Source organism: Rana temporaria, chromosome 2 (genome assembly GCF_905171775.1).
Source record: "Rana temporaria chromosome 2, aRanTem1.1, whole genome shotgun sequence".
NCBI lineage: Eukaryota > Metazoa > Chordata > Amphibia > Anura > Ranidae > Rana > Rana temporaria.
The window spans coordinates 307,434,708-307,501,470 of NC_053490.1; the positions used below are offsets into that span (position 1 = coordinate 307,434,708).

Below are 66,763 nucleotides of genomic sequence, written 5' to 3' on the forward strand. Positions count from 1 at the left end.
CTGTGCCCCATGTAGTCCACCACTACTTGAGCCTGAGATGGCAATATCGGGCGGCTGCCCGATGGGAAGAACTCCCGGATCAGGCGTACTCCCCTTGCACCCGATCCTCTACCACTAGTAGGGGCACGAGAGGTACCCCGTGCTGGCAGCGATCCAGCACTGGGAGTAACTCCCCTACCCCTGCTGCCACGGCCACGGATGCCGCTCATTATTGCTGATATGTGTGTGGGGGGGGGTAAACTTTATTGGGGGGGGAAAATGTGAACAAAATGTGTTTTTGTGTTTTTTTTACAAGACAGGCACGCAGACAAAGACGTACACAGACAGCTACTAAACTATAAGAAAAGTAGTACACCAGACAAGGACTACAAAATTAAAGAAAAAAAAAAAAGCACTAAACAAACACTAACTTTTTTTTTTTTTTTTTTTTTAAACACAAAACACAGACACTAAACACACACTAAGCTAAGCTAGATGAAATAAATGTACACTAACAGTGTGTACACTTACTACACAAAATTTAACTAAACTGAACACAAAACTTAGCTTTTATAAAAGCTCTTTAGGGAAAACTAAACAAAATGTGAACTGAGATGCCTATCAAATATCACTGAACAGCGAACCTGCAAGATCTAACAGTAACACAAGATGAACAAAACTTAGCTTTTAGAAAAGCTCTTTTATAAAGCTCAGCAAAATGTGTTCTGAAATCTCTTGCAAATATCACTGAACAGGGAGGATTGCAGGATCAAACAGTAACACAAATGAAAAAAACAGCACAAAACAGCACAAAACGTAGCTTTGAAAAAAGCTCTTGGGTCTATTGCTTTGAAAAAAGCAGTTGATATACTGGAAAAGATCCACTGGAATCACTAAATAGCAATGCTGGTGATGATCTAAATCAATCAAGAACAAAGACACAGGAAACCAGGAACACAGAAACAGCCTCCACACTCTATAGCCAGCTTCTGAATCTGCAATGAAATGGTGCTGGGAGTGAGCTTATATAATGTCCATGCAGGCAGGTTCCTATTGGTTGCTAACCTGTGACGAGTGTGGAAGGAGAACTCTGATTGGCTCTGATGCAAAAGGGCGGAGCAAATAATCGCGCAATATTCCTATTGCCGAATATTCGCATTGCGAATATTCGGCAATATAAAATGATCGCTTCAGCTACTCGGCCCAATGGCTCTAATCATACCAGCAATGCTTTCAGACGTCTATGGAGATCACTAGGATGTGATCTGTTTTAAAAATGAAACTGTAAAAATCGCTCTGATGCGGAAGATCGGGGCGAGGAAAATAATCGCGCGATATTGCGTTTGCCGAATAATCGCATTGCGATCTTTCTGGAAAATTCAATGAACGCTTCAGCTACTCGGCCCAGGGTCTCTAATGATACCAGCAATGCTTTTAGACGTCGATGGAGATATCTAGGATGTGATCTGATTAAAAAAAAAAATTGTAAAAAATCGAATATTCAGAATTGCGAATATTCACCGCGAATTTCGAAATATAGCGCGATTTCTCGAATATGCTATATTCGAGTCGAATATTCGCAATGCGAATATTCGTGAGCAACACTATTCATGATGTTATTTGGATAGTGACCTTTATTGGATTGGCCAAATAATTGCATTTTAGTTTCATCTGACTATAACACCTTTTTCCATGTGGTCTCAGAATGTTCAAGGTGCGTTTATGGTGGTCAGATGAGACTAACCACTTCAGCCCTGAGCCTATTTTTCAAACTATTTAAGTTAAAATCAGTTTTTGTTTTTTTTGCTAGAAAATTACTTGGAACACCCTAGAGAATAAAATGGCGGTCGTGGCAATACTTTCTGTCATACAATATTTGCGCAGCGGTCTTACAAGCACACTTTTTTTGGAAAAAATACCCGTTTTTGAATTAAAAAATAAAACAGCAGTAAAGTTTTTTTTTTTTATATATTGTGAAATATAATGTCACGCCGAGTAAATTGATACCCAACAGGTCACGCTTCAAAGTTGCGCCCATTTGTGAAATGGTGACAAACTTTTACCCTTAAAAATCTCCATATGCAATGTTTTGAGTTACAGAGGAGGTCTAGGGCTAGAATTATTGCTCTCGCTCTAACGATCGCGACGATACCTCACATGTGTGGTTTTAACACTGTGTTCATATGCAGGTGCTACTTACCTATGCGTTTGCTTCTGCATGCTTCTTATTTATTTTCCATTTTGTTTTTTACACTATTCTTTTAAAAAAAATGGTGTCACTTTTATTCTTATTACAAGGAATGTAAACATCCCTTGCAATAGAAAAAAAGCATGACAGGACCTCTTAAATATGAGATCTGGGGTCAAAAAGACCTCAGCTCTCATATTTACACTAAAGTGCAATAAAAAACAATATGATCGGAACCCTCCACCCCTCCGGTGTCACATTTGACACCTTTCAGGGGGAGGGGGGTGCAGATACCAGGTATTTGCACACACTTCCGGCCACACAGTCTGCGGGTAGACTGCGGGCAGAACATCAGTTCCCCCCCCCCCCCGTTGTGTTCTGGGAACACTCGGCTCCCAGAACACAGCGGGAGCCAGTCAGACGGTGCAGCGCGACTCGCGCATGCGCCGTAGGGAACCGGGCAGTGAAGCCGGAGCGCTTCACTTCCTGGTTCCCTCACCGAGGATGGCAGCAGAGTGACGAGCGATCGCTCGTCCTCTGCTGCAGACGGCGCTGGACTCCAGGACAGGTAAGTGTGCTTATATTAAAAGTCAACAGCTGCAGTATTTGTAGCTGCTGGCTTTTAATTTTTTTTTTTTTCGAACATCCTCTTTAAGAGCGATGGGTGGAAGTGAAGTTTTGACGTCGCTTCTGCCCTGCATTGGTATGGAGCTGGGTAAGGGCCATCATCCCCTCAGCTCCATACCATACACGGCTCCAGTAAGCGGCGGAGGGGCCTTCGCCCGCTGCCAATTAACCTCTTGACGACTGCGCCATAGCCGAAAGACGGTCGAGTTATTCTGGGAGGACGTCTATACACGTCCTCCCGTGCGAGCGCCTAGTGTGCGCTCGTGAAATTGTCCGTGCTTGCGGGGTTCACGGAACCCGGCGCAATACGGATCACGGTAAAGGGCCAATGATAGCGGCCCTTTACCACGTGATCGCTCCGTCAAATGACGGAGCGATCACTTGTAAACAAATTCTCTTTCCCCTCTGTGTACCGATCGGTACATTGCGAGAGGAGAGGGGAGAGAGCAGGTGGCAGTAGTGCTGCTCTGTGACAATTGAAGTCACAGAGACAGCCATCCCTGCCAATACCCTGCCCATACTCTGCCATCCCTGCCAATACCCTGCCCATACTCTGCCATCCCTGCCAATATCCTGCCCATACCCCTCAATACCCTGCAATACCCCGCAATATCCTGCAATACTCCACGATACCCTGCAATACTCCACGATACCCTGCAATACTCCACGATACCCTGCAATACTCTGCAGTACTCCACAATACCCTGCAATACTCTGCAATACTCCACAATACCCTGCAATACTCCACAATACCCTGCAATAATCCACGATACCCTGCAATACCCTGCAATATTCCACAATACCCTGCAATACTCCACAATACCCTGCAATGCTGCAATACTCTGCAATACCCTGCAATATTCCACAATACCCTGCAATACTCCACAATACCCTGCAATACTCCACAATACCCTGCAATACCCTGCAATACTGCAATACTCTGCAATACTATGCAATACCCTGCAATACTCTGCAATACCCAGCAATACCCTGCAATATTCCACCATACTCAGCCATACCCAAAGCCATAACTTTGTGTTAAAAAAAAGCGTTTTAACCACTTCCCGCTCACTGTCTTTGACTTTGTGCAGGGATATCTGAATGATGCCTGCAGCGAAGTTGTGTGCCATTCCACGAGCGTGTGCAATTTTGAAGGGTGACATGTTGGGTATCTATTTACTCGGCGTAACTTCATCTTTCACATTATGCAAAAACATTGGGCTAACTTTACCGTTTTTTTTTTTTTTAAACCACAAAACTGTTTTTTCCCCCCCAAAAAAAACGCGTTAGAGAAATTGCTGCGCAAATAACGTGTGAGATAAAAAGTTGCAACAACCTCCATTGTATTCTGTAGGGTCTTTGCTAAAAAAAACCATATATAATGTTTTGGGGTTCTATGCAATTTCTAGCAAATAAATGATGATTTTTCCATGTAGGAGAGAAATGTCAGAATTGGCCTGGGTGCTCCAGAACACCCGAAGGTGCTCCCTGCATGTTGGGCCTCTGTATGTGGCCACGCTGTGTAAAAGTCTCACACATGTGGTATCGCCATACTCAGGAGGAATAGCAGAATGTGTTTTGGGGTGTAATTTGTGATATGCATATGCTGTGTGAGAAATAACCTGCTAATATCACAATTTAGTGAAAAAAAAAGAAAGAAAAAAAAAAAAGGACAAAAATGTCATATGGGTACAGTGTTGTATGACTGAGTAATTGTCATTCAAAATGTCAGAGCACCGAAAGCTGAAAATTGGTCTGGTTAGGAATGGGGTTTAAGTGCCCAGTGGTCAAGTGGTTAAAGTTAAAGTGATGGTAATATTCTGTTATTGGGGTGTTACTCCACAGCAGGGACTGGAGCACTTGTCAGGATAGAAGAAACATTTATGGGGCAAAATACTTTCAAATTCTTGAGGAAAACATGCTGCCCTCTGAAAGTTGTCAATGGGAAGTAGGTTTACCTTCCAACATGACAGTCACCCAAAGCACACAGCAAAAATGACCACACAGTGGTTAAAGGAGAAAGGAGTGAATGTCCTTGCATGGTTTAGTCAGAGCCCAGACCTAAACCCCATTGAAAATCTGTGGAATGACTTGAAGACTGCAGCCCACAAACTGTCACCATCAAATGTAGCTGAACTTGAGCAGTTCTGCAAAGAAGAGTGGGTAAATATTGCAAGTCTAGTAGCTGGATTCAGGTACACGTGCCTAACGTTTGGCAGGCGTAGCATATCTCATATACGCTACGCCGCCGTAAGTTAGAGAGGCAAGTGCTGTATTCACAAAGCACTTGCATCATAATTTACGGCGGCGTAACGTAAATGTGCCGGCGTAAGCGTGCCTAATTCAAATTGTGAAGAGGTGGGCGTGTTTTATGTAAATAAAGCATGACCCCACGTAAATGACGTTTTGAATGAACGGCGCATGCGCCGTCCGTGGACGTATCCCAGTGCGCATGCTCCAAATTACGCCGCAAAGACTTATTGGTTTCGACGTAAACGTAAATTACGGCCAGCACCATTCACGGACGACTTACGCAAACGACGTAAAAATTTGACGCGGTTCCGACGTCCATACCTAACATTGGCTGCGCCATCTTTTTGGTGGAATATCTTTAGGCCTGAAAATGGCTTACGTAAACGGCCTATCTTTACTGCGACGGGCAAGTGTACGTTCGTGAATAGGCGTATCTCGCTGATTTACGCATTCTAGGCGTAAATCAGCGTACACGCCCCTAGCGTCACCCATCCCAGTACAAATGTCCTCGGCCATGTGCCTGTCAGTGTGACAAGTGCAGTAGCTGGGCTGGAGTGAGTGCCTTGAGAAAGGAAAGTCCAGTGTGGACAGGTAAGGCCCCTTTCACACTAAGGTGTATTTCAGGCGTTTTAGCGCTTAAAATAGCGCATAAATAACGCCTGAAATAATCCTGCCCCAGCATTCTCAATGTGAAAGCCTGAGGGCTTTCACACTGAAGCAATGCGCTGGCGGGAGGAAAAAAATCTCCTGCAAGCAGCATCTTTGGAGCGGTAAAAGAGCGGTGTGCATACCGCTCCTTCCCATTGAAATCAATGGGACAGCGCGGCTATACCGCCCGCAAACCACGGCTGTAGCCCCGGTTTGCGGGCGGTATTAACCCTTTTCGGCCGCTAGTGGGGGTTAAAACCGCGCTGCTAACGGCCGAATATCGCGGTAAATACGACAGTATATCAGTGCTAAAAATCGCGCCGCTATACCGCCACCGCACCTCCCGTGCCCAGTGTGAAAGGGGCCTAAAGGATTTGGGCAACCCATTGATTTTAGTGGACTGCACTATACGCAGCAAAGTAGCTCATGGAGCTTTTTGCTGTGTTGAGCCTTGGGTGCGTTTTTCAGTTCGGAAAGACATACATCTGCGTGCTACATTTGGGGTGCCAATTACCTGTTCCTGCCCACGCTATAGCCTAAAGATGGCTACAGCACAGCTCTCTAGTTGTGGAGCATCTAGTGTGCTCAGTGACAGCTAGACATGTGCGATTGTTTCGTTCCGAATTAAAATTCAAACGCATTTTCCTTATTCGCAAATTCGGACGCATTTTCCTTATTCAAAAATTTCGGATGTATCAGAATTTCCGAGTTAAAAAAGTTCTGAATTTAAACAAATCCGAAATAATGAAATTCAAACAAAATTCAAATTCGAAAACGTTTTCGAATTCGAAACGTTTTTGAATTTCCAAAGAGAATAAACTAGAATAGAAAATAAAGGAATAAAATAGAAAAAAAAATATTCTATTCCATTTTATTCTTTTTGGAAATTTGAAAAACGATTTGGATTAAAAAAAGAAGAAACAAAACTAATAAAACAAATTTAACTAAACAAATTTATGTAAATAACGAATCAAAATATTTTTTTTCGTTCTGCACATGTCTAGTGACAGCTCCTTTGGACACAGCTTCACGGTAAAGGGCCAATCACAGCAGCCCTTTACTATGTGATTTGCTGTCCAATCACAGCTGATCACATGTAAACAGACTCGCTGGTTATCAGCATTCCTTTCCTCACACGCTGTCTCTGTGTGAGGAAAGGGGAGCCAATAACCGGTAAGCCTGACAGGGCACAGAAAATACATTGTTTGCACTGATAATCGGGGCATGAATCATCAGTGTAACCCCATCAGTGCAACTTATCAGTACTCATCAGTGCCTCCTCATCAGTGCAGCTAATTAGTACTCATCAGTGCCTCCTCATCAGTGCAGCTTATCAGTACTCATCAGTGCCTCCTCATCAGTGCAGCTAATTAGTACTCATCAATGCCTCCTCATCAGTGCAGCTTATCAGTACTCATCAGTGCCTCCTCATCAGTGCAGCTAATTAGTACTCATCAGTGCCTCCTCATCAGTGCAGCTTATCAGTACCTCCTCATCAGTGCAGCTAATTAGTACTCATCAATGCCTCCTCATCAGTGCAGCTTATCAGTACTCATCAGTGCCTCCTCATCAGTGCAGCTAATTAGTACTCATCAGTGCAGCTTATCAGTACTTATCAGTGCAGCTTATCAGTACTCATCAGTGCTTATTCATCAGTGCAGCTTATCAGTACTCATCAGTGCCTCTTCATCAGTGCAGCTTATCAGTAATCATCAGTGCCTCTTCATCAGTGCAGCTTATCAGTACTCATCAGTGCAGCTTATTGGTACTCCCCATCAGTGCAGCTTATTGGTACTCATCAGTGCCTCCTCATCAGTGCAGCATATCAGTACTCCTCATCAGTGCAGCATATCAGTACTCCTCATCAGTGCAGCTTATCAGTACAGCTTATCAGTACTTATCAGTGCAGCTTATCAGTACTCATCAGTGCTTATTCATCAGTGCAGCTTATCAGTACTCATCAGTGCCTCTTCATCAGTGCAGCTTATCAGTAATCATCAGTGCCTCTTCATCAGTGCAGCTTATCAGTACTCATCAGTGCAGCTTATTGGTACTCCCCATCAGTGCAGCTTATTGGTACTCATCAGTGCCTCCTCATCAGTGCAGCATATCAGTACTCCTCATCAGTGCAGCATATCAGTACTCCTCATCAGTGCAGCTTATCAGTACTCCTCATCAGTGCAGCTTATCAGTACTCCTCATCAGTGCAGTTTATCGGTACTCATCAGTGCCTCCTCATCGGTGCAGCTTATCAGTACTCCTCATCAGTGCAGCATATCAGTACTCTCCATCAGTGCAGCTTATCAGTACTCCTCATCATTGCAGCATATCAGTACTCCTCATCAGTGCAGCTTATCAGTACTCCTCATCAGTGCAGCTTATCAGTACTCCTCATCAGTGCAGCTTATCAGTACTCCTCTTCAGTGCAGCTTATCAGTACTCCTCATCAGTGCAGCTTATCAGTACTCCTCATCAGTGCAGCTTATAAGTACTCCTCATCAGTGCAGCTTATCAGTACTCCTCATCAGTGCAGCATATCAGTACTCCTCATCAGTGCAGCTTATCGGTACTCATCAGTGCCTCCTCATCGGTGCAGCTTATCAGTACTCCTCATCAGTGCAGCTTATCAGTACTCCTCATCAGTGCAGCATTTCAGTACTCCTCATCAGGGCAGCTTATCAGTACTCCTCATCAGTGCAGCATATCAGTACTCCTCATCAGTGCAGCTTATCAGTACTCCTCATCAGTGCAGCATATCAGTACTCCTCATCAGTGCAGCTTATAAGTACTCCTCATCAGTGCAGCTTATCAGTACTCCTCATCAGTGCAGCTTATCAGTACTCCTCATCAGTGCAGCATATCAGTACTCCTCATCAGTGCAGCTTATCAGTACTCATCAGTGCAGCTCATCAGTACAGCTTATCAGTACTCCTCATCAGCGCACATCAGTGAAGAAGAAAAATTACTTATTCGCTAAATTTTATAACAGAAACAAAGGAATTGTTATTTTTTTCATTTGTTTAGCAAAAACTAAAACACCCATTGGTGTTTAAAGCGGAGGTTCACCCAAAAAAAATGTTTTAACATTAGATTCAGCCGAGTTGTCAGAATGACAATCGGCTGTTTTTTTTTTTATTTTATCCCCGTACATACCGTATTTTCACCGCCGCTTCCGGGTATGTCTTCTGCGGGACTGTGGGCGTTCCTAATTGATTAACAGGCTTCCGACCGTCGCATACAGCGCGTCACGAGTTGCCGAAAGAAGCCGGACTGCAAGTCGGCCCTATACGGCGCCTGCGCACTGACGTTCGGCTTCTTTCGGGCAAATCGTGACGCGCAGTATTCGACGGTCGGAAGCCTGTCAATCAATTAGGAACGCCCAGTCCCGCAGAAGACATACCCGGAAGCGGCGGTGAAAATACGGTATGTACGGGGATAAAATTTTAAAAAAAAGCCGATTGTCATTCTGACAACTCGGCTGAATCTAATGTTAAAACATTTTTTTTGGGTGAACCCCCCGCTTTAAATGCCATCAAAGAAAAGTTCTATCTGTCGCAAAAAAAAAAAAATTGGGTATAGTGTTGCATGAATGCGTAATTGTCATTCAAAGCGCGACAACAATGAATGCTCATAACTGGCCAGGGCAGGAAGGGGAGGGGGGTGTGAAAGCACCCGGTATTGAAGTGGTTAAAAATAAACAACACTGTAAACATGACACACGTTTATCATAAACACACTTAATAAAATGCACAATTTTGCATGTGTTTACGAAACACTCCGGTGTGAATGTTACTTAAAGGACGTGTACTGTTCCCTCATTATGAATCCCCCTGACGCTTCATCAAATGATTGTGTTTTCGGCCCCAGGTCAGAAGCCTCCCCCTCCTCTCCTATAGAAAAGTCAGCCCCATTATCACAACGTTTTCCTAAGCCATAGCCTGTAATCCAGTCATGAGAACATCCAGTACCCCGCCCCCTCCTCTCCCTGCACGTGCGCTCCAATCAATCGCTCCATTTTCTATAGGCAGCTGCACACAACACCAACGCTGCTCTTTTCCCCGCTTCTCGCGAGATCCGAGGTGACGTCACCCAGCTCGGTCTCCATGGCGATGAAACAGCTTTGCGGAGGCTGTTGAAGGCTTAGGTAAGAAGCAGAGCAGCGGCTGTTCCCGGTGGCAGGAGGTTGTATGTGGGGGGGGGGGGTCAGACCCCGGAGCCCCGACCGTGCATACATATCAGCGGCTGCGAGGTAAGAGCGCCATCAGGGGGCGGGCTGGAGGGACAGCTTGGGTTGTTGCCATAGCAGCTGTCATTGATGTCTGCTGCACTGACAGACGGGACTGGGACTGGGACTGTGGGGTGAGTGTGCCATCCATGTGTTCTGTGTGTGAGGGTGACTATCAGCGCTTATCCTATACTCTATCTGTATATACACTCATCATACACTTTATTAGGTACACTTCGCTAGTATAGGGTTGGACCCCCTTTGCCTTCAGAACTGCCTGAATTCTTCATGAATAAGGATGAGCTCCGGCGTGTTCGCACACCCCACATGAAGAGCCCGCCAGGAAGTCTGCATGGCGCTGCGCTAATCACAGGCAGGGAGACATTTCCCGATCTCTGCAGCCGAGCATCGGGACAATGTCTACCTGCCTGTGATTAGCGCAGCGCGGTGCCGACCTCCTGGCGGGCTCTTCATGTGGGGTGTGCGAACACGCCGGAACTCATCCTTATTCATGGCATAGATTCAACAGGGTGTTGGAAACCTTCCTTTAGAGCAGTGGTTCTCAACCTTTCTAGTGCCGTAACCCCCTGATAAAATTTCCCAAGTTGTGGGGACCCCTAACAGTAAAATTATTTTCGTAGCGTGGGTTGTCAGCCCTCAAGGCAAGACAAGTAATTTGCACCCCCTAACCCACAGACATTTAGCGCTCCCAGAGTCCCTTCCACTCGTATGGTATTAAACCCCTTATGGTACATTTTAGGATGTACCATTGTTTCTCTTTTTTCTTCTTTCTTTCCCTTTTATCTCTATCCTAATTTCTTTTTTGTATTTCTTTTTTTTCCCCCCATCCCTCTCTCTCTAGCCATCTTTCTTGTTCTTTCTCTTATTCTTTCTCTCCTCTTTCTTTGTTCCTTCCCCTCTTTTCATCTCCCTTCCATGTATTTTCTATTTTTATTCCTTCTCTTACTCCCTGGTGGGGGGGGGATGGGATGAGTAGCAGTGCTGGCAGGGAGTTGGGATGAGTGACAGTGCTGGCAGGGAGTTGGGATGAGTGACAGTGCTGGCAGGGAGTTGGGATGAGTGACAGTGCTGGCAGGGAGTTGGGATGAGTGGCAGTGCTGGCAGGGAGTTGGGATGAGTGGCAGTGCTGGCAGGGAGTTGGGATGAGTGACAGTGCTGGCAGTGAGTTGGGATGAGTGACAGTGCTGGCAGGGAGTTGGGATGAGTGGCAGTGCTGGCAGGGAGTTGGGATGAGTAGCAGTGCTGGCAGGGAGTTGGGATGAGTGGCAGTGCTGGCAGGGAGTTGGGATGAGTGGCAGTGCTGGCAGGGAGTTGGGATGAGTGGCAGTGCTGGCAGGGAGTTGGGATGAGTGGCAGTGCTGGCAGGGAGTTGGGATGAGTGGCAGTGCTGGCAGGGAGTTGGGATGAGTGGCAGTGCTGGCAGTGAGTTGGGATGAGTGACAGTGCTGGCAGTGAGTTGGGATGAGTGACAGTGCTGGCAGTGAGTTGGGATGAGTGGCAGTGCTGGCAGGGAGTTGGGATGAGTGGCAGTGCTGGCAGGGAGTTGGGATGAGTGGCAGTGCTGGCAGGGAGTTGGGATGAGTGGCAGTGCTGGCAGGGAGTTGGGATGAGTGGCAGTGCTGGCAGGGAGTTGGGATGAGTGGCAGTGCTGGCAGGGAGTTGGGATGAGTGGCAGTGCTGGCAGGGAGTTGGGATGAGTGACAGTGCTGGCAGGGAGTTGGGATGAGTAGCAGTGCTGGCAGGGAGTTGGGATGAGTGGCAGTGCTGGTGAGGGGTGGGATCAGTGGCATTGCTGGGGGGAGTTCTGATCAGCCAACTTAGGTGCTCTGGATCAAGGTATTCTGCTGATCTGAGAACTTTAGACGGGACTTGTAATGGCAACTCTAATCACAGGTAGTGTTACTCACTGTGTCTCCAGCTCTGTGGTGTCTCGCAGCAGTGACACTTATGCTGAAATCAGGAGATAGGGTCTCCTTCAGCCCCTCCCACTTAATATTCCTCACCAGTCAGCTGCCCCCTAGTCTCTGCCCCCTACCCATGCCGTGAACTGAATGGGTGGCTTCAAAGATGCTGAGTGGGCAACCGCGGGCTCCAGGAACAGCCCAGCTGGGCGGGCAACAAGCTCCAGGGACAGCCCTGCTGGGTGCCCACAGTTGTGATGCCAGGGAGAGGTGAGGGAGAGAACCGAGTGCTCGGGCGGCCACATCGCTAGACTTTTTGTAGCTGCTGACTTTTGATTGACACTAAAACGACTGGACCTCCACTTTAATTTACAGGGCGTCTGTTCTGTGCAGAATCGTGTGTGTGTGTGTGTGTGTGTGTGTGTGTGTATGCACATGCCGCCAGTACGCAGCTTCTGCTGTGATTATTCAGAACAGAAGACGATCAGATGGTTCTGGCCAGTTGATGTCCACTGCCACCCACTGTTTGTCAAAGAGAGACACAGGACAGAGATCTGCATATGTAAGCAATACAGAGCTCTGTTCTGACACGGGATGTGATGGATTTTGTTTCCCTGCAAAGCAGGGAATAAAATCCATCATATCCCTTAGTGAAAGCACCTCACATAGTACGCAAAAACACTGGTTAGGCACACATATAAAGTGGTTCTAAAGGCAGACGTTTTTTTGATGTGGGTACAGTGGCGACAATTGATGTGGGCACAGTGGCGACAATTGATTGCATGGCACAGTGGCTGCGTTTGATGGCACAGTGGCTGTGTTTGGCATGGCACAGTGGTGACAATTGATGGGCACAGTGCGGACAATTGATGGCAGGGCACAGTGGCTGCCTTTGATGGGCACAGTGGCTGCCTTCGATGGGCACAGTGAGGCTGCAATGGTCTTTCTTTTTTTTTTTTCATTTGTTTGCGCCTCCCTAAAAATTTTGAGCACCCGCCGCCACTGATCTATAGTAAACCGCAGTCACACTCTATCATGTAAACTACACCGACTGTGGCGCATGTAATAAGTACTCTTAGTTGCCTGAGCTGTAAACGCTTTACGCTTTTTTCATATTTTTCTTTGAATGCCTACGAGAAGTGCAACGACCACACACATAAAAGCCTGACAAGAAAGAGAACAACTTATTATCCAACTGTATAGGCAGGTAGACAACTGCTGGTCCTAAATAATCATGTAACGAGGGGGCCATCCTGTATATGAACTGCGGACGTATGGGAAGCACAAGACCCAACACCCTATCCTGTTTTAAGATAGACCATTTTTTTGAGAACGATCTTCTGAAACTTTTTATACTGGACGTTATAATCTAATAACATTTTGAAGTTATAATTGTCTTTTACGTTCCCTATTTTTATTAGCTACTAATGTTTGTCGATCCATCATTCTAACTCGTTCAATTTCTCCATCTAAAGTTATTTTCTCATATAATTTCTGTTGAAATCTATTTGATAGGACCTGAGATTGAGCCAAAAAAATCTTCACAGGTACAATTCCGCCTTATGCCTCGTACACGCGATTGGTTTTCCCAACAGGAAAACTGCCATGTTTGCTTTTGGTCGGGGAAAACCGGCCGTGTGTATGCTCCATAGCAGTTTTCCTGACAGGAAAACTGCGAGCCAAAATAGGAGAACTTGTTCTCTTTTTTCCCGCTGCGATTCTATGCGTTTTTTTTTGCTCAGCAGTTTTCCTATGGCAAACACTGCAGTGGAGCATACACATGGCCGGGATTCCCAACCAAAGCTCTCATGGCAGTTTTCCTGTCGGGAAAACCTGCTGTGTGTACACGGGGAAAAGCAACCAAACAGGTTTTCCTGGCGGACTTTTGACCTTCAGGAAAATCGTGTGTACGAGGCATTAGTCTTATAAACTGCCCTCTAGGGATATTGCACAACCACTGGCGATGATGGCAACTATGCAAAGGTATGTATGCATTGTGGTCCGTAGGTTTAAAATCATTGCACATTCTGAAATTTTCCCCATCCTTAATGATCTCCAGGTCCAAAAAGACCATCCTATCTTTACTAACATTCCACGTTAGTTCTGAAACATTTTTGGTATTCAATTTCTGCATAAAGCGATCCAAACTGACCATATCTCCCTCCCAGACCATGATAAGGTCACCAATGAACCTCTTGTAACTTACCAGTTCAGGGGGGCGATTTCTGAAGACACTGTTGGCCACACTGGGAGCGAACCGAACTCCCATCGCTACACCCCTAGTCTGTAAATAGTACTGTTTGTTGTACCAGAAATAATTTTGGGAAAGACAAAATTGCAGACAATTCAGGAGGAATTTCTTATGTGTCCATGATAGATCAGAAGACGAACGTTCCCACTGTACCAATGCTGTAGCATCCTCATGGCCAATGCTAATGTATAAAGAACTGACATCTGTTGGAATTATTGAAGTGTTCTTAATCTAGCATTTTGATTACAAGATTTGGATATGTTTTGTGTCCTTCAAAAAAGCATCTCTCTTGCCAACCAATGGTTGAAGGAAGGAGTCAATATACTGACCCAAACTAGCGGTAACCGAGTCTATGCCATTCATGATAGGTCTCCCTGGTGGGTTGACACTATCCTTGTGAATTTTTGGCAAAAATCATATGATAGGGGTCCTTCAGAACAAGGGATCTAAATAAAGTGCCTCTTTGTTATTGAGAATACTTTTATTTTTATTAAGGAATGTAGTTCTTCTTTAAAATGTAATATGGGATCTTTACTCAATACATTATATGTGTCCCGATCACTCAGCAAATTCATCATTTCATTTCGAAAATATGACTTGCTGAGGACAACTAATCCCTCTCATTTTTTAGAAGGACGTATGATGATTTCTTATATATACCTGTATATTATAATCCCCAATATATTATATTGGGGATCAACTAATTTTCATACTTTTAAGACCAATCCTTAAAGACCATGGGCCAGATTCACAGAGATCTGCGGCAGCGTAACGTATCGTCTTTACGTTACACCGCCGCAAGTTTTCAGCGCAAATGCCTGATTCACCAAGCACTTGCGTGTAAACTTACGGCGGTGTAATGTAAAGCCGTCCGGCGCAAGCCCGCCTAATTCAAATGGGGCGTGTACCATATAAATTAGGCGCGTTCCCGCACCGAACGTTCTGCACATGCTCCGTTAGGAAATTTCCCGCCGTGCTTTGCGCGAAATTACGGCGCCCCGACGTGTTTTTTGAATGGCGACGTGCGTAACGTACTTTCGTATTCCTGGACGTCTTACGCAAAAAAAAAAAAGTGAAATTCGACGCGGGAACGACGGCCATACTTTAACATGGCTGTTCTAAATGTAAGCCATGAAAAAGCAGGCTTATGTTTGCGACGGGAAAAACAGACTAGCGACGACGTAAGAGATTGCGACGAACGCGCGTATCTTCGTGGATCGCCGTAATCAGCTAATTTGCATACCCGACGCTGGAAAACTACGCAAACTCCACCCATCGGCCGCCGGAGAATTACACCTACGATCCGAAGGCGTACGCCTGTCGGATCTTAGCCAAAAGCCGTTGTATCTTTGTTTGTGAATTACAAATAAAGATACGACGCGGCAAATTTGAAAGTACGCCGGAGTATCAGCAGATACTCCGGCGTACTTTTTCTGTGAATCTGGCCCCATGTTTTTAAAAACTTCAAGATATTTATTATCTATATTAGGGGGATTAAAGTTTTGTTACGAAGGTTAGAGTGCACACCTCCCTTAACATTTGATATCTTATTATTGGCATTCAAAAGAAAATAACTTTTTAATATTTAAAGTCCTGACATACTTTTATATGACAAAAGTATGTCAGGACTTTAAATATTAAAAAGTATTTTCTTTCGAATGCCAATAATAAGATATTAAAAGTTGAGGGAGGTGTGCACTCTAACCTTCGAAACAAATCAACTTTTAATCCCCCTAATATAGATAATAAATATCTTGAGATTGAAGGGAGAGCGATCAAGAGGCACACAAACAATGCCAGCCAGGGGAGGAGGAGAAATGCCTGCTGTCTATGGAAAATGTACGCTGGCACATTGCTCTCTCCCCGGATACCCACCATGGGGCGTCAGTCTGCAGCATTCCCGAGGAGGAGGGGGCACCGAAGTCGCACAAAGACCTGATCGTGGGATGGATGGAGTCTGGTTTGAATATCCAGCTAATGCCTTTTTTGATCTGAGAACACCTCTCCAGCTGATGATCCCTGCAAAGATTATTACAAGCCTGTTTGACCCTTCATAATAAAGGGTCCAGGCTCTTTTTTGGATTTACCTGCATTGTCACGGATCTGTGATTTCTACAGTTGGACTTTATATCGGATTATAAGCAATTTTGTTTAGCGCATCATGTTTTTTATATAAGCCTGATTATAGGCTTACCTGTAGGAGGTACAAGTGATGTAACAGAGCTAACAACCACTTTAAGCTGCTATTATCAGCAAGTCTTTCATTTTAACAGCCAGGCCTTGCTTGATGTTTCTGTGTAAAATGATGCAAACAGTGATTGCAGTCATCGCTGATAAATACAATGCAACAACATTATTGTTAGATTATACTTACTAATTATTCATTTGCAGATCAAAGGTGGGGCCCCTGAGCTGAACATAATGGGGGTTAATTACGAAAGGAAAATCCAATTTGCACTACAAGTGCAAAGTGCACTTGAAATTGCACTGAAAGTACACTCACTGTAGATCTGAGGGGGACATGCAAGGAAAATAGAAAACGGCATTTTAGCTTGCACGTGATTGGATGATAAAATAAGCAGAGCTTCCCCTTATTTCAGATCTTCCCCTCAGATTTACAGTGACTGCACCCCCATTGTCAGGTTTTTTTTCGGTTTTTTTAACCCATCCAATTTTCTCTTTAGCTTATTTTCTGTTTTTTTATATTTTTTTTTTTACCTTTCATTTTAAAATGGTAATTGATAAAATAAAAGCATTTCTGCAAGACAAGACTGCCCAAAACTATGTATGTTTTAATTCATTATCTTAAAGTGGATGTCACAATGTAGAGAATAAGATTTCCTATCATCTGTGCCCAGTCTTGCCACACAGAGTTAATCCAGCTCTGAGCAATCCTCTTTTAGGCCCCGTTCACACCTAGGCGTATATATACGCCTGTAGTGTGAACACCGCTGCCGCCCAAACACGCCAGAGGGATGCTTTAGCATTGCCCTCTATGGAGATGGTTCACATCTCCACGCCGAATGCCGGACGCCTGATGCCTGCCGCCTGAAAAAAGGTCCCGGACCTTTTTTTCAGGCGTCTTTCGGCGTTCGGCTAGGAGATGTGAACCATCTCCATAGAGGGGGTCACAGGCTGCATTCACAATCGCGGTACAAAACGCCGCTATTTGCCGCCGCAATTCGTGAGACAAAACGCTGCGATTCAGTACGCTATAGTGTGAATGCAGCCTTATTGTTCAGTGAAAATTAACAGTCTTCCAGATAAAAACCAGTCTAAATAAAAAGTCCTTTCCGTCCCCTTGCTTCGAGTGACAGGGTTTTTACATATCTCGTGCACTAGCTTGGACACATGCACATTCCTGTATGTTTATCATAATATGGGGGGTGATCCACAGTTCATTGTGAGAGGTAATGTATGTCACTCGAATCAAGGGGGCGGAAAGGACTTTTTATTTAGACAGGTTTTTATCTGGAAGTCTGTTAATTTTCACTGAACAATAAAAGAGGATTGCTCAGAGCTGGATTAACTCTGTGTGGCAAGACTGGGCACAGATGATAGGAAATCCTATTCTCTACATTGTGACATCAAAAATATATTTTTTTTTTTTGGGGGGGGGGGGGGGGGGGGTTACATCCACTTTAAGGTTGGACTTTGGGCATAATAAAAATTGACACTTGCAGTGGGGTTCCACCCCCCCCTCCTCCTCAACATTGCAAGGGTTAAATGCTGCTCCTTTTTTTTTTTTTTTTTGTCTAGTTGGAACATAAAACATTACTTTAGTAACTTTATCCCTCTTCTTTTCTCTTGGCTCTTCTGTACTCTGTGACACTCAGGACTGTGGGTGGATCCTCATGGTCCTCACTTACAATGCAGGACTCCTGGTCCTGCATTGTACATGATGATGTCAGAGTGCCTGCAAGCGATGGAGCTGCAAAGAGAAGCAGCTTCAGGGGAACAGTTGTAAAGCTGGGAGGAAGCCTGATAGAGCGAGGAGTACAGTTAGGGCTGCTGTTAGAAATCATGGGGCCCCCGTACATGCTACCTGACAGGCTACCCTCTGAAAATATCAAATTATATTTTTGCAAAAATGCCACGGCTGCAGTGCTATCGTTCACAGCCATGGCAGAAATGATATCCCCATCGAACAAGATGCATTCAAGTAAATAGCACTGCTCAGCAAGTGCCCTGAAACTACGTACAAAGCATGTGGTTGCGGTGCGCTAGTGCGGGGGGTTAAAGCAGATGCGGGGTCTCACCGCCTGTCAAATGCTCTCTGACGAGAGATCCACATTTGAACGAGCCCTTATTATTTTTTCTTTACAATTTATTTTTTTGAATTTTTATCTTTTTTGGGGGGGGGAATTAAATTTGTTTGTGTTTTAACTGCCCTGTTTGGGGGGCCTTTGGTGAAAAATCAGGTGAATAACTGACATTTGGGACATAGAAAGGGACTGGGGACATCAGTCTCTTTCTCTGCAGCCTCAGCTGCACTGGACAGTGAATCAACGGGAAACAATCTGAGGCTTCCCATTCATTTACAAACTGAAACAGTGTACTTCAGTGATGAATAGACACAGAAACGATCAGTATCAATCGCTCACTGTGTTTAATTAGGAAAGGAATGTGCCCACTGCTCTCTATCCTGAAACAATCCCCCCTTTAGCAGCTGACAGTGGGAGAGGAGGAAAGCCAGCAGTGCTGCGGGAGGGGGCATACAGGGGGGCGCAGATCCAATAAATTACCCACCTGCAGTGCAGCCAGAGGGAGAAAGAGGAGTAGAAGTCGGCTGTAGGGGGAGCCACAAGTGTCAGCAATAAGGCAGTACAGCTGGCTCAGCAGGTGCACAGGCCCTCTTTTAAACTGATGGGGCCCAGTACAGGAGGGCTGGCTGTACTGCCCTATCAGCAGCCCTGGGTATGGTCGGTGTTGCTTGCAGTGCAAGGGGAGAGTGACTGCAAGGTAATTTTCTTCCACAGAGTTCAGCTTTTAGTAATGAAAAACTTATGGCTAAATCAATAGGCTCATAGGGAAATTGAAAAAAATTGCTCTTGTCTCAGGCTCGGGTTTGGGGGAGCTAAACTGGTTAAAGCCCTAGGTGAGCCAAAACATTTGGTTTTGGGTAGAGCAGTCAGAGAGTTAGAGCCTCTGTCAGGTTTGTATTGCTAGTAGCACCAGACATGTTGTGTAAAGTCCAGAGGCTTTCCTCCTTGCAGAGTAGTCTACACTGGATACATCTAAACAGCCCTTACTCTAAAAAGGGAAACCTTTCTCCTACACTAAACCTGAATTCCAAATGGAACAGCAACTAGAGCAAGCAATCCAGCACCCCACATTTCACAAAATATTCAGCTATCCGGCTATATCTTTTCAGTTTGATATCTTTCACAGTTTTTGTGAAAAAAGCTGTTTTAAGTTTAGTGATCATTTCAGGAAATGTTATCAATTAACATTGACGTCAATGAGAGCATGCTTCAAATCCTTAAAATCTTCTTCAGCTTCCAAAAGTTTCAGCTCCTTCCTACTTTCACCTATAGACGCCAAACAAACTTCAACATGTTCACAAAATATTCAGCTGTCCGGCTATATCTTTTCAGTTTAATATCTTTTACAGTTTTTGTAAAAAAGCTGTTTAAGTTTAGTGATCATTTCAGGAAATGTTATCAATTAAACAGAGTAGGCCTTTTTACTGTCAAAAAAAATAATTAAACAGAGTAGGCCAGATTCTCGTACATCCGCATATCTTTGCGCGGGTGTAACGTATCCGATTTACGTTACGCCTCTGTAATTTAGACGGGCAAGTGCTGTATTCTCAAAGCACTTGCTCCCTAAGTTGCGGCGGCGTAGCGTAAATCGGCCGGCGTAAGCCCGCCTAATTCAAATTTGGAACAGGGGGGCGTGTTTTATGTAAAATAGCCATGACCAGACGTGATTGAAGTTTTTCACGAATGGCTCATGCGCCGTCCGTGGACATATCCCAGTGTGCATTGGTCCAAATACGCCGCAAGGACGTATTGGTTTTGACGTGAACGTGAATTACGTCCAGCCCCATTCACGGACGACTTACGCAGACGACGTAAAATATTCAAAATTCGACGCGGGAACGACGTCCATACTTAACATTGGTACGCCACAATATAGCAGGGGTAACTTTACGCCGGGAAAAGCCTAACGTAAACGGCGTATCTGTACTGCGTCGGCCGGGCGTACGTTCGTGAATTCACGTATCTAGCTGATTTACATATTTCTAGGCGTAAATTGGCGTACACGCCCCTAGCGGCCAGCGTAAATATGCAGTTACGATCCGACGGCGTAAGAGACTTGCGCCGGTAATAGAAATCTATGCGTAACTGATTCTATGAATCAGTCGCATAGATACGACGGCACAACTCCGAGATACGACGGCGTATCTGGAGATACGCCGTCGTATCTCCTCTGTGAATCTGGGCCAGTGTGTATTGGGCTTATTCTTTGCAAACTTGTTTAATGAAATTCATTTTCCGCAGGAAATGCATTTTCTAGTTGCTGTTGTTGTCCTCACTGAAGAGGTTGCTCTCACCTCCTTTGTTGGTGACCACATAGGAAGTGATGGGAGTCTTCCCATTAGAGACAGCAACCTAACCTTACTCTATAATTCAAAACCTGGAGTTAGCTAATGATTTTATATATGTGCTGCACCCTAATGTATCCATAGTGACACAATGCCTTGAGGGCAGCCACCCCTTATCAATGTACTGCTTGTAATTTACTTGTATCCTAGCAGCTACTAGTCACATTTGTTTAGAGAGATTAGCGGTAGAAAAAACAATTATTTGATTAAGCAGATTTGGAAGGAAGCTAAAATAATTTCTGGATTAGATTACAGAGGCACAATTGGAGCTAATATTATATATTTAAAATAAATAGATGTTGACATTATAGTACCAGTGCTAGACAAATGAAGTCAGTTTGACGAGTGTACGAAAATGTTTAAGGCATTATAGTTGCTTGTGTACAAAGCAAATCCCATTCACAAAAAGTCAACAAATGCTTTAGAACTTCCATGAACTAAAATGGACGGGTTAAGCAGAATTAAACCCTCATTTAAAAAGCAATTATCCTTGTAGCTCCACTTTAACAATTGATATGCTATGTTAAAGTGGTTGTAAACCTAGTTGCACCACTTTTACCTACAGGTAAGCCTATAATAAGGCTTACCTGTAGGTACTGGAAATACCTCCTAAACTTGCACGGTTTAGGAGATGTTTACCATATATGTTTGCCCAACCTCATCGGCACATGTGCACTGAAGAATGGGCACGATCGTGCCATTTCTATAGGGCCCGTGATATGACCTGCGACTCTGGCCAGTCACAGAGCTGGAGTCCACGGCCCGAAAGGAAGAGAAGTGAAGATGGATGTGGCAACCAGTGGGGACATTGCAGGCTTTGTTTGCAGGTAAGTGCAGCATAGTATGCGATGCATACTAGCCCATTATGCTTTTACTTTGCAGGGGAAAAAAATGGAAGTAAAACCCATCAGAGTATACTTCCTCTTTATTTTTTCACCAACTTCCCCCAAACATGCACTATTACCAGAGCTTTTTTTCTCAGAAAATAGATGCAGGAACTCAACCACAACCCCGTTCAGATTTCACAAACAGTAGAAGGGTATTAAAGGGGCATTAAATACCAGGATGGCATTACATACAGAGTTCAGGGGGTTACACACAGAGTGCAGAGCTGTCACTTATAAACACAGAAATCAGACTTCTGTGTTTACAAGTGATTGTGGTGAGCAGGCACCAAAGGGTCTGAGCCAAAGGTAGTGGAACTGAGTTCCCCCAAGTTCCCCCTGAAAAAAAGCCCTGACTATTACCAACCCTAAACAGTCATGTTGCTTGCTCATGGGGGGTAGTTGTAATGGAGCTGCTGTCAACCACTGGCCTGATGAAACGTGCCACTGAGTGACTTAGACCAAGGGCTTTGGTTCTGCCTATTGGTGAGCCCAGATTGTGCACATTAGGGTGTCTAAGCTGAGACTACAGAGAGACTCTGAACAGCAGCATAGTCACTGTATATGAGAAAGTACAGTAGACATCCATTTAGATGGAAGATTCTGCTGAAAGGAAAGGATGCACAGAAAAATGCAACTGCATTATGAGAAATATGTGATTTATGCTTATACAGTTATACTTTGTCTTTGAGAGTTTTACTTTTTAGTGTTTCTGACCTTTTTTAATTTAAATTGTACTGTTTTAGTTCATTTGTAATATCGGTTATTTGAAAGTCAAGTGTATCTGATAGCTGTACTAAATAAGGATTTTTGACTTGCCTAGGCTCCTTTAAATTTGATCATGGGCTAGGATGCCATCTGTAAAAATATACAGTAATATAGATAAATAAACATATATGAAAAATACAAACTAAGGCCCAGTTTCCCAAAGGGCTTACGACGGCGCAACGCCATGTTTGCCGTTGCAAGTCCTAATCTGGGCCGTCGTATCTATGCGACTGATTCTTATGCCGCGTACACACCATCACTTTATGTGATGAAAAAAAATGACGTTTTTAAAAACGTCACTTTAATTGACTGTGTGTGGGGGAAAACGTCATTTTATGTCTTGTAAAAAACGACCAAAAAAAATTGAAGCATGCTTCAATTTTATGTGTCGTTTTTCAAAAGTGCACTTTTTACTTCACAGAAATTGACCGTGTGTAGCAAAAAACGTAGTTTTCTAAGACATTTTTTCATCCACGCATGCCCAGAAGCTACTTATGAAGCAAGCTTCAATGGTAAAACGTGGTGGAACGTAACCTCACTTTGCAAGAACATTGTGAGAAAAACGATGGTGTGTAGGCAACTTCGTCTTTGAAAATTGAAGTTTCAAAAACGTCATTTTTTACTTCACAGAAAGTGTCGTTTTTTTTCATCACATAAAGTGATGGTGTGTACGCGGCATTAGAATCAGTTACGCATAGATAACCATTAGATCCGACAGGCGTAAGGCTCTTACGCCGTCGGATCTTAACTGCAATTTTTTCTTTGCCCGCTAGGTGGCGCCTCCGTAGTTTTCCCCGTCGAGTATGCAAATTAGCTAGATACGCGAATTCCCGAACGTACGCGCGGCCGACGCAGTAAAGTTACGACGTTTACGTTAGGCTTTTCCCGGCGTAAAGTTGCCCCTGCTATATGAGGCGCAACCAATGTTAAGTATGGCCGTCGTTCCCGCGGCGAAATTTATAAATTTACGTTGTTTGCGTAAGTCGTCCGTGAATAGGGCTGGACGCCATTTACGTTCACGTCGAAACCAATGACGTCCTTGCGACGTCATTTGGAGCAATGCACCCTGGGATATTTTACGGACGGCGCATGCGCAGTACATTCGGCGCGGGAACACGCTTCATTTAAATGCTACACGCCCCCTACCCGCCTATTTTGAATTAGGCGGGCTTACGCCGGGTGATTTACGTTACGCCGCCACAACTTTACACGCAAGTGCTTTGTGAATAAAGCACTTGCATGAAAAACTTGCGGCGGCGTAACGTAAATGACATACGTTACGCCGCCGCGGAGATACGCCAGATGTACCAGAATCTGGCCCTAAGTGCCTATACCTATGACTTTGTACGTTTGCCCACTGACAAAAACGATCAGTCTATAATTTTAATGGTAGGCTTATTTTAACACTGAGACAGAATAACAACATAAATATAATGAAAAACGCTTTTCAAAAAAGCTATGAATTGATTTGCATTTTAATGAGTGAAATAAGTATTTGATCCCCCTATCAATCAACAAGATTTCTGGCTCCTAGGTGTCTTCTACACAGGTAACGAGCTGAGATCTCTCTTAAAGGGAGTGGGGTAGATTCAGAAAGCAATTGTGTCTGCGTAACCATAGTTACGCAGCGCAATTGCTTAGTTGCGCCGGCGTATCGACTGCTCCTGATTCAGAGAGCTCGATACGCCAACTGCAGCCTAAGATATGACTGGCATAAGGCTCTTATGCCGTCGTATCGTAGGCTGCATTCTTACGATGGCCGCTAGGTGGCGATCCCGTAGTGGTCAGCCTATAGTATGCAAATTGCATACTCACGCCGATTCACAACCCTACGCGAGCCCTGCGTACGCATTTTACGTCATTTGCGGTTGTCAGGTTCTGCTTAAGGCTGCTCCTGCTATTAGCAGGGGCAGCCAATGCTAAGTATACCCGTCGTTCCCGCGTCGCAAATTTTTAATTTTACGTCGTTTGCGTAAGTGAATCGTGAATGGCGCTGGACGCCATTTACGTTCACTTTGAAGCAAATGACGTCCTTGCGACGTCATTTGCCGCAATGCACGTCGGGAAAGTTTCCCGACGGAGCATGCGCACTACGTTCGGCGCGGGAACGCGCCTAATTTAAATGATCCACGCCCCCTACGGGATCATTTAAATTACGCGCGCTTACGCCGGCCATTTTTATGGAGCGCCTCCGCAAATTACGGAGCTACTGCTTCCTGAATCAAGCGTAGCGCAAGTAATTTACGGAGGCGTAGCATAAAAACGTAACGCAGCGCCTCCGTAAAAAGTGCGCGGCACTACCTGAATCTATCCCAGTGCTCCTAATCTCAGTTACCTGTAAAAAAGACACCTGTCCACAGAAGCAATCAGATTCCAATTTCTCTACCATGGGCAAGACCAAAGAGCTGTCCAAGGATATCGGGGACAAGATTTTAGAGCCTCACAAGTCTGGAATGGGCTACACGACCATTAGGAAGCAGCTTGGTGAGAGGCTGACAACAGTTGATGCGATTATTTGCAAATGGAAGAATCACAAAATTACTGTCAATCTCCTGCGGTCTGAGGCTCCATGCAAGTGTGGAATCCAGTTCAAATTATAGACTGAAATGTTTGACTGATCTGGAAGGGGGGTTCAGGGCCTTTTTTCTTTGGAAAATGGTGCACTGACGCATGATCCAATGTGTGGGAGGAGGTAGGTCTGACAAGAAAAACACACATACTGTAACATGAAACGCCATAAAATGCATTAAGGTAAAAAAAAACCTCCTGCCTTTAGAACCACTGTAACCCCTTCCTGCCCACACTATATCCGAAAGACGGCTACAGTGCTGTTCTCTAGTTCGGGGAAGACGTCCATGGATGCCCTCCCATGTGCGCATCTCCCATGGTGAGCATTGGGTTTGCTCTGTAATGGCTGTGTCCTTTGGACACAGCTGATCACAGGTCATAGTAAAGGGCCAATCACAGCTGCCCTTTACCATGTGATTGGCGGTGTCCAATCACAGCTGGTCAACATGTAAACAGACTTCCTGATAATCGCCAATCCTTTCCTCACCCACTGTCTGTGTGAGGAAAGGAGAGCCGATAACCGGGAAGTCTGACAGGGTACAATGAGTACACATTTCTACACTGATAATCGGTGCCCTGGTTATCAGTGCAGCCCCATTACTACCAATCGGTGCAGCTTATCAATGCCCATCACAGGTACTGTATGTACAGCTTATTTCATTAGGATGCGCATCCTAAAGCTCAAACACACACATGCACAGTAATGCCGCTTACACACGATCGGACATTCCGACAACAAAACCGTGGATTTTTTTGCGACGGATGTTGGCTCAAACTTGTCTTGCATACACAAGGTTACACTAATGTTTTCGGAAATTCCGAACGTCAAGAATGCAGAGAAAACGCAGAGCCGAGAAAAATGAAGTTCAATAGGCAGTGCGGCTCTTCTGCTTGATTCCGAGCATGCATGGATTTTTGTGCGTCGGAATTGGCTACACGCGATCGGAATTTCCGACAAGAACTTTTGTCGTCGGAAAAATTGAGAACTAGCTCTCAAACATTTGTTGTCAAACTCTGACAGCAAATGACCGATGGAGCATGCACACGGTCGGATTTTCTGACAACAAGCTCACATCAAACATTTTGTTTGTTGTTTTGTTGTTGAAATTCCGACCGTGTGTACGTGGCATAAAGCTGTGGATGGCGTCAGTAAAGAAGTAGATGTATCGGTAGAGCAGAGGATGGTGTCAGTCATTAGAGCAGTGGACTTTGTCAGTAGAGCTAATTGATGTTAGTAGTTTTTAATTGTATTACTTTTCAAAATGTGTTTTTACAATATTTCTTTACATTTGAATTATTTTTTCTTTTTTTTTTTACAATTTGTTAGGAGCCCCATTTGGGGACTTTTGTGACATAGCAGAGAAAGGAACTGAGAATGGAGATTCCCCAGTCCTTTTTGCTGTGGACTGCCATGAGGGGGGCGTTCAGCAAAGGGAATCTGCGTCACACAGGGCAATTAGGGTGTGCCCAGGCTCATCGGGCACACACTTTGCGCACGCCTATCCATGCAGCCTCATCAGTGCCTCCTCCTCAGTGCCCATCAGTGCAACTTGTCAGCTCTGCCTCATCACTGCCCACACCAGTGAAGAGAAAAAAATAACTTTTTTGCTAAATTTTGTTATAAAAAAAGAAGATATAGATATAGATATAGATATAGATATAGATAGATAGATAGATATATATATATATATATATATATATATATATATATATATATCTATCTATCTATCTATTTTATTTTTTTGGTCTTTTTTTCATTTGTTTAGCAAAAAATCTAAAACCCAGTGGTTATTAAATACCACAAAAGAAAGCTCTATCTGTCTCAATTTTTTTTATGACATTTTAATTTTGGATACAGTGTTGCATGACTGCGCAATTGTTAAGTGTGAAGGTGCTGAAATCTGAAAATTGTTCTAGGCAGGAAGGGGGTGAAAGCACCTGGTATTGAAGTGGCTCAAGACATTTATATGTACGGCTTTGTATGTACTGTATGTATTAGAGCTGCATGATTAATCGCGGAGAGAATCGCAATCTCGATTCTCCCCGTGGGATGACCCGCGATTCTTCTGTGTCACCGCCGGTTCCACGTAACCAGCGTGGAACGCAAATGGCGCCGATATCGGAAACCGAAGTCAGCAGCCTGCGCCGCTCGATGGATGCCTGGGCTTCTCTCACAGTTCTGTAGTGTGTATCCATGCGCCACCCAGTGGTTGCCGGCGGTACTGCTTCTGATGTATTAATCTTTCTCACAGTTCTGTACAACTGTGTGTATCCATGCGCCACCCAATGGTTGCTGGCGGTACTGCTTCTGATGTATAAAAGAGACCAGTGATATGTCTATAATGTTAAAGACCATATAACTCCTAAGAAAAAAGCAGATTGATAGTAGTAATATGGTCTTTAACATTATAGACATATCACTGGTCTGTTTTTTATATATTCATATTTTCAGATAAATCACAGGTTTATTTATTTATTTGGGGGGGGGGGGGTTGGGTCTGACATTCATTTTTTGAGAATCCTGAGAGAATTGTAATCTTTAGTCTAAGCAAAAGAATCGTGATTCTCATTTTGACCAGAATCATGCAGCTCTAGTATGTATGTATGTAAGGCAAAATAGACCACATTTGGCCACTAGATGGTGCTAAGTATTACAGGAAATTTCTATGATACTTAACACCACCTAGTGGCCAAATGTGGTCTATTTAAATGATTGGAAAACATTTAACCAACACAAGAAATGGCATAATGGCATTAATTTTTTTTATTTTTTTCCCCAAATTGCACAGAACAAATATATGTGCACTTTCACTGGGTGATTTTGCTATGGGATTTTTTTATACACACTTTCCTAAGTAGTCACACGATTATATCGATTGTTATTCCAAAATTATTTCACTGATGCATTGTCTGATATACAGTGCATGTAAGTTTTTTTGCATTAATGTATTCATAGGAGAAAAGAACAGCATCTCTGCAAAGATGAGCAAGAAGGAGGAATCGGATTCAGAAGGAGGGCCAGAGTATGAAGATGACTTTGAGAAAGACCTTGACTGGTTAATAGACGAGGAAGAGAAACAACGGGCAGCATCCCAGGTACAGCCATGATCTGTAAATATTCGTTTTTTTATCATCATTACATGGAAAAACATAGGAAAACAATTTTCCTGAAAACACAAAAGCATATCTGTTATTTTTTAAATATGGAAGATGGCTTATGCTGACATTTCAGTTACAATTTCCTAATCTGCTATGTAAAAGGGACAGGTAGAAGCCATTTGAAACCCATGAAGAACACACACTAACCTTTCTTGTTCTTTTATTGCCGTCTCCTCTGTGTATTCTGTAAAAGAAAGTGGTATCTTCCTGATATAAATAGAACATGGGTATACAGCTTTATTATTAAAGGAACCAGGGAGAGGGGTAAGTTGATAGGTAAGGGAAATATGAACTCCAAAAAAGGTCAAATGAAAGCCCAGTGGGAGGTCAGTGTAACGCTGCACATTACACTTACCTCTGGGTTGCTAGATTGAGAACTTTGTAGTGTGAGCCTAAAGTGCATTTTCAGTTTTGCAGGCAAATTGGTATGACACCTATTTTATATTTGTTACATATATTTACATAGCAGAACTGTAGAAAAATATTTAAACATTGCAACTTACCTTTTTTAGATGCTCCTTTTCTGGAAACTCCAGCACTGAAAAATCCTACTTGGCTCTCTTTATTTATGAGGGGCAGAGGAGCTGTGTTTGCCATAATTAACACTGTCTGTACTGTATTGACAGATCTCATTATCACTTGTAAACTAGGTTTGGACACAGTGGGGCAGATCCACAAAGAAATTACGCCGGCGTATCTATTGATACGCCGGCGTAATTTCAAAATTCCAGCGTCGTATCTTTGTTTTGAATCCTCAAAACAAGATACGACGGCATCTCGGCTAGATCTGACAGGCGTACGTCTTCGTACGCCATTGGATCTTAGATGCAATTTTTCGGCGGCCGCTAGGTGGCGTTTCCGTCGAAATCCGCGTCGAGTATGCAAATTGGCTATTTACGGCGATCCACGAACGTACGTCGGCCCGGCGCTTTTTTTCCCGTCGTTTGCGTTCGGCTTTTTCCGGCGTATAGTTAAAGCTGCTATACTGAGGCGTACTCAATGTTAAGTATGGCCGTCCTTCCCGCGTACAATTTTGAATTTTTTACGTAGTTTGCGTAAAATGACGTCACCGTCGTAAGCATTGGCGGGTTCCGGTTTAATTTCGAGCATGCGCACTGGGATACCCCAGGGACGGCGCATGCGCAGTTCCAAAAAAAAACGTTGTTTACGTCGGGTCACGACGTATTAACATAAAACACGCCCACATTAGATCCATTTGAATTTCGCGCCCTTACGCCGCGATAGATACACTACGCCGCCGTAACTTATGGCGCGGATTCGTTGTGGATTCCATTTAAAAAAGATAAGTCACGGCGGCGTAGCGTATCTTAGATACGCTGCGCCTGGCGCAGATGTCTGTGGATCTGCCCCAGTCTGTCCCAAGAAAGGGCTAAATATTTAGAATTTTCTTTGTATGTTACTCTAATCATCTAACACCAAAAAGATGAGAAAGAGAAAAAAATAAATTGTAGGCATGATGTGTGAATAGTAACACACAACATAGATCTAGTGTGCAAAACTGGTAAAGGAATACTGCCGCGCTATCGCTGGAAGTGGGGGAAAAAAAACATGTATAAAACAACTGCTGCAAGCACTGATAAGTGTATGTGTATAATATGTGTTGCTGCCCTGTTGTTGAACTGAAGTGTGACCAATGTATCAAAAAATAATGAAAAATAGTAAAAGCAATAATAAAGGTGTACACAAAGTGGCAGTGTGAACCAAACATGCAAGTAAACTCTTCACTTATCAGATTCCTTAGACCCCTTTCACACTGAGGCGCTTTGCAGGCCCTATAATGCTTAAAATAGCGCCTGCAAAGCGCCCTGAAAGAGCCACTCTATTCACTCCAGTGTGAAAGCCCTCAGGCTTTCACACTGAAGCGGGGCGCTGGCAGGACGGTAAAAAATGTCCTGCGAGCACCATCTTTGGAACAGTGAAGGTGGTTTTAACCCTTTTCTGGCCAGTAGCGAGAGTTAAAAGTGTACCGCTAGCAGCTGAATACATCCGCAAACATGACGGTAAAGCACTGCTAAAAATAGTGGCACTTTACCACCGACGCTTTTTATCGGCGCTTTACCGCCACCGCCCCAGTGTGAAAGAGGCCTTACAATAAAGCAAGTAATAAATTATTTGCACAACAAACCAAATGGCATATATAACAAACGTGGGTGAGTAATCAATCACTGCTCATCAAGATGATCGACATAGCACTGAACGGTGAAGTGAAGATGTGACGGGTAACAAATGTCTGAGGCAATCTTCTTGAAAAAAGTGCCAAATGGTGATGTATAGTGCTAGAGTCTTCACTGTGCAAACTGATAATTATAAACGGCTGTCTCTTCATTCCGTGCAATGACGCCTCTATGTGAAGTGGCCTCACCTTACTGCTGTAAGGTAACCGCATGGGAAAACGGGTGGAACTCCGCTTTAATGAGATGTTGGGAAGGGTTGGTAGAGGAGTCAGCCTCAAGGCTAAAATTGAGGCTTGGGAAAAGGCGTCACAACAGCTTTAATAACCATGACTGGCCCCCAGTTCTGGATGGAGGCCCTCTCTACTACCGCCTACATGAGTGACATGTTGGGAAAAAAAAGCCTTGAGGGAACATGTTTTGGATTAAATACCAGAGTCTCACTGCTCAAATCGGCTTCACAGCTCTGCTCTGTACTATGTGATTTACTAACAAACCATTTTTCACCACACTCTTCAAAAGTAAGTACTGGAGCAGATAGCAGGGGAAGGACTGAATGGGGCAGTGTTGCCAACCGTCCATATTTTTATGGACAGTTTGTAAAAACAGGCACTTTTTCCCCTGTTCGTAAATGTCTGTGGTTGCGGAAATGTGCCACTAAAAATAGTTCAGCTTGGAACTGCCCATGGAGATTGGAAACAGGGGGTAATGGTGGCTGGGGTGGCACTGCAGAGGGGGATGGGGCAGGGGGCAATTGGGGGCAGGGGGAGATTGGAGGCAGGGGGCGTTGGTGGCACCGCAGAGGTTGGGGGATGGAGACAGGGGTTGTTGGTGGCACCACAGAGGGGGATGGAGGCAGGGGACGATGGAGGCAGGGAATGATTGGAGGCAGGGGGCCTGGGGGAGATTGGAGGCAGGGGGTGTTAGTGGTAGGGGGTGATTGGAGGCAGGGGGTGTTGGTGGCTCCACAGAGGGGGATGGTGGCATCGCAGAGGGTGGGGATGGAGATAGGGGTTGCTGGTGGCACTGCAGAGGGGGGTGGAGGCAGGGGGTGATTGGAGGCAGGGGGCCTGGGGGAAATTGGAGGCAGAGCGAGATTGGAGGCAGGGGGGGATTGTGGCACCGCAGAGGGGGGTGAAGGCAGGGGGTGTTGGTGGCAGAGGGGGGTGGAGGCAGGGGGTGATATGACTAAATAATTTGCCCTTATTATATCGAAAATAACAAAAATATGTTTTTTTTTTTTTACCTCAATTTCTACCTTAAATCACATTGCTATTAGGAGCTGTGGTGGCTCAGCGCGATTGGCACTGCGCTGACAAGCCATTCACCTCTGCAGCCAGGGGTTCGGATCCCGGTCTCGGCTACATGTGAATTGAGTTTAGTGGTCTCAGCCCGGCTCCCGGTGGGTGTACTATGCGAGGTAAGCCTGCGCTTAGTACGCCCGTACCCCTCCCACAAAAACCACCACACCTACACGCACTCGAAATTGAGTTAACATGCACGCACTTTGACCACGTGGTCTCTAAAAAGAGAGGCGAAGGACTAACGGGGCTAGATCCTCTCACTCCCTTGTAGGGAGTCCCTCTGCCCCGTTGGGCTTCAAAGCGGAGCAGGTAGGGCGGGCTGTGTGGGAGGACCCCCTCACACACCCGCCATTGCCACCCGGGGCATGGAGAAAGGTGGCAGATTGCCTCTGGGGGAGGCCTGCCTACTGCCAACTCCTGCAGTCCGGCTCCTCTCTCGAGTACACGCACAAAATACACTTTAAAAAAAATAAAAAAAAAATAAAAATCACATTGCTATTTGCCTAGAGTACTTGTTTGTAGCCTAAATACTGAAATTTGCACCTAAAAATGTAATTTAGTAACTTTTGTGATTTGCTAGTAAAAACGTGGCTGCGCCAGTAAATTTCGGGTATCATGCCAGTAAATTTCAATCTGGTAGGTTGGCAACACTGGAGGCGCTAAAGGGCTAAAAATAGCACCTGGAGGCGCTAAAGGGCTAAAAATAGCACCTGTTAAGGCGCCTGAAAAAACTCCTCCCCTGCAGCCCCAGTGTGAGCTTTCACACTGGAGTGGTGTGCTTGTTGTTGTTGTTATTATTAATATTATTTTTTTTCTTTTTCTAACACCCTAGAGAAGAAAATTGTGGTTGTTGCAATACTTTTTGTCACACTGTATTTGCGCAGCGATCTTACAAGAGCACTCTTTTTGGAAAAACAAAACACTTTTTTGAATAAAAAAAATAAGACAACAGTAAAGTTAGCCCCAAGTTTTTGTTATATTGAGCCCGCTCGTGGAATGGCGACAAACTTTTACTCATAAAAATCTCCATAGGCAACATTTGAAAAAAATCTACAGGCTTTGAGTTACAGAGGAGGTCTAGAGCTAAAATTGTTGCTCTTGCTCTAATGATCGCGGCGATACCTCACATGTTTGAACACTGTTTTCATATGTGGGCGCTGCTCACATATGCGTTCGCTTCTGCACACAAGCTCGGCGGGATGGGGCACGTTTAAAAAAAAAACATCTTATTTATTTTACCTTTTTTAGTTAAAATTTTTACTCATATCAGGCTAGCATCCAATTGCCTCCGCCGCAACCGACGGCTCCGGTAAATCTTGGGGGTCAAAAGGTCAATATATTTTTAGATCTTGGGGGGGTCAAGAGTTCCATCAAATCAAGTTTCATGTCGATAAAAACAAACTGTACAGTTTTGCTAAAAGTTAAATAATGTCCTTGCTAAAGGTGTAGGCCATTTACATGCCTCCTGAAGCCTGATTAAAAAACTCCCAGAGATTGCATCATCCCGTCCTGCCATGTTGCTAGGACATCACAGCAATTAGATCCCTTTCACATTGGAGGCGCTAAAGGGCTAAAAATAGCACCTGTTAAGCGCCTGGAAAAACTCCTCCCCTGCAGCCCCAGTGTGAGAGCCAGAGGGCTTTCACACGGGAGCGGTGCGCTTGCAGGACGTTAGAAAAAGTCCTGCAAGCAGCAACTTTAGAGCAGTTTAGGAGCGGTGTAAACACTGCTCCTCCTCTGCCCCTGTCCATTGAAATAAATGGGCTAACGCGGCCCACTGGTAGTGTGAAAGGGGTCAAAAGGTCAATATATTTTTAGATCTTGGGGGTCAAGAGGTCAATCTATTTTTAGATCGTGGGGGTCAAAGGGTCAATCTATTTTTAGATAGTGGGGTCAAGAGGTCAATCTATTTTTAGATCTTGGGGTCAAGAGGTCAATCTATTTTTAGATCTTGGGATCAAGAGGTCAATCTATTTTTAGATCTTGGGGGGGGGGGGGTGAAAAGGACAATCTATTTTTAGATCTTGGGGGGTCAAAAGGTCAATCTATTTTTAGATCTTGGGGGGTCAAAAGGTCAATCTATTTTTAGATCTTGGGGGGTCAAAAGGTCAATCTATTTTTAAATCTTGGGGGTCAAGAGTTCCATCAAATCAAGTTTCATGTAGATAAAAACAAACTGTACAGTTTTGATAAAAGTTAAATAATGTCCTTGCTAAAGGTGTAGGCCATTTACATGCCTCCTGAAGCCTGATAAAAAACTCCCAGAGATTGCATCATCCCGTCCTGCCATGTTGCTAGGACATCACAGCAATTGGATCCCTTTCACACTGGAGGCGCTAAAGGGCTAAAAATAGCACCTGTTAAGCGCCTGGAAAAACTCCTCCCCTGCAGCCCCAGTGTGAGAGCCTGAGGGCTTTCACACGGGAGCGGTGCGCTTGCAGGACGTTAGAAAAAGTCCTGCAAGCAACAACCTTGGAGCAGTTTAGGAGCGGTGTAAACACTGCTCCTCCTCCGCCCCTGCCCATTGAAATAAATGGGCTAACGCGGCCCACTGGCAGTGTGAAAAGGGTCTTAGTGTTTACCTTCACCATCACAGGAGTGAGCTTTTTCTCTGATTCAAACCTCCTCACATACTCTTTTTTCTCCCCTCCCTCTTTCTCTCCCCTGAGTTTGAGAGCTGTCTCTAGTTATGATGGAGGTGAAGAGTAACAACTATGAGTCTCTTAGCGAAATCCTAGCAATAAGGCAGGAGAGGGTTGTGTCATCTCTGGGAACTATTCAGTCAGGACCCATGAAGTATGTAAATGGCCTACACCTACAGCGAGGGCATTATTCAACTTTGGTCAAAGCTGCACAGGTTGTATTCATCTATGGACACCCCTAACCTGCATAAGCAGTTTATTTTGCCTTTAAGGGATTGTTTACGTGTGTTAATTAGGAACAACAAAGCACCGCTCATTAACACACCTAGAGCATTTATGATGTGATTGAAAAGCATCAAGAAAGCGTCTTAAATTACCTTTGAATGTGTTGTTTTTCTAGTGGGAAGGGCTTAAAGTGGAACAAAAGGGTGAATTTTTACCTGTCAAAAGGCCATTTATCAACCTCTTCTTTAGAGTGCCAGTCTTCGGGGCCTCTTCATTGGCCAACGGGGGATGACATCACTCCTGCACATGTGCTGACTGCGCCAGCACTGTGGAGCTGCATATGCACTCAGGCTACAGCACCGGAGAGGATGGTAAGCAGACAGGTAGGGGGATTTCATTGCAGAAGAGACATTGCATGTCTTCTCTACAATAAAAGCCTGCCTGTTCACTGTTTCTTACGGAACTTCAGTTTCACTTTACCCACTTGCCACCCCCGCTATAGCCGAAAGAAAAAAATATGGTTGTGACCCTCAGTTCGGAACTGCGCATGCTCAGTTCTGATCCGGAGCTGGCCAAGATCATCCGAGTGCCTGCTAAAGTGTGTTTGGGAAGCACTGGCGGAAGGGCGGGTCTGACAGAAGCAGTGCCTGAACGTCATGTGATGTCTTTGTGCAAGAGCCTCTTGTGCAGGTCTCTGGGATGGGAGCAAGGTAAGCAGAGAGCGGGAATGTCAGTGCTGTTTGGACTGGAGTGGAGTGAAGGGACCACCTGGCATGAAGAGAGACTGTCACTGTGACTCAGGAGAAGACGTGTCATGTCGGCGAAGTGTCATCATCATCTGTGCTGCTGCACACTGCTATCTGTGTGTGCCTGCCCATTCTAATGTTTTGCCATGTCTCTGAGCTATTTAACCACTTCTTGTCCGCGCTATAGCCGAATGACGGCTACAGCGCGGACTTCAATTTCCGGGAGGACATCAATAGACGTCCTCCCCTGCGCGCGCTGTGATCACCCAAGTCACTGAGACTCGGGTGATCACAGATCCGAGTAAGGGGTCGCCGGTCCCGGCCCCTTTCCACGCGATCAGCTGTCAGCCAATGACAGCTGATCACGTGATGTAAACAAAGCTCGGTAATCGCGAGGAGCACAAGAAGAAAAAAAAGCCGATTACCGACTTAGGTGCAAGGGACATCGGTCCAGAAGAGGAAAAAGGCACATATGCCTCGTGTCCCAATCTGAACCCCCGGCCAGTGCCACCTGTCAGTGTTCACAGTGCCCACCAGTGCCACCTATCGGTGCCCATGATAGTGATAAAATAGGTGTGTTGCGCTGATAACTTATTTCTACGTACAAAATTACATAAGAAAGAGACCCCCTTGTAAACTCAATACAAAAGGGATCACAAGTGCAAAATAGACAATATAACAAATCTATTTTGTCTATTTTGCAATTGTCTATTTTGCACTTGTGATCCCTTTTGTATTGAGTTTACAAGGGGGTCTCTTTCTTATGTAATTTTGTACGTAGAAATAAGTTATTATCAGCGCAACACACCTATTTTATCACTATTATTGGTTTTGTACACTCTTTTTGTGTCTGCAGCGGTATTATTTAGTTTTTTATTTCTATACATTTTTCTTGATTAATTAGTAGTAGTAGCGCTGTAGTACCATATATTCATTTATCGGTGCCCATGAGTGCCACCTATCAGTGCCCAGAAGTGCCACCTATCAATGCCCACCACCATTGGTGCCAATTAGTGCCACCTAGCAGTGCTGCCTATCAGTGCCCAACACTGCCAGCTATCAGTGCCTATCAATGCAGCCCATCAGTGCTGCATCAGCGTACATCAATGAAGGAGAAAAATTACCTCTTTATATATTTTTTTATTTTGTTATAACATTTTGCAATTTATTTTAAAAAAAAATCAGTCTTTTTTTTTTTTTTTTTTAACAAAAAATAAAAACCGCAGAGGTGATCAAATACCACCAAAAGAAAGCTCTATTTGTGGGGGGAAAAAAAGATAAAAATGTCATTTGGGTACAGTGTTGTATGTTGTATGACTGCGCAATTGTCGTTCAAAGTGCATCAGCGCTGAAAGCTGAAAATTGGTCTGGGCAGAAGTGCCCAGTAAGCAAGTGGGAGCATCGAAAAAATAAAATAAGAAAAATGCTTTTTGCTTTAATATCTACCTTAAATCATATTGCTAATTGCATATTATACTTGTGTGTACCCTAAATACTGAAATTTGCACCTAAAACTATAGTTTTGTAACTTTTGGAAATGGCAGTAAAAACTTTGCTGTGCCAGTAAATTTTGGGTGTCGTGTCAGTAAATTTCTATCTGGTAGGTTGGCAACACTGGAATGGGGGGAGACTAAAACATAAATGGGGGGGGGGAGTCAAATGTGCTTGGCTCAAAGACCTGGACACTGTATGAGGTCATAAATGGGTGTCGTTGAGTTCTGTTAATACTAATTTATGACAACCAGACCAGAACCAGAATTGTGAAGCAAAAGTGCCGCATTGTCAGTAGCAACCAAGCTAGTATAGGTACATACAAAGACGCTGTAGGTTATGACTAGAAACAGCTTTAAAGTGTATGTAAACGCTAATAATGAATGTATTGTCTTCCTTTTGGTCTGGTAAATATATAATTGAAAGTGTTTTAGCTATTCAATAAGTGCAAAAAAAAAAAAAACTTTTTTTTTTTGTATTCTTTTGTTCTCTACACACTTCCTGTGTTATCTAAAGGCCCTCCTAGTTCTCATCTTGGACTACAGAATAATAAGAGTCCATGTTGTAAATAATAGTAGCGTGTGACGGTTTGAATGGTTTAGCAAAAAGCACCTGGGCAGGTCTGACACCACTCGGCCCACAGGTGGAATTAGGAGTTCAGTGAATTTTTGCAAGATCGGCAGGTGTTCTTCTGTACCTGTGGGGTCTTTAACCACTTAAGGACCCCTTCACGCCGATATATGTCGGCAGAATGGCATGGCTGGGCACATCAACGTATAGGTACGTTGCTCTATAAGCCCAGCCGCGACCCGGTCTGAAGCTCCGTGACCGCGGGACTAGTGGACTCTATCGCCGCTGGAGTCCCGCGATCGGTCCCCGGAGCTGAAGAACGGGGAGAGCCGTGTGTAAACACGGCTTCCCCGTTCTTCACTGTGGCGGCAGCATCGATCGTGTCATCCCTTTTTATAGGTGACACAATCAATGACGTCACACCTACAGCCACACCCCCTACAGTTGTAAACACACTTCAGGTCACACATAACCCCATCAGCACCCCCTGTGGTTAACTCCCAAACTGCAACTGTCATTTTCACAATAAACAATGCAATTTAAATGCATTTTTTGCTGTGAAAATGACAATGGTCCCAAAAATGTGTCAAAATTGTCCGAAGTGTCCGCCATAATGTTGCAGTCACGAAAAAAAATTGCTGATCACCGCCATTAGTAGTAAAAAAAAAATAATTAATAAAAATGCAATAAAACTATCCCCTATTTTGTAAACGCTATAAATTTGGCGCAAACCAACCGATAAATGCTTATTGCGATTTTTTTTTTTTTTACCAAAAATAGGTAGACGAATACGTATCGGCCTAAACTGAGTAAAAAAAATGTTTTTAATATATTTTTGGGGGATATTTATTATAGCAAAAAGTAAAAAATATTGCATTTTTTTCAAAATTGTCGCTCTATTTTTGTTTATAGCGCAAAAAAAAACGCAGAGGTGATCAAATACCACCAAAAGAAAGCTCTATTTGTGGGAAAAAAAGGACGTGCAATTGTCAGTTAAAGCGACGCAGTGCCGAATCGCAAAAAGGGGCAAGGTTCTTTTAGCTGCATTTTGGTCCGGGTCTTAAGTGGTTAAGAGATAAAACGTGGGCAATGTTTATGTATTGCAGATGATGTACTGTATGTTTTTTGTTTTTTATTTTGCCCTGACATAAATTTAAATATCCTTCTTTTCAATAGGCCATTTTCTTGATAAAATTGTTATAATAACTTCTAAATGCATGAAACATTCTGCTGTTTCAGAATGAAGATGACAATGAACATCTCATTGAACAAAGACCTGATAACGCATCACAATTAGTAAAACAAGAGATCGAAGGTGACCGTATACCAAGCAACGATGGTAGCATTTCTCAACTTGACCCTAAAATAAATGCTAAGCTCATACTGGATACTGTGTCTGAGGGTGAAGAAGTTGATCCCGAAGATGAGGAGGCCAAACGATATATTTCAGAGAAGATAGAAGAAGCAAACAAGAAATTAGAAATGGAAACCATTGATGAAAATCGCCAGAGGAAGCTTAAATTTAAGGACAATTTGGTTGATCTGGAAGTTCCACCATTAGATTTTCCAGACAACGATGGAACTGAAAGTCTCACTGAAGACGATGTAGTAGGTGGTATAACACAATTGCATCTTAATGATACCCCAGCCAAAGAAGAGTTGAATGCTGAAGAAAATGAAAACATTGAAGAAGGAGCAAAAGATGGGAAAATTTTGATTGAGAAAGATGGAAAGTTTGAACTGGTCAGTTTAAAGGACATTGAGAACCAGTGTTCTCTACCACCTATCGGTAACATTAAGGAGCTGTCAAAATCTCCATCGCCATCTATGCAGTCAACTAGATTTGGTGCATTGCAAAATGGAGACGATTTAGATCACAAGAAAAAAGTCGCTAATGAAAATAACTTTGTCCCTCAACCTCCTGGTGGGCCTAAAGTCCGACCTAGCTCTGCTAGTCATTCATTGAAATCTCTACACAGAGTGAAGCCATCGCGTAGAGCCCAGTCTGCAATTTTATCCACCAGAAACACAACATTCAGCCTTTCCTCAGAGCAAAAGGAGCTACAGAAGAGGATTCAAGAGAGGCAAGAGAGACTTAGGAGAGAGGTAAAATAAGCAATTATATAACAATACATTTTCAAGTAGAATTAAAGTCGCAGGCTAAAAAATTGTGAATTTAGATGTGCAAAACTATGTGCCTTATGCCTTACTCATTCGGGTTCCCGGCTGCTGTGCAGGTAGGTTGAGCAACAGGACCTAGACTTCTTTATAACGTCTTTGCTTAATCTCTGTAGAATATACAGCTCGGAGGCTATAGGCTTTCCACACCTTCTTCTTAGTATATCAATATACCCCTACTGTTTCAACCAGGACAAATCATATCACTCAATGAAACTATGTGATTTCTGCCAGTCCCACCCTGTGTTTCGAACACGCATGCTGGAAAATCAGCATCTGATCAGCACTCACAGCCAATGGCTGCGAGGGCCGATCACTGTGTTCTGGCGGGGTGGTACCTCGGTCAGAACACAGCAGCTCCATGGGGAGATCACCGCACTAACATTGGATGTGTTACTACAGTGCTCTGTATGTGTTTTTTTTTTTCTTCATGAAGCCCATTGGGTTCAATGGGGAAAAAAAATACTTCCTGTGTGTTCTCGCCATTATATGATGACTATTTGAGTTGCATAAACTATAGGCTTCTTGCTGTAGATCTAAAACATAATACCGTTAATTGTGTAAAAAAAAATTATCGATCCACCTGCTGACTGGATAGAAGAGTACATAATCTTAATGAACAGTATTTTATTTATCTGAATAAAAAAAATCAACTGCGTATATGTATGCGTGTGTGTGTATATGTGTGTGTATATATATGTATATGTGTATGTATGTGTATGTGTGTGTATGTATGTATGTATGTATATGTATATATATATATATATATATATATATATATATATATATATATATATACACACACTGTAAGATGGATATTGAAAAGCCCTATGTTAAAAATAATTTATGCTTGTACTTCAACTATGCGAGGATGTTTTATGTACAATGTACAGCGACTTTATCTTGGGAGAACAGTAGTGACTAGCTGCAAAAATCCAAATGGGTAAATTTATTATTTTACTTCTATTGGCAAGCCAGATGTGTCTGCAAAGATAAAAAAAAAAAATGTTTTCGACCATATTGGCATTGACCAAACAAAGTGGAACTAGTGCCACAGCATTGTTTAGTAGGCTTTGGTTTTATTACGTGGGAAAGGATTTGACCCTTTGTCTTTCTCATGTTTATGTTCTTCTATATACTTGGGGAATGTCCCCCTTATTTCCTGTCCTGGTAACAGGTTGTGGAAGGAAATATGCCCAACCAACAGATCAAATCTTCCTCTTTTTATTCAAAACTATAAAATCTATTTTTGCTTGAGCTTATTCACACGACCCATTCAAGGCTGTACATAGCCCAGGTCAGTGTATTTCTGTGCCAGGTACAGCCAGGAACATCTTTTCAGCTGCGGCAGCTCAGCTCAGTGACAGGTTCAGATAGCCAGATTCAGAGAGACGGGCGCATCTTTAGTTAGGCGTAGCACATCTCATATGCGCTACGCCGACGTAACATTGAGAGGCAAGTACTGTATTCACAAAGCACTTTCTCCCATATGTACGCCGGCGTAACGTAAATGGGCCGGCGTAAGCCAGCGTAATTCAAAGTAGCAAGGCAGTGGGCGTGTTGTATTATAATTAACCGTAACCCCATGTGAATGCATGGCCGAACGAACGGCGCATGCAAATACTCCCTAGGATACGACGGCTCAATGCGTACAACGTGAACCTAACTTACGCCCAGCCCCATTCACGTACGACTTACGTAAACGATGTAAAATCCGATGGCACTTCCGACGTCCATACCCTAAAGGACTTAGACCAGCTTTTTGGTGGTTTAACTTTACGCCGGAAAAACGCCTTACGTAAACGACGTAGATTACAGCAATGGGCGCAAGTACGTTCGTGAATCGGCGTATCTAGCTCATTTACATATTCAACGTGTAAATCAACGGAAGCGCCCCTTGCGGCCAGCGTAAATATGCACCCAGGATACGACGGCGTAGGAGACTTGCGTCGGTCGTATCTTGGCAAAATTCAGGCGTATCTCATTTTAAGAATGAGCGCATAGATACGACGGCGCACATTCGGACTTACAACGGCGTATCTACTGAATCTGGCTAAGAGGCTTCACACATTGGGGTTGATTTACTAAAACAGGAATGTGCAAAATCTGGTGCAGCTTTGCATGGTAGCCAATCGGCTTCTAACTTCCGCTTGTTCAATTAAGCTTTGACAAAAATAAAAATAAAAATTTGTTTCTATAGTAGAACTACACCAGATTTTGATTGAGTGATTGCCTGTGTTTAGCGGCAGATGAGCAAACAGACCCATTCATCTGTCCCTGGCCCCAATTACATGTAAACAGTTGGGGACAGTGTCAGCATGTAGCTGATATGTACAGGCTTCCTGTCCACAGATCACCTGGCCACCCCTGCTGCATAAATATGCTGTCCTGGGCAATGTATGACTATACACAGCCATATCAATGGACCCTAAAAAGTCACCTATCCATGCTGTTAATTTAGTTTTGCATTTTTATTTATATATTTTTTTATTCATCTACAAAGTGAAATGAAACAGATATATCATTTGAAAGAAATAAAACCAGTGTTATTAATCAACCTGTTCTGGAAAAAAGGAAGAAGACCGGAAAAAGGTGGCAGAAGAAATGAAACGGAGAGAAAACGAAATGGCATTTAAATTTTGGTTACAGAAGAAGAATGAACAGCTAATGCAAGAAAAAAGGATCCTGCATGCAAAGGAGCTGGAAAAAAGCAGCATATCTGTGAGGAATCCAAAATAATAGTAGTTTTATGGAAACCATAGAAAAATACTAGTTATCTAAATCTTGATCTATGATTAACCAATTTTCATTTCAGTGCCCTGATCATCAGTGAAAATGATGTCCTGACAGGCCTGCCAGTTAACGGCTCCCCTCTCCTCCCACAGACACAGCATGGGAGGAATGGAATGCCGATAACCAGCAAGTCTGTTTGCATGTGATCAGCTGTGATTGCACACAGTTGATCACATGGTAAAGGGCTGCTGCGATTGTCCCTTTACCCTAATCTGTTAATGGACACAGTGGTTCCAGAGCATGTCCAATGCACCCCACTGGAGGCGCACAGGGTTCTTGGAGGACGTCTACTGACGCCATCCCAAAACTGGACGACCGCGCTGTAGCCATCTTTTGGTTATAGCGCGGTTGGCAAGTGTTTGAGATAGTTAATTTGAGCACCACAGCAGACAAAAATAAATAAAAATCATACATTTAGCATTTTCTGGCGTGTACCACAATACATGATGGGTGCACTGGAAAGTTGTGGTGTGTTGCCATTCAAAATGAAAGGTACCGAATCGGACGTAACGGTAAGAATGTGACCCAGCCAGTTGCATTAATATTGCCCAAATGCATGGATTTCAAAAAAAGTGCATGCATTATTTTTAGAAGCACAGCCCGTTGCAATTCACAGTAACACATCATTTGTCATATAGAATAAATGGCACTGCAGCGCACCAAAAAATTGATAATTTAGATGCGACCTTCCAAACAAACTGGAAAAAACTGGAAAAAAAACATCAATTGCCACCAAGGTGCCCCCCCCAAATGCCACCAGTTTGTCCCCAGCCCAGCACTTGCCTTCCTCTGGTCAGCGCAGCCTTCCTCTGGTCAGCGCCGTCCTCCTCACTCCCTCGATGTCTTCTCCCGTCCTCGATGACGCTTTAGCCAATCAGGTGACTGGTAACCAGACCCGGTGCACCTGATTGGCTGAGAGGCAGGTCAGTGTTAGGGAATCGCTTTCCTAACACAGCATGGTTTAAACCGAGAACGCACAGCCGTGTGCCCTCTGTTTAACCATTTGGAAGCCAATTAGGGCCCACAGGCTCTAATCGGAAAGCCTATGGCTCTAATCAGGCACTTCCAAAACACACCCACTGCTGTTATTCAGATGGCCGGCGCTCAACAGGGGGCCGGACACCTGAATAGTGGGCGGCAGCGGCGACAATAGATATATTCATGCAATGCATGAATATATCTATTGTTGAGTGACGGGTGCAGGAGAGAGGGGGCAGCACTCCTGCGCCCACTATGGACGCACCGCCATTGATAATATATAAACTATACATTTTTTCTAAAGGAGCCTGGAGCTCCTCTTTAAATGTGTTGCTGATCGCTCCGCCATTCCTTTTTTGGATAGTGCCTTTTTTATTTTTAATATATAGTGCCTTTTTTTGCTAAAAAAGCTCCACTTCCGTCCAAACCCCACCGTGGCGAGATACGTCATATCCTTTTTCGCATTGGCTCAGTGTAATTAATCCCAGGAGACAATGGGCATCCTCCGCGGCTAGCAACACTTTATTTCTAAATTGGAAAAGGACGTGATGCTAGGCTCCATTGTCATGTTAAAGTCCCACTGCACATGCGCGAGATTGGGAGGTGCTTGCTGGGTAGCCAGCAGCACCTTATCCCGGAAGAGACTCCTAGTGGGCTTCAGATGCCCACACTCAGGATCAGGGCCGATCCGCCCTATGGGCTCACTATGCAAGTCGCTTAGGGCCCCACAAAGCTGCGGAGGACCCCCCAAATTACTATAGGCCCTGCCTGGTGAGAAGTAATTTTTGGCCCCTCACCCCCCTTCTTAACTCGCTGGCTGCATGGGAGAAGAGGTAAGAAGTCAGCACCTCCCGCTTCTCACTTTAATGTGACATGTCATTTTCGGCAGCCCCCCCCTGTTTCTCAACTTTAATGTGACATGTCATTTTGCTTAGGGCCCCAGGGAGGTCAGGGTCGGCACTGCTCAGGATGAACACTTGCTGGATCAGGAGGTTACAGTGAGTACCAATACATTTAGTAACACAGAAAACATTGTCAGATGTATGTATTATGTATTTTTAATACATAATTGGCAACTATCACGGGGGTGATTTAAAAAACAAAAATAGCTTGGGCAGGCTGGAACTCCACTTTAAGGACACCATTGTTTTAGTATATATAGAGGGCGACTGCAATCGGTATTAAAATATGTCTTGGTTTTAAAAGGATAAAGATAAAGAAGGGTCAGATGAAGCTTTTGGTACTTGGCTGAGGAGGAAACATAGAGACCAACTGAAAGAAAAGAAGATGGAGGAACTAAGACAACAGGAGACTGCTGCTTTCCTGGAAGAAAGTAAAGACCGAGAAGGAGCAACTTATGCACAGTAAGTACCAAATTATTTGTAAAGTCTAAATTGTTCAGCTAAAAAGCAATGAAGTGTCTTTACAAATGAGATGGCTATTATTTTCCATATTCCCAGATTTATGTTCATATGATTATATAGTTCTGACATATTATGCAGCACTTTACAAAATACACAGAATTATTGACAAGACTTTTTTTGCTCAGGAGTACATAAGTTTAATGCAGCCTTTTTTGACCAGGGTGCCTTCTGGGTTCTTCAGGGGTGTCTTGGAAAAATGAAAAATTTGTCCCAAATTGCCCCAAAAAATTGTCAACATGCCAGTAAGTGAATCATACTAGAGCTGCATGATTAATTGAGATAAGATCGCGATCTTGATGCAACCCCCCCCGCGCGCGATCTTCAGGCTGGATAAACCACGTAACCAGCGTGGAACGCAAATGGCGCCTATATCGGAACCAACGTCAGCAGCTTGCGCCGCTGGATGGATGCCTGGGCGTGGGCTTCTTTCTCACAGTTCTGTAAAACTGTAGTGTGTATCCATGCACCACCTAGTGATTGTCGGCGGTACTGCTTCTGATGTATAAAAAATAGACCAGTGATATGTCTATAATGTTAAAGACCATATAACTCCTATGAAAAAAGCAGAATCAAAGTTTTTGATTCTGCTTTTTTCATAGGAGTTATATGGTCTTTAACATTATAGACATATCACTGGTCTATTTTTTTATACATTCATATTTTCAGATATACCACAGGTTTATTTATTTATTTGGGGGGGTTCTGGCATTCAGTTTTAGAGAATCGTGATCTTTAGTCTAAGCAAAAGAATCACGATTCTCATTTTGCCCAGAATCCTGCAGATCTAAATCACAGCTGTCCTTTGTTACACAAAAGCACTTGTTTTTATTGTGTAGCATTATTACCTTGGGCAGCCACTGGCATCCTAACAACCGATAATGTCATTCGTTGATAAAGAGGATGTCGGGCACCTTCACAGCAGCATCCTTGTTTGCCCCTCTCTGTCAGCACTAGGGTGACTTTAGCTCAACGAGGGAGAGAAAAGTGCTCAAATGATAATTGTGCATCATTTTAAAGGGTGCTGTGACTTCATATTATTAGATTGTAAAGATGTACAACTCTCCTTGACCTACATTAAAAGATTACCATTACATAAAGTATAACAAGCTGTGCAGTTGATTGATATAATCCCTTTTTTCATTTATTTTTTTATTATTATTATTGTTGCAGGTGGGTAAAGCAGAAGAGAATACAAAAACGAGTTGAACAACAAGCTGCTAAAGAAAGATCTAGAAGACTTTTGCTGGAAGCCCGAAGAAGCAAGCAGATACATAATTTGTTGTACAATATTTCTGACTCCAGATCGTCCCGCTACATTGATCCCTACAGCTAAAATTACATTCTGTTTCAGTATTCAGCACTGGTACATATTTATGTACTTACATTTACTGTATGCGTTACCACTAGACACATTACAAACAAAAGCTATATTTTTTATTTAGTTTCTTTAGAATATATTTTTATGTGTCTGAATAGAATATTATTGATTTGTTAGTAATTTGTTACCATATAAAATTGGCATTCCAGGGATTTTATGCAACAAATGGCGATCCAAAGCATTTTCTATCATAACAGTCATCCAAACGATTCTTCATCATAAACACTGTGCTGGGTTTTGCTAATTAAGCAATCACCAGAGGTAATGTTTAGGCTAATTTCTAGGCTCTAGATAGGGGATATGCAATTAGCGGACCTCCAGCTGTTGCAGAACTACAATTCCCATGAGGCATAGCAAGACTCTGACAGCCACAAGCATGACACCAGAGTCAGAAGCATGATGGGACTTGTAGTTTTGCAACAGCTGGAGGTCCGCTAATTGCATATCCCTGCTCTAGATGCAGAGCACTACACAGCTCCTGAAATATGAAGGATCTACCTGGCATGACAACGCTCCCATAGAAGCTTATAGCTTAGGATGGAAGAGTACACCATTTGAGATCCTGCATTTAAGAGGACACTTGACAGACATTTAAAATATAAACCTTTTGACATATGTACAAACCTAGCTTTATAGTGAACCCATGCTTTGCTCTAAACCAGGGGTGTCAAACTGGCGGCCCTCCAGCTGTTCCGAAACTACAAGTCCCATCATGCCTCTGCCTGTGAGAGTCATGCTTGTAACTGTTAGCCTTGCAATGCCTCATGGGACTTGTAGTTTTGCAACAGTTGGAGGGCCGCCAGTTTGACACCCCTGCTCTAAGCAAAACCTTGCTAGCTGCATATAACTACTTTCCCTTTTGTCGGTTCAACTAATAGGAACAAAGAAAGGAAGCTCTATGGTCATTTGAAAAGCAATTTGTTGCTCTGACTGCAGGTGTACAATGAGTGAAAAAAGTATTTGAACCCCTGTTCAGAAATGATCAGTCTATAATTTTAATGGCAGGTTTAGAGAAAGAATAACGGAAATATCCAGAAAACTTATTTCAAAAAGTCTATAAATTGATTTTCATTATAATGAGTGAAATAAGTATTTGATCCCCTATCAATCAGCAAGATTTCTGGCCCCCAGATGTCTTCTATACAGGTAACAAGCTGAGATTAGGAGCACTCTCTTAAAGGGAGTTCTCCTAATCTCAGCTTGTTACCTGTATAAAAGACACCTGTCCAAAGAAGCAATCAATCACATTCCGATCTCTCCACCATGGCCAAGACCAAAGAGCTGTCCAAGGATGTCAGGGAAAAGATTGTAGACCCTCACAAGGCTGCAATAGGCTACAAACCATCGCCAAGCAGCTTGATGCAAGGCTGACAACAGTTTGTGTGATTATTCGCAAATAGAAAAAACACAAAATAACTGCCAATCTCCCTCGGTCTGACACTCCATTCAAGATCTCACCTTGTGGAGTTTCAATGATCATGAGAATCAGGGCTCAAGTCCTGCGGGAACGCGTGGGAACGGAGTCCCTGCACTTTTTTCACAGCAGGAACGCAGTTCCCTTTGCAGGACTAGAGCAGCCGAGCCGCCCGAGCCAATCCTTCGCTAAGCGGCGATGCCCAGCTCGAGTCACTGTCAGGGGCAGGCGAACCTTAGTAATCCTAAGTTCTTTCTAAATCTCACGATAACTCGCGGCAGACCTCCGCAATGTCTCCTGGGAACAATGACAAAAGCTCCCAGGAGACATTGCGGCATCGAGAAAGTGACGGAATACCCGCACACTACCCGATGAATCCATATACAGGATGCGGCCAGTAACATAAAGGATTACTAAGGTACAGTGGATCGAAAAAAAAAAAAAACATACGGTTTAGTAATTATGCATATGAGCGGATCATTTTTTTTGTTGTTTTGGTGGGGGAGTGGATCTTGGGTGGGAGTTCCCACACTTTTTTTCCCCAGGACTTGACCCCTGGTGAGAATGGTGAGTAATCAGAATTACACGGGAGAGTCTTGTCAATGATCTCAAGGCAGCTGGGACCATAGTCACCAAGAAAACAATTGGTAACACACTACGCCGCGTAGGACTGAATTCCTGCAGCCCTCTTGCAAGGTCCCCCTGCTCTAAAAAGCACATGTACAGGCCCATCTGAAGTTTGCTAATGAACATCTGAATGATTCAGAGGAGAACCGGGCGAAAGTGTTGTGGTCAAATGAGACCAAAATCAAGCTCTTTGGCATCAACTCAACTCAACTCATCATGTTTGGAGGAGGAGGAGGAATGCTGCCTATGACCCCAAGAACACCATCCCCACCATCAAACATGGAGGTGGAAACATTAAGCTTTGGGGGTGTTTTTCTGCTAAGGTAACACGACAACTTTACCGCATCAAAGGGACGATGGATGGGATCATGTACCGTAAAATCTTTGTTCAGAACCTCCTTCCCTCAGCCAGGGCATTGAAAATGGGTCGTGGATGGGTATTCCAGCATGACAATGACCCAAAACACACGGCCAAGGCAACAAAGAAGTGGCTCAAGAAGAAGCACATTAAGGTCCTGGAGTTACCTAGCCAGTCTCCAGACCTTAATCCCATAGAAAATATGTGGAGGGAGCTGAAGGTTCAAGTTGCCAAACGTCAGCCTCAAAACCTTAATGACTTGGAGAGGATCTGCAAAGAGGAGTGGGACAAAATCCCTCCTGAGATGTGTGCAAACCTGGTGGTCAACTACAAGAAACATCTGACCTCTGATTGCCAACAAGTACCAAGTCATGTTTTGCGAAGGGGTCAAATACTTATTTCACTCACTAAAATGCAAATCAATTTATAGTTTTTTTGAAATGCGTTTTTCTGTATTTTTTTGTTGGTATTCTATCTCGCTAATAAACCTACCATTAAAATTATAGACTGATCGTTTTTTCAAATACCTTTTTCCCTCATTGTATCTAAAGGGTAAACGCCATATTATATTTTAAAAGTACCTTTTGGTCAAGACTAAAAATTAAGCATTGAGATATTTACATTGAGCACAGTCTACTTGCTCTGTATTTTAAATATTTTATCCTGTCGTTGCGTTATTGTACCATTCTGCTCCAGTGCATTTTAAAGATAAATTGGAGACTTGAGAACTTCTGATTGTGTTGCAGGAGAAATATTCCTCAAACATCCCTATTGTGTAGCAGATCGCACGAGGCAGTGAACATTTTATTCTTTACTCTATCTCTACCCTACCCCCAAGATTCCCACCGTAGAGAGTGCACTGTGGAACTCAAAGACAGCACTCCTTAAGGAAGCCTGAGGGTAGCCCAGCCTGGCATTGCTGAAATACAGTTCACAATGCCAAGCCTGTTCTACTTTTTTGCCCTGCTGAGATTTCCAGCAAGAATTCCATGCCTTAGAGTACCGTATTTATCGTGGTATAACGCGCTCCCGCGTATACCGCGCACCCCTAAAGTGACCCCCAATCCTGTGGAAAAAAAGTTATTTTAGTTATTTTTGTACTTACAGTTTTGGTGTCTTGCGCGGCGTCAATCGGCGGCCTCGTCGGGTCCGGCGTCCTTCTGCGGCTTCGGGTGTCCTCTTCGGCGGGTCCGGCGTCCTTCTGTGGCTTCGGGTGTCCTTCTGCGGCGGGTCCGGTGTCCTTCTGCGGCGGGTCCGGTGTCCTCTTCGACGGGTCCGGCGTCCTTCTGCGGCGTCCTCCCCGCTCGTTTTCCGCGCCGAGTTTTGAATACTGCGCCAGCATATACCGAGCGCAGGGCAGGCAGGGCAGGCTCGGCAACTGTCGCGTTCACGTCCTGACCGCGGAAGAAGCAGAGACTGGCCGACTATACCCGAGTGTACTGCGCTCGGTATATGTCGGCGCAGTATTCAAAACTCGGCGCGGGTATCGGCGTATATCGCGCACCCACGATTTTGCCCTGATTTTCAGGGCAAAAAAGTGCGTGATATACGCCGATAAATACGGTAATCCCCATGGTAAAGAATAACCATTCACACCAGGCTCTTTCAGTGCTTTATTGAACAAGGTCATGTGTAGAAACATCCTTAACGCCGTATTAAACCCAAAACCAATAGTGTAATATATTGCAGCTCACCAATTTTTAAGATGTTGGGGCTGCGTTTTCGTTTCGTTTTCTTCTTCCCTTTTTTTTTTTTTTACTTTTTTCGTTCTGTTTTCACCTGGTTATCTGGCCAGTAACACACCTCCTGTATTAGAGTACCTACACTCTGGATGAATGAGCACAAGGGGCACTGTTGGACAGTAGCACTGTCAGTCTGGGGGAGGGTATTGCTAGATGAACTAGCAGATTTAGATACACAAACAAATTAAAGCCAAAATCCAGCTAATACTTTATAAACTGTTTGTTTTTGTTTTTTTCCTTTTGGGATAAAGTTTTTACATAAACAAAAACTGACCACTGTAAGCACATCTGTCAGTGGTTTGTCTCATCTCTGTAGCTGATACATTCTGCTGGAGAGCTTGTTCTTTTGAAAAAAACAGACTTACTGGCTGGATTAAGCCCCGTACACACGATAGGTTAACCAGAGGACAACGGTCTGAAGGACCGTTGTCCTAGGTCAGGGATATGCAATTAGCGGACCTCCAGCTGCTGCAGAACTACAATTCCCATGAGGCATAGCAAGACTCTGACAACCACAAGCATTAAACCCAGAGGCAGAGGCATGATGGGACTTGTAGTTTTGCAACAGCTGGAGGTCCGCTAATTGCATATCCCTGTCCTAGGTTAACCGATGAAGCTGACTGATGGTCCGTCACGCCTACACACCATAGGTTAAATAACCGATCGGGTCAGAACGCGGTGACGTAAAACACAACGACGTGCTGAAAAAAAACGAAGTTCAATGCTTCCAAGCATGCGTCGACTTGATTCTGAGCATGCATGGATTTTTAACCGATGGTTGTTAATTTTAAAGCAAGTTGGCTTTTTTTTTACCGAAGGTTAAATAACCTATAGGGCCCACACACGATCGATTTTGACCGATGAAAACGGTCCTTCAGACCGTTGTCCTCTTGTTAACCTATCGTGTGTACGAGGCCTTGCAGGTGAAAATAGAAGGAAGAAAGCCTAAAAAAGAAAACAAATTCAGCCATAACATCTAAGAAATGGTAAGCTGCAATATAATAAATGTTTGCTTTTGGGTTTAATAGTACATATCCCTCTGAAGGAATGTATGAAATTCTCCTTATGGTGGGGGGGGGGGGGGGGGGCACACGTATTATGGCTTTCTGCCTAAATCATTCCTAGCAGCCAGGTCCTGGATCAGGAAGGTGCTATATCTCAGCCACAACAGAATGATACAGGTACTAACTAATTCACTTCCTGACAATATTACTATATATTTAGCACTCCAACAGCATCCCAGACTGGCAGGGCGTGGTTGCCAAGCAACCTGAGACATGGTATCAACTTAAAGGGCTTCAGTCCCAGTGACTGCCCAATTTACAAAGATTTATCCTACAGCAAGTAGAGACATCTTGTGGTGATTTAGAAGAACTGCAATGTGAGATTCTGTAAGTCAGGGGTGCCCAACCAGTGGCCCGCGACCTCCTGTTCTGGGATGGAATAGAATAGAATACTGTTATTAAAGGTCAGTTTATTACTAAAATCACAGTGTATATATGGGCATATCTGTTCTGCAGTGGTTACTGGGCTGCTTTTAAACTGATCTGCAGGTACAGATAAGTTTACCTGCGGGTTACCTGCACTGAGCCATAGACTTCTGTTATTACCTTCGAGTTTGGTGAGCTTTCTGAAAGTGCACCAAACCTGCAGAATATAATAGAAGTCTATTGCAAAGTGCAGAAAAGCCAAAGGTACACTGCGTTGCACCCGCGGTGCGGGAAAACCACAGCACATCAGTGTGAAAGCAGCCATGGACCCCTTTCACACAGTCGGTCCAACCCAATTGGACCCTCCATTCACCTCTAAGGAGTGGCAGATGTAAACCGACTTGTGTCCTACCTTCAATCCAATCCGCAAAAAAAAAAAAGAGTATAGTGGGCTGTGTCCGCTCTGCATTTGCAGAGTGGACACGGTCCTGCCATCAGCCCACTCCGCTCATTGTGGCCCGTGACCAGTTACCAGGTCGCTTATGTGGCCCTCGCACTTCCAAAGGTTGGGCACCCCTGCTCTAAGTGCATAACCCTATATGCTGAACTCCCCACACACCTACTGCAGACTCTATGCAGTCTCTTTCATATGTGAAGCTTGATCAAAACAAATGTCAATACTAAAAAGATTTTCACATCCAACCATCATGTCTTGAAGCTTTGCATGTGCAAAAAAACAGAAGGCTAAAAAGAGGAAGATCCACAACTAATTGACCCTGTCTGAATTCTAGTTATAGTGGATTACAGGGAACTCCAGATTGAAGTCAATTTATTTTTTTATTATTTCAGAATAGTTGTAGTGTTTGCTGTATATCAGCCTCACTAATTGGTTTCAGTTGTTTACAGGATTTGTGCTTTAATGTCATGCTTCTTAGCAATCTATAACCTCATGTTGGCAGTGGGTTTTCTTTTTCAACACACTGTAATCAATGTAGAAAAGAGATGATTGCATACAAGTGGTTAGGTTGCTCAATAACATGAGATTACAATCATCGGTGCATTAGCTCCTTTCATTTCCTGTCTGATCAGTTTAATGACACGTCATTCGTTTTACTTAGTAATGTGCAACATTTACAATAACTATGGAAATACTATTGGAAATATGCATATTAAAATGTTATTTCTAGCAATTGTTAACTACATGCCGACCAGCCACCGCAGTTCTACGGCGGCAGGTCGGCTCTCCTGCGCGAGAGCATTTAGTATAACGTCACCTCGCGAAGCGGCCACTAGGGGCGATCACCGCCGGGCACCCACGATCGCTCGTTACAGAGCGGGGACCGGGAGCTGTGTGTGTAAACACACAGGGCCAGATTCACAGAAGAGATACGACGGCGTATCTCCTGATACGCCGTCGTATCTCTGAGATACGATTGTCGTATCTATGCGGCTGATTCATAGAATCAGTTACGCATAGATAGCCCTAAGATCCGACAGGTGTAATTGACTTACACCGTCGGATCTTAGGATGCAATTCTAGGCCGGCCGCTAGGTGGCAATTCCATTGCGGTCGGCGTAGAATATGGAAATGACTAGTTATGGCGATTCACGAACGTACGCTTTACCCGCCGCTCTAACTTTACGTCGTTTCCGTCGAGATACGCCGCGTAAAACTAAGGCATCCCTCTAGGTGGTGTAACCCATGTTAAGTATGGCCGTTGTTCCCGCGTCGAAATTTGAAAAATCACGTTGTTTGTGTTAGTCGTCCGTGAATGGCGCTGGACGCCATTTACGTTAACGTCGAAACCAATGACGTCCTTGCGACGTCATTTAGCGCAATGCACGTCGGGTAATTTGACGGACGGAGCATGCACAGTACGTTCGGCGCGGAACGCGCCTAATTTAAATTGTGCCGTAGCCATTTGAATTAGGCGGGCTTGCGCCGAGCGGATTTACATTACACCGCCGCAAGTTTACAGGTAAGTGCTTTGTGAATCAGGCACTTACACTGTAAACTTGCGGCGGTGTAACGTAAATGGGATATGTTACGCCGCCGCTGCGCAACGTATTTGTCTGTGAATCTGGCCCACAGTTCCCGGTCCTGTCAGGGGAGAAATGCCTGACCGTCTGTTCATACAATGTATGAACAGCGATCAGTCATTTCCCCTAGTGAGTCCACCCCCCCTACAGTTAGCACACACTCAGGGAACATACTTAACCCCTTCCCCGCCCCTTAGTGTTAACCCCTTCCCTGCCAGTGGCATTTATATAGTAATCAATGCATTTTTATAGCACTGATCGCTATAAAAATGCCAATGGTCACAAAAATGTGTCCGAAGTGTCCGCCATAATGTTGCAGTACCAAAAAAAAAAATCGCTGATCGCCGCCATTACTGGTAAAAAAAATATTAATAAAAATGCCATAAAACTACCCTCTATTTTGTAAACGCTATAACTTTTGCGCAAACCAATCAATAAACGCTTATTGTGATTTTTTTTTTTTACAAAAAATATCTAGAAGAATACGTATCGGCCTAAACTGAGGAAAAAAAATGTTTTTTTATATATTTTTGGGGGATATTTATTATGGTAAAAAGTAAAAAATATTATTTTTTTTCAAAATGGTCGCTCTATTTTTGTTTATAGCGCAAAAACTAAAAACCGCAGAGGTGATCAAATACCACCAAAAGAAAACTCTATTTGTGAGAAAAAAAGGACGCCAATTTTGTTTGGGAGCCACATGGCACAACCGTGCAATTGTCAGTTAAGGCGACGCAGTGCCGAATCGCAAAAAGTGCTCTGGTCTTTGACCAGCAATATGGTCCGGGGCTTAAGTGGTTAAATGACAACGTTAAAGAACAAAGCATGGGGACAGTACAGAAAAATATTGATACAAATCTGACTCCATAAATGCTGTCTTTTTTTCTATTCTAGTGGACCACAATGCAAACCACACAGGAAAGGAAAGGAAAAAGTAATCGCAATTTAAACGAAAGTAAGATAAATATAACTGTCCATTACTCTACATAGGCAGAACAGAAAGGCAACAGAGTCAACATTAGTTTTCAAAGTGGAAGATAATACAATAAAGATTACTATATATTTCAGCATCTGCGGGTATCCTTCAATCAGCTGAGCTCCCTGTAATAACGTGGAAATGCCCACCTCCCAGCAATACCCTGTAAACAACCACAAGGCCTTCATCTATCTGTTGCATATATTATCTCTATTAGAGGAATATGGTGGTTCTCATGTAAAATAAAAGTATTTGATGGTTAGGTTGCAGTGCCTCATTCCATAAACAGGTAGAACTGCAGATTAAGGATGGGGTCACACCTATGGGAAATGGATGGGGTTTTGCCCACATTCAATTTGCATGGTAGGAGATTGTGACCGGCTCTCTATGGAGCCGATGCAAATTTTCACAGGAGTCATGTGTGTCTTTTGGTCCTTTTTAGGTCCAAATTCACCGGCCCCCTGCTGTGAGCCCTGGTGTGAACCCAGCCCAAATCTGTAATTGGAGATCTGTCCCCAAAAAAAGACAAAGGTAGTTGGAGAAGAAGACCTTTCTGTTAATACATAATAAGGTTCTGTGAAGAACAGTCTGATAACTTCTCTGTTTAACAAATGCTTACTTTCAAAAATGAAACTTAAAGGGGTTGTAAAGGAAACATTTTTTTTTTTTGCTGAAATTACTGTTTACAGGGTATAGAGACATAATAGTTAACTGATTCCTTTTAAAAACGATTAAAAATAGATAAAAATCAATCATATAATGTACCTGCATTTTCTAGTTTCGTTTTTGCATGTTGTTTCCTGCCTCTGCTGTACAGAGACACAGAGTCAATACAGGGCAGTGATGGTTTGGAAAACTAAACTGATTGGTGCTGAGGGGTTTTAGACACACAGTAATCACACCTCCTTGATTAGTGACCACAGAGAGAAAGCTCCCAGTACTGTGGTTATCAGGAAACAGACAACCAGGATATGTGGAGATCAGAGAAGAATTACAGCAACTTGAGAGCAAAAACGAACAATAAAGGACACGAAAACAGCACTGCATTAAGGTAAAGGAAGCTATTAAGATAAAAAAATAAAAATTTCCTTTACAACCCCTTTGAGCTGGCCATTTTTGTTCGAATGTTTGTATGAAATTCAATCCATTCATCGATGCTATCAATGAGTCAAATAATTTAATAGCATTTTAAAAATTCAGCCAGGCTTGCTAGTTGAATAAATTCCCAGATGTATTAAACAGGTTTCTTTTTTTGCTGATAAAATCAATGAAAAAATAATGCAAAGCAAAGTTTATTTAAAAGAGAAGTGTGACTTAAAAAAAATAAAAAATACTTACCTAGGTGGGTGCAGCATCGATGAGATGCTGCATCTGTCCTGTGTCGTTTCAAAGACTGAGAACTGAGAGATCAAACAGTGTTGGTCGCTCAGTTCTCTACTAATTTAGCCCGCTGTTGGCTGAAAACAGAAGTACAGCCAACCGAGCTTTGCCTGTACTTCTCCTTTTAAATGTATAAATATATTGCATATTCAGAAGTATATTTATGTATACACTACATGTTCAGCAGCCAATGGGGTTGTAGTGGATATACTACTTTTCTTAGCACATGTGTATTACAAAAAATAGAATTTATCCTGCCTTAACAGTTAGCCATTAAGTTATCATTTTAAAGCAGAGTTCCACTGAAAAAAAAAAAAAAATTCATCAGCTACAAATACTGCAACTGCTGACTTTTAAAATAAGGACACTTGCCTGCCAGGGTGCCCGCGATGTCCTCACCCAAAGCCTACATGTCCTTTGGCTCTCGGGTAGAGGCGCCAGCATCTTCAGTAAAGCAATCGGGGAGTGAAGCCTTGCAGCTTCACTCCCTGGTTCCCTACTGCGCAAGCGCTCACTGGTCTCTGCTGTCTTCTGGGACCTGTGTGTCTCCCAGAAGACAGTGGGGTGGGGGAGGGGCCAGACATGGCCAATATTGACACAGATTCTGTATTAGACAGGTATCTGCTCCCCCCTGAAAGGTGGTAACATTTTTGGGTGGAACTCCGCTTTAACGTATAACTAAAGGCAATTTTTTGGGGGGTTTTGACTAGGGTGAAGAGGGATTAGAACATCTGTCAGTTTTTTTTTTATTGTTGTCTGTCTTCATTAGGGAGATTCATCCTCTAAGTTTGTCCTGTTTACCATTATCATTGAAAGTAAAAGCCCCAAATTTTGGGTTCTCCCCAGAAAAGTAAGAGGGTAAATCTTCCAATGGGGACACTAGTTCTGGTGACCTTGGGGTTCCCAAGGAATTCCTTTAATTTGCAGGTATTTCCTCTCACTTCCTGTTTGCCTATGGGACAGGAAGTGACGGTAAATCTCCACATGTGACACAGGGGGCGAAAAAATATCTGACGTGGGTTAAAACTCTCTCTTGCTCTATCCAAAATGGGGGGAAAAAAGCTTTGCCTATAGTTCTACTTTAATCTGCTCAGATAGGAAATGAAAAAAAATTCCATCCTTTGCCTTCAATTTTCTCATCACTACAATCAAAAATGATTGCTGATCTGTCCCCAAAACCTGTTCGTACAGCAAACATTTCAAAAGTTAAACATTTTCAAGCAAAATTTTAATGGAGCAAGCTTTACACATTCTATTTATGTGTATTTATGATTAAGTAACTCTTTTATATTATCAATTGGGCTAGACCACATTGGTGATTTATCCCACATAGTGTCTAGGATAAAGAGAGTTTGATTTCTTCACAGTGCCCTAAGGGCAGAGCTTTAAAATATTATTAAAGGGATTTTTTTGGCTAAACCAGTTACTACCTTGATATTACTAATGGTTAAAATTATGGCCATATAAGTGTATTTCATTCATTTAATGCCCTTATTTCAGTTTTTACACAACTCTACATATGTGAAAATTAGTAGATTTATATCTTGATTTGTTTTCGACTGGAGGAGAGGGGCATTGCTAAAGGAGAACATCGCTGTCTAAATTTGGCCACTTTTGCACCTCAGGCAAAAGTAGTGTATTGCTGTGTCAAGCCAGTAAATCAAAACGTCAGTGACAGTAAAAATTATACATTCATAAATGGCAAAAACTTATATGGGAGTATTATCGTTTAGAGGAAATATAAAAGGAAACAGGAAATACCTTGTTATCTTCTAATTGGTGATGGGCAATGTTGGCTTAATTTCTACAGTGAACGGAACTCACACAAAGCCAGTATATACAGGAAGTGCTGGCCTACATAGACCCACAGGAACTCTATGGGGAAAAAATTACTATCTCAAAATACTTTTCTTTGTTAATACCACTACAAATTTACAAAAAAAAGTTTCATCCACAATTTCACATAAAGTAAAGTTTTAGTCATTTTATTCTTTGGATAAAGCAGGGGAGGGGGTGTGAGTGAGAAACTTGTAAAGCGCAACACATGCAAACTGAATCGCCTCTGGGTGCTGGTTCAATTTCATGGGTAAGGAAACTCCTTGACCTCAGAAGAGATGGGTTTTAATCTTTCTCCTGAAGGCCAAGTGGTCCGACTCCAGTCGGATGTTAGTTGGTAGCGCATTCCATAGCCGAGGTCCCTGGACTGCAAATCTTCGATCTCCTTTGGACTTGTAGGGTGTAGACACTCTATTTTGTTTTTTATAGCTGTCTATGCCCCATTGTGGAAATTACCCCTCACTTTCTGTCCCCAAGACACAGCAAGATGCAAATAATATATATATCTTCATAGATATATCTATATAGGTACCTGGTAGTTGTCACCAGAACTGGTGTCTCAGTTGAAACTTTTCCCCTCTTCTTCTCTGTAAACTTTTATGTTTGTCTTGGTAGCAACGATCACTGGGACAGAAAGTGATAGGGAACGTCCCAAACAGGGACTCGGACAGTAATAAAAAGTGGTTGTCTCAACCCTAGAGGGTTCTTTTCATTGAGCTATCTCCCTTCTATTTCCCACCTCCTATTTAAAAGTATAAAAAACGGTTTTGTATAGAGTTCTATGTGGCACCTTGGAATTCTACATTATTGCCAATAGATATAGAATGATACAAGTAGTATTTAATAGCATTTATTTTGTGTTGATTTACATTTTGCTTTAATTTTGTGTCATATATATATATATATATATATATATATATATATATATATATATATAATTTTTTTTTATTTTTTATTATAGAATCTTAATTTATTACCCAGCAATTTGATTAACATGAGTGGGGTACTAATTGTAAATGTCTGTCATTCAGTGCATCATGTATGAAGGCTTTGTGATAAAAACAATGAAACATCTGAAGTTCAGTGCTTCACAGAATAAAAATTATAGTTTGTTTATGTATTGGTCTGGCTGCATATGTTAATTAGCTTTTCATTTACTATTACATAACTTTCATGTGTAGTATTTCCAGGTCCTTTAACTCACCAATACCATCTGTTCCATATAGTGTCAATGTTATTTTGTTTTATTTTATATATGATGTTCAAATATCCCAGAGTAAGCCATTCCCTTTAATCCATCACTTTATAATGATACTTAACATCACACGTAATTACTTTTTTTTAGAGCCTAGAAAGGATTTCCACTTTGATCTGGCTGTTTTAGAGTTAATGCTGGGACATTGTGAGCTTGTTATGACATTGTACATTTCGTAGTAGTAAAAAAAAAGTGTTACTGCACTGTTGATGTGGCGTGGCATGGCATAGTTGGCATAGTGTGCATCAGTGTGCCATGAATTTTATCTTCTATCTTTGCACTAATTAATGAAGGATGAGGGTGATGGCTTCAAATCATGTTCCTTTAAATACAAGACAACATGACAGCTCTCTACTTTTTTTAATTTTTTATGACAGGTTCATGTAATATTTCTGGCAGGCATTATTACAAGATACATATATTAAATACTTTGGCTAAATCCAAAGAGGAAAATCAGCATAAACTGGTGTCACCTTGGCAATAATTAAACCTAACTGAAAACTGTGTAAAAGCCATACATTGGATATTATGCATTTGGTTAACTCTAAACCTGGAAAGATAATCAATACAGATAGCAGTACAGTAATTAAGCACCAAAAACAATCAGTATTTTTACTGTGGAACATGCAAATGCAGTAAAGACGTAGAGTAGTGAATAAGTGGAACAACTGACTGGTTCAAAATTGAGAAATGAGTTTGGTAAGTATATATATCATCACCCTACTTATTTAACTTAAATGCAGAGTACATCATGCAAAATTCCAGGATCGACGACTCACAAGCTCGAATTAAGATCCCCATGAGAAATATTAACAACCTGAGATATGCACACGATACTACACTAATGTCAGAAAGTGAAGAAGAACTAAAGAATCTCTTAATGAAGGTGAAAGAGGACAGCACAAAAGCTGGCGTGAAATTAAACATTAGGAAAACTTAGATCATGGCAACCGGTCCCATCACTCCTTGGCAAAGAGAAGGGGAAGAAATAGAAACGGTGACGGATTTTATCTTCCTAGGCTTCAAGATCACGGCAGACAGTGACTGTAGCCATGGTATTAAGAGACGCTTGCTTCTTAGGAGGAAAGCAATGGCAAACCTAGACCACATTATAAAAAACAGAGACATCACCCTACCGACAAAGTGCTGTATAGTCAAAGTTATGGTAGTAACCCATAGCTGTGAAAGTTGGACCATAAGGAAAGCTGAACATGGAAGAATTGATGCTTTTGAACTATAGTGTTGGAGAAGACTCTTGAAAGTCCCTTGGACAGCAATAAGATCAATCCAGTCAATCAAAATTTACTGAAAGGACATAACCTAAAGCTGAAACTCAACTACTTTGGCCACCTAATGCGAAGAGAGGATTCATTGGAAAAGACCCTGATGCTGGGAAACATGGAAGGAAAAAGGAGAAGCAGACGACAGAAAACAAGATGGATAGATAACATCATCAAAACAATGAACATGAAGTTAAGCAGGCTTCGGGAGGCAGTGGAGGACAGAAAAGCCTGGCGCTCTATGGTCCATGAGGTAACGAAGGGTCGGACACAACTAGACGACTTAACAACAAGTGAATAAGCACTACCCACAAAATTGTTAGTTTAAATGCATATATTGAAGTATGCAAATATTGCATGCCCTTTATCCAAAGCCCTCACAGTGCCTGTGAACAGAGCTGTCCAAGGACAACTGAGCTCATCGGCATGGAATTGATTGGTGGAACAGCAACCTGATGGTGTTTCATCTAGTTTACTCTTAAAATGAGATGTGTTTAAAATAAATACATTCTAAAAATAAATGAATTCATATATCGTAATGAACCTATATGTTTTGCAACAAATACCATATATCAGTGTATCAAAAAATGTGTAATGAAAAACTCTATACATTTTTTTTTTATTGTTTAACTGCTTCAATAACCAGCCATAGTCAAATGACGTCCACAGATGAGATCTCCGTCCTGGGTGGAAGTCATATGACATCCTCGGCTTTCCGCCGCTACTGTGGGGACCCGCAGAGCAACGATCAGGGATCCGGCGTGTCCCTCGGGAAACACAGCCGTTTCCCAATGGGGGTAATGGAGCGGCGGCAGAGCTTTGGAAGTAGCGTGACCGGCTCTGATTGGTCATTATGCAGAGCTGCATCAGTAGCGGCGTGCACGGCGTCCCTGCGTGCAGCTTTCGGGGCTAAGGCTTTTGCCTTGGATACAGCCCAGCCCTGATCAGGCTACAGAGCCAATGAAATTGGCTCTTTTCCACGTGACTGGCTGTGTCCAATCACAGCCGGTCACTAAATGTATACAAAACACTGTGTGTAACTGCTGTTGCTGGGTTCTCCTCTTCACGCACGTATGTATGTATGTACTACTGTGCCCAGATTTCCCCCCCTAAATAAAGAGCACCTGTCATCTAGTACCTGTCATCAGGAGTACCCGCCACCTCACCAGAGTACCCGCCACCAGAGTTCATACAGCCACTATGTCCAGAAAGGTGTACACCACAGAAGAGGCATAACAAATACTCAGTCTGACCGATGAGAGCAACGGGGAGCTCTCACCGCTCAGTTCTGATTCTGATTATGGTTCGGAATATGAGCCCCCCTGAAGGCAGCACATCAGGATGCGAATCAGAGGAGGAAGCAGTCTGTCCGAAAAGAAGATGGTCCGAACACCAGGCAGCTACCAGCAGTGCCAAAGGCGGTAGACCCCAGGAGGAGAGGCCCAGTACAAGTGCACGCCAAAGAATTGGGGGCCAAACCAAGCTTCCAGATGCCTTGGCAAACCCATTGTGGCTGCATTCTACCCAGGCCTGTCGCGACAGGACAGGCAAAACAAGCAATTGCTTGGGGCCCCGAGCTGGCCTAGGGCCCCAGCAGGGCGGGCCCTTGCCGTGCCGCCGCTTCCTATAAATGCTGCAGCCTGTAGCGTGGCCGAGCTCCTCTTCCTGAATCCCTCCTCCTGCAGTCTGGCCGGGTACCGCGCAGTACAGGAGATTCAGTTTCTGGTTCCCGGGCGGGCTGACAGGAAGTGCATACACTGAGTGCTCACTTCCTTTCAGTCCGCGGCCGGGAACAGCAAACTGAGTCACTTGCCACGTGGTACGCGGTAGGGAGGGGGGTAAAAAGAACATGGGGGGGTAAGGGGGAGGCAGTCATCACCCATTTTGTATTAAAAATTGGTAGCTTGCTGACCATAACCCTACCTGGCTGGATGATATGTATCATAACCATATTATACCATAGCTTTCTTTCCATTTTCTTTCTTTACCATTCCCATTTCCATCTTATTGCTTCTTTTTTGAATCAGGTAATATGTATTAAAGCTTTTTGCAAAAATTTACAAAGCAGACAGTTTGCTTGGGGCCCCCAAATTCCTTCAAACGGCCCTGCTTCTACCACAGGGTCAGGCACTACCCCCCCCTTTTACAGCACAGCTATGTGTGCAGGTCAACACTGCAGGTTTTTGCTAAATTGATTTTTTTAATGTATTTTTCCCTGACGAATTGGTTCAAGGCATCGTGGACCAAACCAATCTTTTTGCCCAACAATTCATAGCAACCAACCCCAGCTCCAGCTATGCCCACCCTTTTGAATGGAAACCCCTAACAGTGGTAGAGCTTAAATTGTTTTTAGGCCTAACACTCAACATGGGGCCTACAAAAAAATATGAAATGCATAAGTATTGGTCGACCAAGCACATCCACCATATGCCAATTTTGTCATCGGCCATGTCCAGGTCCCGATAGGAAATTATAATGCGGTTCCTGCATTTCAGTGACAACTCACCGTGACCCCCCCCTCCCCGAAATATGTACATGGGAATAAGTGGACAAATTGTTTGGGAGTTGGCATTCCCACTCCTCCAAAAGGGGTATCATATTTACATGGACAACTATTACACCAGTCTGCCCCTTATCGGCCACCTATACCTAAAAAAAAAACGAATGAAAAATGGAAAGGGCTTCCCACAGCATCTTGTCACCACATGCATTCAAAGGGGGGAATCGACAAGCTTGAGGAATAAGGAAGTGTTGGCTGTTAAGTGGAGGGATAGGAAAGATGTGTACATCATGTCCACCATCCACGATGACACTTCGGTGGAACTTTGCAGAAGACGCAAGTACCGTTCGCAAGCCTTCCTGCATCAACGAGTACAATAAATTCATGGGGGGGGGGTGGATTTAACCTAGGCCCACAAATCACCCCCCAGATCACCCCCTGCACCCCCAGTCACTGATTACAGTGGTAATTTTTTTTACTGATCACTGCATTTAGTGTCATTTTGTGACTGTAAAAAGTGTCAGGGATATTAGTGTTGGGTCCCTTTAGGTCCAGGGTAGCCCCCCTACCCCCCCTAATAACGGTTTAACCCCTTGATCGCCTCCCAGGTAACCCTTTCACCCCCTTTTGCCAGTGTCATTAAGTGATCTTTTTTCTGTCGCTGGTGACGCTAGGTAGCCGGTTAGTTATTTAGGTTCGCCGCCAGGTTTTTATAGCGTCAGGTACCCCCATATACAACCTAATAAAGGTTTTAACCCCCTGATTGCCCCCTAGTTCCACACATGTGGTATCCCTGTACTCAGGAGAAGCAGCAGAATGTATTTTGGCAGGTTTGAGCAATATATCATTTAGTGACAACTTTGTGCAAAAAAAAAAAATAGTTTGTAATTTTCCCGCAACTTGTGGCAAAATATTAAATATTCCAGGGACTCAACACGCCTCTCAGCAAATAGCTTGGGTGTCTACTTTTCAAAATGGGGTCATTTGGGGGAGTGGGGGGGGGGGGGTTGTGCCATATTGGCATTTTATGGCCTTCAAAACTGATAGGTAGTGAAGAGTGAAATCAAAAATTTGCGCCCTTAGAAATCCCGAAGGCAGTGCTTGGTTTTCGGGGTCCCGTACGCGGCTAGGCTCCCAAAAAGTCCCACACATGTGGTATCCCCGTACTCAGGAGAAGCAGCAAAATGTATTTTGGGGTGCAATTCCACATATAACCATGGCATGTGTGAGCAATATATAATTTCGTGACAACTTTTTGTAAAAAAAAATGTTTTTGTCATTATTCAATCACTTGGGACAAAAAAAAATAATATTCAATGGGCTCCAACATGCCTTTCAGCAATTTCCTTGGGGTGTCTACTTTCCAAAATGGGGTCATTTGGGGGGGTTTTGTACTGCCCTGCCATTTTAGCACCTCAAGAAATGAGATAGGCAGTCATAAATTAAAAGCTGTGTAAATTCCAGAAAATGTACCCTAGTTTGTAGACGCTATGGCCCGGATTCACATACATTGGCGCATTGGATACCTATGATTAAGTAGCGTTGTACTGCTACGCAACGCGTCAGGTGACCAGGAAGTGCCGCTGGTGACGTCATCTCCGCTCGCGGCCGAGAGCGGAGATCTGCTGTATATATTTTTTTTAAAAATTCGCTGGAACTATCTGTATGCTGTTCACAGCCTACTATTGAATGTAAGTGCTACTATTTGTTTTAATAAACCTTATTTCGATATACTGCACTATGGAGCCTGCTTTTCACTTTTATTGAGAGGGATCTGGATGCAACGGAGATACGGAGGATTGGAGCAGACAGAGCTCTCCTGGACTCAGAGTGTGTGCTGTTGGGCTGCATCCATGTATTAACAGGCTTGTTTGACCCGTTTTTGAGGTGAGAGGCTAGCATTTCCTATCTTGTTCCTGCACAGCTACACTGGAGGAGAGTGTGGTGTTTATAGCAACTTCTTACACCTTGGGAAACTGTGGAATCAAGCACCTTAATAAGTTCACTTGTCACACACTGTTTGTTTTGCACGTTTGGAACATTTTTTCAGCAAGTTTTGGAATTCACTTCGAACACTTTATTTGTTTTTTGAACTACTCATATTGAGTGTTTATTCATTTTGAACACTTTATTAATTTGAACTATTTATTGATTAATGCTTGATATATATTTTTTAATGTTCATTTTGCACATAATTTTTGGCGCATATTTGCACTTCCAGACACAGAGGAGCTTTATTTTGTGTTGTTTGGACTATTTTCAGGTCATCATTATTCACGTTTTCACTTTTTTCACCTTTCTCTTTTTTTTTGGTGATAGCACTGGATTATATTAGGATTGGATTTAATCCTTACACGTTCAATGATTTTGATTATTTCATTGTAGCTTTTTATTCACCCATTATTCCCACTTTTTCCTACCCTTCACATTCCAGTCGTGGATGTTATTAAGGGCCTTCAAGAGTGGAACACGTATATTATTGTATATTGATTAGTAATTTACGTTGCTGTGCGGTGTATTATTTATTATTGAAACCTCTTGCTAGCAAGCGCCACTACACTCCCTGTTTTACCTATGTCATTGGGTGCGTGAGCACCGTTTTAGTAGTGGCTGCTGCTATATCTACATTTGATTCATTTTAGTTGCCCATAGTTAGTTTCGGGTTAGTTTGGTTTTGCGCATTAGTTCCCCCCTGTTTACATATACATTGGCGCATATTTATGCCGGCATAGCGTATCTAATATAAGCTACGCTGACGTAGTGCAGAGAGGCAAGCACCAAATTCACAAAGCACTTGCCTCCCAAACTGCGCTGGGTTCCCTCGGCGTAAGCCGTCGTAGGTGGAAGTGGGCGTGAGCCATGCTAATGAGGCGTGACCCCATGCAAATGATGGGCCGAGTGCCATACAAGTACTTAAAACGAACGGCACATGCGCCGTTCCGTGGACGTATCCCAGTGCGCATGCTCAGAATCACGTCGGAACTACTCCCTAAGATACGACGGATCACTGCCTACAACGTGAACGTAACCTACGCCCAGCCCTATTCACGTATTACGTAAACAACGTAAAATACGACGGCTGTGTTCCCTGGGCCATAACTTAGCATGAGTTGCGCCTCATATATGGGGAATAACTTTACGCCGGACGTACGACTTACTCAAACCGCGTATATTATGTGCTGGGTGCAAGTACGTTCGTGAATCGACGTATCTCCCTCATTTCCATATTTGAATAGGAAATCAATGGGAGTGCCACTTGCGGCCAGCGTAAATATGCGCTCACGATACGCCGGCGTAGGAAAGTTACGTCGGTCGGATGAAGCCTATTTTCCGGCGTATCTTGGTTTCAGAGTCCAGCGCATAGATATGACGGCGCATATTTACACTTACTCGGCATATCTCGAGATACGTCGGCGTAAGTGCTTTGTGAATCCGGGCCTATAACTTTTGATCAAACCAATAAATATACGATATTGAATTTATTTTTACCAAAGACATGTGGCTGAATATATTTTGGCCTAAATGTATGACTAAAATTGAGTTTATTAAATTATTCTTATAACAAAAAGTAGAAAAAAATATTTTTTTTCAAAATTGTAAAAACACCTCCGGTCTTTAAAGCGGTAGTTCACCCTCCTTTCCATCATTAGACCATTAAATTCGGCATCGTAGCGCGAGCTACGGTATGCCGGTCTTAAATTTTTAATCCCCGTACTCACTGTGGTATCGTTGATTGAAGAATCCGACTCCCGCGGGGAATGGGCGTGCCTATGGAGAGGGAGGATGATTGACGGCCGGCTCTGGCACGTCACGCTCCCCGAAGACAGCCGGAGTAGGTCTCGGCTATTCACGACGCCTGCGCACAGGCTATGCGCAGGCGCCGTGAATAGCCAAGCCTATTTCGGCTATTTCCGGAGAAGCG

The 66,763-nt window shown here is 43.4% G+C and overlaps 1 protein-coding gene across 1 annotated transcript; it reads left to right on the top strand.

The window, feature by feature from the left end:
• Window positions 1–9,845: 9,845 nt before the first annotated feature.
• On the top strand, window positions 9,846–46,169 carry CCDC181 (coiled-coil domain containing 181). The gene is made up of 7 exons (XM_040337351.1): window positions 9,846–9,944; window positions 27,880–28,019; window positions 38,492–39,358; window positions 42,005–42,151; window positions 44,137–44,199; window positions 44,408–44,565; window positions 45,796–46,169. The coding sequence occupies exons 2-7, from the start codon at window positions 27,906–27,908 to the stop codon at window positions 45,956–45,958; spliced, it is 1,512 nt and encodes a 503-aa protein (XP_040193285.1). The 5' UTR covers window positions 9,846–9,944; window positions 27,880–27,905; the 3' UTR covers window positions 45,959–46,169.
• The last annotated feature ends 20,594 nt before the right edge of the window (window positions 46,170–66,763 follow it).

Bases quoted from the DNA above. Each gene is read 5' to 3' on its own strand.
- CCDC181 (XM_040337351.1), top strand. From the start codon at position 27,906: ATGAGCAAGAAGGAGGAATCGGATTCAGAAGGAGGGCCAGAGTATGAA. The intron at 28,020-38,491 runs GTACAGCCATGA...CTGCTGTTTCAG, and splicing joins AACAACGGGCAGCATCCCAG to AATGAAGATGACAATGAACA. The intron at 42,152-44,136 runs GTGAGGAATCCA...CATTTTGCTTAG, and splicing joins TGGAAAAAAGCAGCATATCT to GGCCCCAGGGAGGTCAGGGT.